Source organism: Euprymna scolopes, chromosome 12 (genome assembly GCF_053919585.1).
Source record: "Euprymna scolopes isolate OS-2025 chromosome 12, ASM5391958v1, whole genome shotgun sequence".
NCBI lineage: Eukaryota > Metazoa > Mollusca > Cephalopoda > Sepiida > Sepiolidae > Euprymna > Euprymna scolopes.
The window spans coordinates 57,328,081-57,400,169 of NC_136493.1; the positions used below are offsets into that span (position 1 = coordinate 57,328,081).

At 33.6% G+C, this 72,089-nt stretch overlaps 3 pseudogenes; all 3 read right to left on the reverse strand.

Annotated features, from left to right (window-relative positions):
• Nucleotides 1–31,295: 31,295 nt before the first annotated feature.
• On the reverse strand, nucleotides 31,296–31,429 carry LOC145291775 (U2 spliceosomal RNA; annotated as a pseudogene).
• A 20,848-nt stretch (nucleotides 31,430–52,277) lies between these two features.
• Nucleotides 52,278–52,411, reverse strand: LOC145291777 (U2 spliceosomal RNA; annotated as a pseudogene).
• Nucleotides 52,412–66,439: 14,028 nt separating this feature from the next.
• LOC145291778 (U2 spliceosomal RNA) lies at nucleotides 66,440–66,573 on the reverse strand (annotated as a pseudogene).
• Nucleotides 66,574–72,089: the final 5,516 nt, after the last annotated feature.

Genomic DNA, 72,089 nt, shown 5'->3' on the forward strand with positions numbered 1-72,089 from the left:
TTTTACGCCCTGGGCACGAAACCAGAACTTTTACACGGTGAAATATTAGATTTCCACATGAATATCCATGTAGTCTTGCTTTTGGGTAAGTTCCAGCCAAATCTAATGGTGGGAAAATATTTTATGTACCAAGAACGACTATTTTTACTAGCGATTTTGACCGCTTTTGACCTCTTAGGGTCGCAACCAAAATTTTCCCAGGGTCAAATATTACGTTTTCAGATGTATATCTATGTGGTCTTGCTTTTGTGTAATTTTCTGATGGTCGGAAAAGGTTTTATGTCTCGAAATGTGCTATTTTTGTTTACTATGGGCTAAAAATAACCATTTCACCTCTTTTCATTTCCTGAGGACGAAACCAAATTTTTTTCAGGATAAAATATTATGTTTCCAGATGTTTAGCTATGTGGTCTTGCTTTTAGGTAATATTTAGACAACTCTAATGGTCGGAAAATATTCTATATACCGAAAAGTGCTATTTTTGCTCATTTTACCCCTTTTTGACGCCGTGTGGAAGCAACCAGAATTTTCCCAGGATCAAATATTACGTTTTCAGATGTATATCATGTTGCTTTACTTTTGGGTAGTTTTATGTCCCGAAAAGTGTTAATTTGAGCCGTTTTGATCCCTTTTGACCCCCTGGGGATGCAACCCAAATTTTTATAAAAAAACTCGAGAATGTTAAATTTCCTCCCGTGCCTAGTTGTAACTTCATGCAACATTTCAGGAAAATATAATGAGTAGTTATAGAAAATTTTTCGAACGAACGGATAAAGATTAATTCTAAGGTCCAACTCCAACTAAGTCGATGGACCAAAAATAATTATACGAATTGTCTGATAGAGGTAAAAATAATAGCGCTTTTACTCCAAATACTGTTTGTAGCCTATAAATAACTCCCCTAACGAGATTACGATTGCTTCGTATTTTAGAAAGATATGAATATATTTACTTATAATATAAAGGAATATAAGGAAAATTGATACAGTAAAAGATCTGCAATTAGCTAATTATATTTAAACTCCCCAAAATAAAACAGTTACTTCACGAATATTGAAGTCGTTCAATTGAACTTAAAAATTATTGTTTTTGTATAAAACTGGCATCAACTGATTCCTTAGCCGATTACTTCATCTAATGCTATTTTAATTTCAGATTCAAACCCAATTCTCAAGATCGCTCTGGACATGGAATATGGAGATAGCTTCCTCTGTCGCAAGGCTATTTCCATAGAAGACCACAAACAATCCTACACGTGATTTAGCACTTACAGCAAATGTATTCATATTTGCCCACTACCGTTCTTATAATGATAGGATAGCTATCTTGAAAGCATGGCTAATCATTTTGACCATAGACTGTCTGGTCATCTTCCAGTCAACATGTACGTCTGTGGATAGTTTAATGCTCATAATGTTGAATGGTTAGTCAACTCAAACAAAATAGATGACAAGAGGAGGTTTTGTCATGTTTTCTTTTTTGTTTATGATCTAACACAGATTGTTAACGAACCCACTTGGGTACCTGATTGCTGACAAATAATTTGCATGTTTTCTAGATCTTTTTCTAAAAACATGCCCTCAACTGTACTCATCCTCAGTTCTGTTTTCGCTAGAATAATCTGATCACTTAGCTATCTCAATATAGATACAAACAAAGTATAAAAAACTCCCCCAAATATCATTCGTAATCGAACAGTGTAATGATACTCGATGGCTTACTGAGAAATTTCCCGAACGTTCATATTGGAACGACTCCTACGCGCCACGTTTAAAACGAATCCGACTTAACTGATTGGTTAACCGTCGACATAGACAACTACCTACTCTTCAAGAAATTACAAAAGAAACCACTACTTCAATTGCTTTAAACGTAATACATGTTTTTATACTAAAGTCGCCTTTAAGAGTACCAATAATCACTGCAAAAGGATGAAAGAAAACGCGAAATGGTCCTATGTCATCAAGTCCAATGTACAAGAAAAAAACTTTGACTCACATGGGTTTTGTCGAAAGCAAACAAGTTATTGAACATATGTGCTTTCTGTACCCGACCATCAACGGGCCTAAAGTGATTACTTATACACCTAATAAAGCCAAACTTTGTGCCAATAACTTTACATCAAATTCAACCGTATGCGATCAGCGCCTCCAACATCAGTCATAGTACTCGATAAGCTGCAACCAGAACTATTGCCTATTCTTACAAAGCTGTTTAATAAATGCATAACGGAAAAATGCTCTCTAACTCCTTGGAAAACCGCATTAAGTTACCCGGTATTTAAAAATACTGCATCTCAGTACAGAACAAATAATATGTCATGACTAGGCTATGGCAACAGAATATTCTTATATTTGTTTTGACTCTCGAGTATATAGCGACACAGTTAATCAACCGAAAACCACACCACTCTATCTAAAAACATATAAGATATCAACGGATACACCTCCGAGACTCAAAACAGTGAAAAGAATATACTATTGTCCAAGTCATAAGTAAGCTGCTTAAATCTGTGTTAAATAAATAAATCGTCATCGCCTTCAACAAAAACAATATGGATAACAAATATTGTTTCCGTTGTGCGAGATCTACAGCTGATGTACTGACTGCAATCTCACATAGGATCAGTAAATCTATTGACGGAGGTTTCCTCTCTAGAGCAATAGCTCATGACATATCAAATACATTTGATAAGGTTTGTTGTATAATACTTTACAAGATTTCCAGCTATGGATTATCTGAAACCATAGAATCTTCCTCTCCCCCGACCATGAGCACCTGATGCAATTAGGCAAAAAGTGGTTGATTAATTTTAACAACCACAAACTAAGCTTCTATCTTTTCACCATTTACGCTCTGATCGCCACTTGGCCCCAGTTTATACTAATGGCTTTCGTGTTATATTTTGGGTTTCATTAAATAGGGGTTTCATTGAGAGAGAGTCTTAAGGAGAGTGTGAGAGGGATGTTGTTGTAGTAAGATTGTTCGTTCTATGATTTTTCATATATATTAAAGTTCATTACTTAGAAGTGTTGATATGTGAAGCTCTTTGAGTGAGAAGATCGTGTTCAGACAGTCTTAGTTTATATATGAGATGTAGATTCACATTGTGGATATGAGATGTGTATGTCACGACATTTTATAACACAGACATATAATAACAATTCGCTTTACCTTTTTGTAAGAATCACAAACACAAAGACGAGCTTTTATCAAAACACATGATGGGTTTATTTCTTCACGACCGGCCGTGGTTTTCTCATCAAGAATTCAAAGCTTCACATTTTAGTTTCAAAGTTATCGTCTCGCTTCCTAGATGTTCGAATTCCAAGACCTTCTCCGAGTTTCTCCTGACTGTCCCTCTAACTAACTAACTCTCACTTCCTATATTGAGAAATCCCTGCATGTCCGGCCTCGTGAGCAAAATTCGCGTGTTTCAACATGCGCGACTTTGCAGGTTTCCGACATTATGATTTCCCAATAACCTATTTTTCTTTGATGTTTTTACAAAGGAATTCAACCTACATATCTAATTTATTTAACCCATATTTTATCATCCACATTCTTTCTAACAATTGAATAGTTTATTTATTATTTATTTCATCAGAATTAACAATTTACTGGACATTCCATTTAAACCTATTGTTCTTTAAAACTTATATCCAAGGTTCGATTTCTGCTTTCTCTCATTTTAGTTTCATTTTAAGTAATCTCTCTATTTTTATACTTACATGAAAAGGGGACAGCCCTTATCATGTAACACTCGTTTCAAAGAAACATCCTACTTCGACAAGCTTCTGCGACTAACCGTCACTCCTAAACGATTTACATCAAATCTATCTCTAAGGCCGCTGGAAAAATCGTTGGATCATTCTACCACTTAAGAAGGTATTTTACTTTCAAAGCAATCCCCTACCTGAATAAGTTCAAAAGATTTCAATAAAATGAAGCCTATTTCCACATTTGAAGAGGAGGTGCTCGGATTATCAATCATGCAGTGACAGAATTCAAAACCGGCTTCGAAATCTCACAGGTGATGCCCTTTTTCTCCAGCCGTGCAGCCTCTATCCTACAGAAGATACGTTGCAAACCTGGCTTTAATCTATCGTTATTTTCACGGCAAGTTCTCATCTGGGCTTTAATCCATGGTCTATTTGGCAGACTTTCTAAAAAGCACTCGTCTACCTACTACCACTATCAACAATTTACCCGCTCAGTATCTGTGCCTTAATCTAAACGTAACTTTCATGAACAAAGCTTCTTCCTTTCTTAAAACTGACCGTATGTGGAATTGTGTTCTACTTAACTGATGACTAAACATGGCCGTTTTCAAGTCCAATGTAACAAGTTCTTGTTGAACCGTCCCCTTGAATATTCAAATTTAATCCAATTGCCTTCACTACCGATAACTACGCTGTCATCTTAGTGACCACTATACACTCATTAACCCTTATCTTCGAGGGGACTTTCGAGCCTTGATAAGTGTTGCCTTGCCCGTAGAAATATTCAGCCCTAAACGGGACTTCTTTTTTTTTTTTACAAAAGGTTGATATGTATCAAAAGGGAGATAACCAAGATCACACAAAATTCGCTAGCGTAGTTGACAAACATTGCAATGAATTAAAATTATTAGAGTTAAATGATTATAACTTCAAATTTTTATACATTGCACAGAGCAAAACAACAAATATTGATTCAGAAATTAGAGAATGAAGCTAAAATAATGTTTCAATATATTGCAATTCACACTTCTTTTTTTATTGTCCAACAAGACTCAAAAGATATTGAGCAAAATAGTGTATCACACATAAGTGTAAATACGCCAGAAAAAAATTCTAAAACAAAATCTGGTCAGCTAAAGAAAAATCTTGTCGCTTACATCGTGTTTTGGCCAATTGCATTTGAAGAAAAAAATTCCAATATAAAATTAAAAAGTGTCTAAATTGCGAACGCATCAGGACAAAAGTAGAAACTTTAGAATTTAGTTCATAAATAAAAAAAAGTATCTAAGTGAGATGAAACTGAAAATGTATAGACAGTTTGAATTGGAACCAAATATCCAAATAGTTTTCGTGTAAGAAAATTAATTTTCTATTTGCACCATTAGATCAAATAGATAGGAAGCTAAATAAACTAGAGGAAATAAAGTACAGCGAATGGGATTTATATGCGTTAAAAAGTAGAGAGATTCGATTTTGTGTTGATTTCTCCACAGGATCAAATAACCTATAAAAGGATTACCACTAACTTTCTGCTAAGTCCATAAAAAAACATTTCGTAAAGCTCAGCGATATAATTGTTTTTATACCGAATTGAGTGATGAATATTTCCAAATCCATAAGAAATGTTCAAAGTTTCTACGTATAAATGCTCATAAAGGTTAGCATAAATTCTTACGACCACCATATTGAGTTTTCCAACAATCACGGATATTATGGATTGCAGACTGGAATTTGCGACGGCATATATTGATGAATGTTTATGCCAGTAAAATCATCGAGCGACATAAAATAAAACATTAAGTGTTTAAGGGAATCAAAAACTATTAATTTACACTTAAAAAAAGGAAAGTGTGATTCATTTATGAATGAGAAAAAATATCGTAATCAAGTAATGGACATATATGGTACGAGACCAGACGCAGATCTATCTAGCGCTAGTAAAAATATCTCGACACTTTAAACGTGAAACGTGTCTTCATTTAAAACTTTCTGTCTCTGACAAATTACTACAATATCTTTATACCAAACCTGCATAGTTTTACAGGTATTTCTAAATGAACTTTTAAAAATAAACATATATTGGATCTGAACGATTGAACGCCAAAGGCATTTGAAAAAACAAACACATTTTCTTTACATCAGAATGATTCCTGGCGAACAATAGTCCAGGTTTTGAAATCATAACAAATGATATCAGCTCATAAAGAATTGGTACTCTATTTTACACGAAAAAAAAACAAAAAAAACGGATCGCTGAAGCAAATCACACACGCGTCTCTAACGTTTCTACCCACGAGGAAAATTTATTCAAGTAAATTTTATACGTTCATCAATGGATTTTATTTAAGACTTATGATAAAGTGTGTGTCAAATGGCCTATTGATGCGTCAAGTGTGGGGTACTGTGTGCTTGCCACCTTCCTCTTCCAGTCCCTACCGCTGGCTAGCCTAGGCAAAACGGAAGCAGAGTGCGTAAGTCTTCCCTGTCAGTACATAGCCTCTCCATAAGAAAGCTCCATGTAGTGCCCCCCCCCCCCCGTGGCGACACATGTAAATTGAGTACCTTGCGGACTCAAGCAGAACTACAGGAGACTCGGAGATGGTCTGCCCCCAGACATGCGGCATGCCAGGCCCATCGTTGTATGGACAAGCCCTGATGCCCATGAACAGGCCCCCAGCTATGGGTAAATAGTACCACTGCCTTGTGGTTATTCGTTGGTTCGATAAAGGCTAAGGGAGTAAACCCTAACAGAAAACCTGGAGTGTAGCCCCACAGGCAGAAAAGTGCTGTACTCAGTCTTGCTCTGGTAGCTACTGCAGTCAACCTGGTGCCGGACGTACTGGTACTTCCATTCCTCTGGGCAACACCAGCAAGACCGAGAGGGGGATTCTGACGATTGGGCAACCCAGTCTCTCCACAGATCTGCCCTGGCCAGCGCCCTGGAGAGAAAACTTCAGCTATGCATCTGTATAGGACTAAACAGGGGAGCGACAGTTACCGGTTATAAGCCTACAGCTCAATTGGCGTATTCGAAAAACTGCCATCATCAACAACGAGCTATCGAGACTCAAAGTAGACATCGCTGCACTCCAAGAAACACGCTTAGCTGACACCGGATGCCTAAAAGAATCGGACTATACCTTCTTCTGGCAAGGAAAACAGGAAGAGGAGGTCCGGGAACACGGTGTTGGTTTCGCAGTCAGAAACTCAATGCTTCAGAACGTACAACTCTCTGATTCAGCTACTGAGCGCCTAATCTTACTACGACTGAACACCATAGATGGAACAATTAATCTATTATGTGTGTACGCCCCAACACTCGCAGCGCCTAACGACATCAAGGAGCACTTCTACACACAGCTGGATAGCACCATCAAGGCATTTCCACAAAATGAAGACCTGATTATACTTGGGGACTTTAATGCACGTGTGGGTGGCGACAACGATGCATGGCCGAGCTGCCTTGGTAACTTTGGAGTGGGCAAATGCAATGGTAACGGTCAGCGCCTTCTAGAACTCTGTGCCTACCATGACCTCTGCATTACCAACACATTCTTTGCTGCCAGACCGCATCACAGAGTGTCCTGGAGACATCCCAGATCAGGGCGTTGGCACCAGCTCGATCTAATCATTACTAGACGAAGATACCTCAAACTTTTTCTGATGTCTAGAGCCTACCACAGGGCTGATTGTGATACAGATCATTCCCTAATATGCAGTAGAGTCAAACTTCAGCCCAAAGATTTATACCACACTAAACAGGAGGGTGTTGCCCGTATTGATGTTAGCAAGACCACATACTCAGATCGCAAGTTTTAAGTTTTAGTAGGTTGTTATTAGGCCATTCTATCTCTAGACGGCAGTGTAGTTTTGCAGTCGTCGAAAATGTTTTTATCGCATATTACGAAATAACAGGTTCTCTTTAAGTCTTTGTTCAGTGGATAAACACATCATTATAACATGAGCAAAGGACCAAAGTTTATCGATGACGTTTATAGATTAAATACACCTGAGTTGAATAATGAAACAGTATTCATATGCCATTGACAAAAATGCCCGAGAGGAAAACGTAATGGGTATTGTATTTGACATGTATGAGGTTCCAATATCAAAAACAGTTTCAGAATATAGAAGATAAAATAACAGAACCTCTCGGGCTTAACAATTAATCATCCCAAAGAAAAATATTAACTCAACGCTGAGTAAAGCTTAAAGGTGGGGGTTTAAAGTGACATACCCTGTTTTGTCACTTCCTTACTATAACCAATTAGTAGACGTTTTTGTTATGCAAATTCTTGTTAATTACCTTCTGTTTGTGTTGTGTGGTCGTACCTGTTAGTTACACCACAACACAGAACGAGAGTAAGAGAGTAGAAAGGATGTGTAGATAGATAGGTAATTTTAAGATTACACTTTTTAGATCAGTGCCTACAACTATAAAGTAAAAGTGTATATATACAGACTTATTTTGCTGTATCTTAATATTAAAAAATATTTAAAGTTCACCATCGATTGGAATTTGATAAATAGAAGTAAAATTTAACCAAACAGCGTATTCATATACATATAACAATATTTAGAGAGAAGGAGAGATGGACAGGCAAATAAGTAAATTAATACGAAAATTCTGATAGAAAAGTACGAAATGCAGGGCAGTTTTCTATCCTTTGTTTTATGAGGCTTTCATTATCATTTTATGAGATTTATTTGGTTTTCCCCTTTGACTATCTATACAAAACCTGGCGCACAGAAAGGTTGTACTGTCTTTCAACAGTTTCTTTTTTCTCGTATAGCTTGATTTTATTATGAAGTCACGTGTTGACAGGAGATTTGCATACAAGTCCGATGGTATTGAATTTAGCGTCGAAAATCTCAATCCGTTAAGAGGTATCTAATAGGCTTTGCCGTTTTTGTCGTGGACTCAAACCTTTTCATGCGAAAATGGATTACACATCTGAATCTCAGTAGGAAAAGCTGTATAATCCAGATTATGCAGTCTCCTTTTACGTTAGGGGGTTGCATGAGGCTATGACGACATGATGGACACGTATATATTTGAAATGTTGGGTTAAAAGTAGTTCCAGCGTTTCTTTTCTGAAGCTGTTTTCAATTCATTCCATGTCTCCTATCTTTCATGCCAATTTCGTTCTGTTCCTTTGTCAAAGCTATGCCCTTTCTTTTATTAACATCATCTTGCGTCATCAGTAGTTGTATCTGACGTTCCCTTTTCTTTTCTCTCGTAATTTCATTATAGATATTATCTCCCCTTCCTTGCAATATAAATCTCTCACGTTTTTGTATAAATAAACAAAACTATTAACAAAAAATTATCGTTTTTAGCATCGTCATATCATTCACTCAATTATAATTAACATTGTGTAGTCATTTGTATATATATATATATATATATTTGTATATATATATGCATATGTATATATACAAATAACCACACACACACACACACACACACACATATATATATATATGTGTGTGTGTGTGTGTATATCGCAACGAAATCATCTTCGCTATATCTGATATGTTTCTTGCCTTCTATACCGATGGATACGTTTCTTTCTTTTTTCTTTATCATTTTAAACTTAACAGTGTAAAACATTATATTTTTTCTCATAAATATTTTCAACTTTACTGATTGAGACGCTATTTTATAAAACGATTAGTGCGAACACTAGCAAATAATTTTCTGATATTTTCGATGGCGGTTTTACACACAGATACAGATACTAATATATATGCACACACACACACACACACACACACACACAGACACACATATTGGTGGTCTGGGAAGGCCACAGGGGAGACAACCGAAAGCATAACTGAATCTGTTTGTTAGGACAAAATATACAAATGCAGGTAAATTTGGGCATATTTTATTGGTTTGAAAAATTATTTTTACCAATTTTCATAAAATGTTAACCATACCATATTATTATTATCATTCAAAAGCCTGCAAATTTTTATGTAGTTTCGTCCCATAGAACCAAAGATATGAGCATTTCAATATTCAATTTGGCTATATATATATACAGGATGTCCATAAAGTCCGTGTGCACTTAAAAAAAATTATAACTTTATTTGTATTTGCAATAGAAATAATCTGTAAAATGGATTTGAAAGAAGCTTTTATTGAAATTTTATTTAATTTTCCACATGTCCTCCGTAATTAGCAATACAAAGAGTAATACGATTTTGCAGTTCACGAAAAACATTTGCCAAATGATTTATAGTAATGCCTGAAATCACATTAGTTATTCTAGCTTTCAAATCTTCCAATGAACTAGGTTTGGTTGCATACACAATTTTTTTCACATGTCCCCATAAAAAATCTAATGGAGTCAAATCTGGCGAACGTGGAGGCCAATGAAATTGTCCACCCCTTCCGATCCATCTGTTAGAAAATTCCTGATTTAGAAACTGTCTAACACGCCGAGCAAAGTGACAAGGAGCTTCTATGTTCTATGGAAGCAACACTTTCGTCACTGACACATGGTCTTCCAGACAGTGGTTTATCATGGACAGAGCCTGTCTTTTTAAATTTTTTCATCCATTTAACAATGGTGTTCCTAAGAGGCGCTTTTCTAAGAATTCTCAGGAATTTTCACATGGGGCATCCAGGAATAAACAGAATGAAAAGCCTAATGAGAAGTTTTGTTTATTGGCCAACTATGCACCAAGATATTACCGACATGGTGAACAGATGCAAAGGCTGTGCTTTGGCTGCAAAAGCACCACCGATAACATATGAACCTTGGCCTAAGGCTGAACAACCATGGTCGAGGATCCACATCGATTATGCGGGACCTATGGAGGATTTTTACTACCTGATAGTAGTTGACTCTTACTCTAAATGGCCAGAGGTACTAAGATGCAAAAAAAAACGACGACGGCAACAACGACAAATTTTTTATTGGAATTGTTTGCTCGGTTTGGGGTTGTATACTGTCTGGTGCACCAGAGTGACCCTCGCCTGTTCGGTGACGTTTACTAACCTTTTTACGTTGTTCTTCCAGTAATACATTGTTTAAACTCTATTCCGTTGTTCTGTTTTTTTGTATGGCTTATTGCACCCCATAACAATATACTTACTACCTAGCTCTAACTATGAGTTGAGCACTGTTGAAGAAATTAATAAAAATTAAGGCATAAAAAATTATTTTCGTATATTAATTTATGTGATTAAATGAAGTAGGAAGTAGTTATATATATATATATATATATATATATATATATATATATATATATATATATACATAGGTTATGACCAATAAAAACCCAATTCTTTAAGCTATTATAAAATTATGTCTGAGAAGGCAGAGTGTCTTATAAACAAATTCACAATTTTTATATGTATATATATATATATATATATATATATATATATATATGCATATATATATATATATATATATATATATATATATATATATATATATATATATATATATATATATATAAAAGTTATTACTTTGAGTCCAAAATGAGTTTACATATTGTTTCAGCTAGGGGAAAATCCTCAAAAAGAAGAGGAAATATCCAACTAGCATCGTCAGAATTCATAGATGGACTATATATATATATATATATATATATATATATATATATATATATATATATATATATGTGTGTGTGTGTGTGTGTGTGTATTATTTAAATACAATATTCTAACATATCCGCAGAGCTATCGGGTCATTCCTTTTGTTGTTTCTACAAATGGACTTATTTTCATGCGAAACGTTGACGAAAATGTCTAAAATCGGTATGATTTCTATTTTAAATATTTTCGACTTGTATTGGATATCTTTCTGTGTGGTTGGGAGATTTTTCCCTACTGTAATATCAAGTAATTTGTACGAGTTATTCAATGTTTTCTCTGTCCTTCAGATTCATTAACAACTTAATCTAACATTTTAGCTAATAACATTTGCATTATAAATGGCCATATTATTGTTGACCAAATAAAGTCTAAAGAAGAGGTTAAATATAGAGCTACTTTCTAATATACTGATTTTTATTGTGTACTAGCTGGGGTACCCGGCGTTGTCCGAGTGTTTGGAGGTGTGTGTGCTGTTAAATAAAAAAGAAACCGGGGGGATAGTTGGTTGGATTGAACCCGAAGTCCTGAGGCGAAGTTTGAAAATAAAATCGGCCAGTCAGAATGAGTTACTGAAAGATGTTTGTAATTTATTTAAGTAAGAACCAAATTAACAGGTGCGCGCAGGGAAGTCGTAGAGCGTTACGATGATGACGACGACGACGTCAATGACCAGGTTTGTTTGTTATAAGCGAAGTAAAAAAAGAAAACAACGTTAAAACTAAACGGGGGGGTGTAATCAAAACATCGAAAAAACACAAAAAAATAACGTAAGGAAAACGAACGATGAAAACAGAAACGAACACGTGAAAAATGGCTTAAATATGCCTGTTTCGATATTAAAATTTAAAAAATCGGTGGGCACCCGGGTGTTTTTGGGGTGTTTGTTGGTGCTTCGAGGGTGGTCGGGGTGGTCGGGGGCGAAGTAAAAAAACAAAACAGAAAAACGAACGTTACGTGAAAAATTGCTTAAATAACACTGGTTCAATATTTAAATTTAAAAAATCGAAAAAAAAAACAGAAGACATCACGATTCGAACCCAAAACGTTTAGATAACGAACCAACGCGCTAATCAGCTGAGCTAACGTGACGTACATGAAACTTAGTCAGTTTTTCAACTATTTAAATTAAATCAGGCCATGACGTCATCTACCGCATGCGTAGAAACGCTCGTCGTCACGAGAGGACTGTTTTTGTTGACCCCCACTATCGAAAATTGTCGATTTCGGGGTGAAATAATTAACGTTTTTGGCCAATTCTTTGATATTTTTCGTGCAAAGGATGGAGCTTCAGTACGATACCGAGTTTGTGAATTTTTTCGTGTCTGTCGAAAGTTTTTAGCAGACACACAAACATACACACATGCACACACATACATACATACATACATTTTCGCTTTTATATATATAGATTTAAAATTTAAAAAAAAATCTGTGATGTTAGTAGCTAATACATAGTTTTAATATTGATAATTCTTAATAACTGAATAGTTCTTATTATAATAAATACACGTATTTAGAAATGCATTTCTAAAAATATTTATTAAGTTTCTTTCGGGAAATTGTCGATCATTTCCAGTCGAAGTGTTAAAAAAGTTGGGTATTATCTAAAATATTGCTTGCTTAATGCCAGCTTGTATACAAATAGATATATGTGTATATACACGAGAGCAGTGTCTGTATTGTATTTACTATATATATATATATATATATATATATATATATATATATATATATATATATATACATATAATGAATTAAAAATATACAACTATTTATGAAGGTAATTGTCAATTAAAATTATATTAATATGCTTAGAACTAGTAAAGGTGTAAATAAAAACCGGGATAAAATATAATTAAAAATAATATCAGTAGATTGAAAAAAAAAGATAATTATAATGAAAATAACACGAAGGCGATAAAAAAAGAAGTATGAAGAAGAATAAGTCATAAAATGGGTTGCATTAAGGTTAGTATATAAGGCTTAATGTGATCCGCTTCTACATTTTAATCGCTCTATATATACTTTCCATTCACGATATTTTCTTTGGTAGATGTGGATGAAAGCTGATTTAGTAGATTGATGTCATTTTATCATTGTCTCTTGTTTGTAATATGTTTCAATTTCCAAAAATGTAACACATGTTTTTTTCTTGTCTTACGAAAGTTCGGTACTACAGAATCTATTTCCCTCTTTATCTTTCTCTCTCTCGTTCTCTCTCTCGCTTTATCTATCTATCTATCTGTATATATATATATATATAATATATATATATATATATTATCATATATACTATATACCCCATAATAAAGTATTGTACTTTGCTTGAAAAATTACTGATGAATAAGTATAGAGGTATCTAATAAAACTGTTTGCAATTCGATAAAAACTAAAACAAAAAAAAATCGGCTATTAAATAATATTCTTTAAAATATAAATAATTAATTTTAGTTAAGTATTTGAGTTAATGTTAATAGAGTCCAAAATAATGGAAAACTTTGGATATTTCGGGACAATTTACTTTAAAAAAAACAAACTTTCCCTTCGCCTGCGCCGTTACTCTCCGGAAAACGGAAAATAAGGTTTGTTTTACGAAAATTTCTTTTACCATCCGTTCTTCTATTTATAGTTAGAGAGATTTACTGAAAATAAATAAAGCTTTTTCAACAGTTGCGCATTCTCGTTTTATAATGTTTAGTTCACACACACACACACACACACACACACACACACACACACACACACACACACACATATATATTTATATATATATATATTATATTTATGCATATTTCGTTTTTATTATAATTATATATCTTATTCTCTTAAAATTATTATAATGTGCCAATGTATATTAGCGATTTTTAAAGTAAAAATTACGTGAGTGCCATAAGCTAGACTCGAAAGACTAACTCGAATTTATTCCATAGGTCCAATTCCTTTACGTATCGAATTTCAAGCCTGTAGACGAAAATAAAAAGAGGGGTTCGAAAGAGACTATTCCTCAGACCGCAAAATTACTTTTTTTGATAGAAAATAGTTCATTCAAATTTTAATAATGATAATGTTCGTAAGCACCGTGGTCCCTTCTCGGCATTGCATGGATATTCGGAAATTGAAAAATAATGTTCAAGTGTATACAAAAGTATCTTTTGAATAGCCATGTCGCATTCACAAAAAACTATTAGGTATAAGTTAATAAATACAAAAAACAGTTTATTTATTTATTTACTTGTAAACTATTATCCTCATATCTTATAGTTTCTGTTTCATGACGCTGATGAGAATAACAGTGGGCAAATAAATAAATTGACAAATAAATAAACAAATGACTAATCGAAAGAATTCCAGAATGAAGTAGCTAAGAAAATAGTCGTGAGGATAAAAGTCCGGAAATAAGTAAGTAAATAAATAAATGAATAAGAAATAAAAAATTACTCAGGTTAAGAATTCGAGTAATTCAAATGTACCCGATAGAGATAGAGCGATCGAGAGAGATGGAGAGAGAGAGAAAGAGCGAGAGAGAGAGGTAGAGAGTGAGAGACAGAGAGGAAGTGAGTGTGAGAGATTTTACGGCACATTTTACGTGATAAAACAAACATGTCATTTTTCATTTAATCTGTGAAGACATAATTGAGAGCGGGAGTACGAGAGTGAGAGAGAAAGTGAGACAGAGAGGGAGAAAGAGATTTAATGGCATATGTCACGTGATCAAAACAAACGTAATCGATATCATTTTTTCGGTTAAACTTTGAATACGTAATTAAATGCGGAATGTAAAAAAATAGCTGAATATTTTGTTTTATTTTAAGCGAGCCGAATGGAGAAACGATCACGGACACAAATCATACGCAAGATAAAAACTCGTAGTGATAGAGCACGCGCACGAGAGAGAGAGAGAGAGAGAGAGAGAGAGAGAGAGAGAGAGAGAGAGAGAAGGGATGAATATAGAAATTAAGTGAAGAAAAAAAGAACGTAGAATATAATACATTTTCTGTGTCGAAGTAATGCAACAAAAAATAACAAAATGTTGTAAATTAAAAAATACCGAAAAAAATAGTTCTCGAAGAGACGAAATAATATGTATGTTAATGACGCCATGTTTAAAATTCAGTAAGCGTTCGTTTATTTAGTGAAGAATCGAATAATGGAATTGGAGAATTTCCAGAGATCAGCCAATCAGAATTGGCGGGCTTCCGTAGGGGATATATTATGATTTATGAATAAGTAAATGCAAAGAATATATTATGTCTACGTATTTCATAACCGACTAAAGGTGGTGCAATCCCAGTATAGTAGGAAAATTTAGAATTGCCCCAGATCTTAACTAGTAGCTGTGGGAGAACTAAATATTGAAAGAGAAAAATAGGAACTCTTTCCTCTGGAGATGTTGCAGTTGTGATGGTGTTGCTTGCAATGTAGCAATTTATTATCATAACTGAATATATATAGGTTTCTCCCAACATATAGTAGCCAAATGGCTTACTAATATTTTAGAACAAGTTTTGGAAAAGTATTGTTCTTTCTGCATTAAAGATTCTTTTTCTTTTGCTAAATTTATGCAGAATTATACTCAGACTGACAAATTTATGTGTTCTTTTGATATTGAAAGCCTATTTACCTGCGTTCCACTCTCAGAGACTATTGATATATGTGCCGATGCCCTTTATCGCAGTCAACTCCCAACTCCGCCTATTCCTGAGAATATTTTTGTGGAACTATGGAATTCGCCACCATGTCGGTCGAATTCAGTTTTAATAACATTATGTACAGGCAGATAGATGGTGTTTCGATGGGTTCTCCCCTGGGACCAGCTCTGGCAAATATTTTCGTAGGTTTCCACGAAAAGAGTCTTTTATCTGGCTTTCAAAAACCAGATATTTATTTTCGTTATGTTGACGAGACTTTTTGTCTGTTCAACAATAAAACGGAAGCAGATACATTTTTTGCATCCCTTAATAATATTCACCCAGTTCTAAAATTTACTATAGAAAAAGAAAGTAATTCTTCCCTTCCTTTTCTAGATGTACTAGTGTGTAAAACACCTTCCGTTTTCTTGACTTCCATCTCCCGCAAATCTACATTCACTGGTCTTTACACACGTTGGGACTCTTTTTGCCCCACCACACAAAAATATAATCTTATCAACACACTTATCCATAGAGCTTGTATGATATGTTCAGATAACAAATTAAATGATGAAGTCAAATTTATTACCAATACTCTTTGTAATAATGGTTTTCCATTGCAAATCGTGGAATCTACTATTAAAAATAAAATCTCTAATTTCAATAAAATTAAACAGACATCTGTCGACAAATGCTCTATCTACCCACGCCTACCTTGGCTAGGTAATGTTAGTGAAAGATTTGCCAAACAAATTTCTTCTGTCGTACAACAATGTTACTTTGCATCAAATACCCGTGTTGTTTTTTCTTGTAAACCCATTTTGTCTTCAATTTGTAAAGACGTTCTTCCCCCCCCCCACCATAAAAATTGTATTATTTATTTATTTAAATGTAGCTGCGGTGTGCGCTACATCGGGCGGACGTCTCAAAGATTAGATAATAGGGTAAAACAACATGTTCCATCGAAAATTCGAAATGGAAACTACCTACCTTCGGACGTTTTGAGCAAAATCCATGGCTCATCTATAGGAGAGCACCTTATAAATACTCGTATTTGCGCTTTGAATTTTAGTGCGGACTTTTTTCCATCCTTAGTAAATCGCACTCTCTTTATCATCTCAAAATTCTAGAAACTATATATACTAAGACTCTGAGACCTTCTCTTTCCAAACAAAAAGAGAATCTCTTAGGGCTTAATCTAGTTTCTATTTAATAATTAATTAACACTCCCTCTTTTTATATACATATTCCCCCCTACTTTTTCATCTCCGATTCATTGTCCCCCCCTTTCCTTTTTAAAACGTAATTAAGCTCGATTTTAGCTCTGTTGAGCGAGCTTCGAAACCAGTTAGCTGACACATTCATTTTTACTTTTTAATTTCACAATCTTAAATAAATAATGTTTTCGAACAAGTTTAAATTTAGTCTTTACATAGCCATAATATATATATATATATATATATATATATATATATATATATATATATATATATATATATATATAATGAAGAGAAACCTACCAGAGCGAAGAATGAACACTACGTATATGGCGAGAAGGCGAATTTTATCGTTTCAAGTAAATCGATGAATGAGACATAGTAATATTATTTTATTATTGGAATCCTTTGAAATGAGTAATTTGTATATTTTATATATTTATTTGCGAACTGTTATCCACATCTTTATAGTTGTTGTTTCACGACGTTTCGCCCAACTATACCTTTGTCTTTCGTCATGTTGTTTACTGCGACAGGATAGGAATGCTGAGTCTCCTGATCAGTGCAGTGGATAGAGGCATTGAATCTCTACGGTTCCAGGTGAGCATTGTCTGAAGATAGGGGTTTCAATCATGCTCAAAGCCGACCAGAGGATTAATTGACAAAACGTGGTGAAACGACAACAACTATGGAATGCAGTAATTAATGAGAATACAGTTAAGAGACTCAGCACTCCTATCCCGTCGCGGTTAACCATCTCACGGAGGCCAGAAGAGTAGTTGGCCAAAACTTCGTGAAACAAAAATTATGAAGATGAGGATAACAGTCCGCAAATAAATAAATGAAACATAGTTAATTGCACTAGTTGGATTTTTTGGACTACTGTTCTCATCTTGGGTGTCATTTTCACAACGTTTCGGTCGATTTAACATCCGACCTTCATCAGATATATGTTATCGATCTCGGGAATGTTTCTGTCGAACCCGGGAATTTGAACAGAATTTCGAACGGAACTATCACGGGCGTAGCATGCAGTCGTTCTGTTAGCCATGACTGAATAGACGTCCTAAGTAATTCTCAATTGTATCATTCGGTCGTCCACATTGAGAATTGAACCTTTAACCTCCGAGAGAATTATACTTTTACAGTTGTTTTTCCAAGTACTCGAACCGCTGCACCACGGATTCAATTCTCAGCGTGGACAACAGAAAAATGCAATTGCGAATTACTTAGGACCTCCATCCAGTCATGGCTAACGGAACGAGAGCATGCTCCGCCCGTAAAGTAAATAAAGCGTTCCGTTACAAATTTCTCCAAATTCCTGAGATCGACAAGATAATCTAAAGAAGGTTGGAGGTTAAATCGACGGAAACATTGCGAAAATAACACTCAAGATAAGAACAGTAGACTGATGAATCCAAATAATACGAACAGCTCCGAAATTCAGAAACAAGAAACATAGTTTATATCGACAACAAAGTACGTAAGTTTTGTATGTTTACTTAAACTTTTTATAATATTGCATTGAACTGTAAAGAACATTTGCAAAAAATATATGAAAAACCAAATATTTTTAAATCAGATTTCATTTTTTGTACAGAGTATTATTTTCTTTCATCTTCATCATTTCTAATGTTAGGCTCTATTATTAGAGTTCGGGATGTTAGTACTAACGATTTATTCTTCGATGATGGTTATTAAAACTTAATAACAGATTCTACGTATTCTACGGAATATCAACTCTTTCAGTTTATTACATGTAATTTTAGAAACGTAATTATACTATAAGTTATTTGTATCTTCAAATATTTATTTATGATGTTTTCTTTGATTATTTTTTAAGGGGAAATTGTTATTTTTTATTTTACAGAACATGATTGAGTTTTGCAAAGGAATAGGAAAAAAACAATAACATCAATATTTGGTGCATTTTAGGTCTCGGGGCAATAATTCCAAACAACCTGATCTGGTAGCACTAGAACGTCTACTTTGGATAGAAAATAGCAAAATCGAACAGACGTACATTGTTGCCCTCTCTCTCTTTCTCTCTCTCTCATATATATATATATATATATATATATATATATATATATATATATATATATATATATGTATATATATATATATATTGATGTGTGTGTATTTATATATATATATAGATATATATATAAGAGGGAAACATTATATATATATATATATATATATATATATATATAGACAAAGAGAGAGAGAGAGAGAAAGAAAGAGATACAATGAATAGGATAGATATAACGACATTTAAGAAAATAATCTATAAATATAATGCACTATCTCAGAAGAGCTCATTAAGAAAACCAACCGAATTAATAATATCCAGAATATCAGATGGCCATTTCTTCGTATGTTGATATTTAATCATAATACTTCAGCCATCGCTAGGGAAATCACTGGACACAGCTTCGTGGCCTGTGTAATTCTGCTTCGAATGTGATGTTACCATTAAATTCGGAATGACCAAGTTCAGCTCTGTTGCAGTGTTTGTTGGTAATCGAAAACTACTTATACTAGAAAAAACACCCATTTATACTGATAAATGGAAATTGTTTTTCGTGTTTACGACGAAGTTCAAGCAAATCGAAAAATCGAAATTCTGGACAGTTCTTTTATAACTATTCCCGTGAGATATTCTGGCTTATTTAAAGACGACATTTTGGTTTCGACTGTTTTGTTTTTATCTATGAAACGTAATATCAACTGCGTTTTGGCTGTTTTATTTTGTTTGTTTTATTCTATTTCTGGTCATCAAATGCTGAAACACAATGTGTATCGTACAACAAAAAAGTAATAGATACGATGAGCTGAACAAAATCGTTATTTTACTGATGCTGACAAATTATGATGTCATGCATTTCCCAACGATGTCAACATTTTAGTTCCTTTTTGCTTGTTACTCTACGAGGTCTGATTAAAACTGTCGGAAAAAATGGACCAAGGGGCGACACTTCAAGGCGAGCAGACAAACGTCAGGGTTGCAAAAATAAAATACTCTTTTAGCGACCCCCAATCGGGTCAGGTAACAACAGTATGAAAAATGTTTGCCGGAGCAAATAAAACGGCCTGGTCTAGTCGCCACGATAACTGGAACTCGACTCGGGAGGAATTGACGAACCTCTTTTACAGGCTTTAAACCACCTCCCACCATAATACCATTTGCTATACTTCACTCATGTTGGTTCCTTTATCCCTCGTCGGATGGACTCGCCCAACGTAAGTATCACCCCCTCCTATATTATTTTTTACAAGACACAAGGTAGTGTTGTTTAATGTGGGGAAAATCTAATTCATCTTTAAAGGGGCAATTTTGAGACCTATATATACTTCAGTGTATGAAGGAATTCTCCGTTCACTGATGGATGGACAGAACATATAAGCAACTTTGAATTATCGATTTAAAAAATATGAGTCACATTTAAAACACACAAGGCAACATATCATCAAATGTGTGACAAATGTTACAGACTTGGTTAATTCTTTATCAAATATGATATATTTGCCTATCCTACATTTCGATATATTCATTACAGTCACCACAATGCCGCATTTTATTTATCTCGTATGTACATAAAAATTTACTGGAAAAAGGCCAGTTAAAAACCCTCCCAAACCTTTCGAAAGAATAGACTGTCTGTAGTTTTTCGGTTTGTTTAAGAACGAAAACAAACAGATAAATCTCTAGGTAAAATTAGGTAAAATATGTGGAAAAATGAGATAGGCATAGACCTTTAGGGTGGGTGGTGTCTTTAATTGATGTATATAATTTGGGCAAACCAAGAAATAGTATGGAATGGACACGATGGAGGGGTTTATTAGCAGTATTAAAAAAATAAACAGAGTCGCAACTCTGCAGTATAATTCTATTCCTAAGTACAAAACAAGTCTAATTTTTGAATCATGCAATTCATGAATACAATAATGATTAATTATATATGATGATCTTAACCTATGTAACTAAAGTATGTACATGTAGGGAGAAAGCGCTCATTATTATATTCCCCAAAGTATATAATAAGTATATATTAGTATATAATAAGATACATTAGGCCTGATACGAGTAAGATTCAAGATCCTCGATTCTGTAGTCTGTTACAGTAACCATTTAGCTAACCATACACAATTTGTTAATTCTTTTATATAAAAGCACAATATATATGTATGTATATATATATATATATATATATATATATATATATATATATATCGTAAGGGATCAATTTACAACGGCTAATCAAGGATGACATTGATTTGATTCATAGGTGAATGACTGGAATACTCTATTAAATATATATATTCTAAATGATTTGCTCACAAGAGGGGACAGAAACAAGGTTTGTTTTGTTGTCGCATAAATACAAGTCCTCGAAACGGGGTACACTGGATTGGGCTAAAAATATTTCCTCAGTCAAGAAGGGGTTCTCTTCACTGAGCAGTTACTACAATTTTATCTCCGAATATTTACTTTGAGTATATTTACTATATCCATTTTTTAAAAAAATTATTCATCACAAATTGTATATAGACAGTAATATTAGTTACCCGTTGAAATTTTTAAAAGGCGTGAGATATAATTTATGAAAGGAATTCAAATTATTTTGTTTGATTAATTTGAACATCTTATTGGAAAATTCACATGTGAATATAGTTAGTTATCGATTAATGGAAATTGAAAAATATATTGTGAATAATTATGTTCAAGCGCGAGAAAATCAATGTACTTACCTGGCGTTGTCAACTACTTCACTAAACAAAAATTAGTATTATTTGCTACTAAAACTTATAGATATTAGAGTCACGTGATCTGTACCATGTGATATCTGACTGTAACTATGAGAGAGAGAGATAATGCTTATCTTTTCTTCTTCTCGTTTCCTTTATTGGTTTGGTTGAGTGTCAGTTAACTTGGGTAATCAGCGAGCCATGTTATTACAAGTGTCCGTCAGCTTATTATTTATTTCACGAAGTGATTCAATAAGCCACATTGTAAATGGATAGCAACCTATTTCGCAATCTGAAGATACGTACTTTTACCTCTCTCGTCGATCTGACCACTCGTTATTTACTTTCAAGATTCGAGAATTTCTCGACAATATAAAATATTGAGTCTAACGCATATAATTAGCTGTACTTTTAGTATTTACTCAAAACTCATCAGGTTTAAAGTTCATGGTATCATATACAGACTTTTCTTTGAATAAACGAGCATTGTGTGTTAATTGTAGCTTGATTATTGAACATTCTGGACGATTGGTGTAATGTGTTCATTACTCTCAACAATATTGTGGTAAAACGCAGAAAACAAACAGATAAGTAGATCGCACCATTCTCAGTCTTCTTAATACATAAAGTGAATTTAATCAGATTAGGACACGGTCCGTCACATCGTTTATTGTAATAGTAAATTCAGCAAAATGCTGCACGGAAAATCAAATTGATTTCTTTCGATTTTAATGCTTCACTATTTTAGATTTATATTATTCATTTTCCCGGTATTTTTGTAATTTCTTGTTCAAGTTGTTGAATTTGATAATTTGGTGGTTAAACGGAAATTACATTTTTGATAAGATCACTCTCCCTGTATCGATTGTATTTTGTATTTTTACATGAAAGAAATAAAAGAAAACGTTATCGGAGTTTAAACAACACAATTAGTGTACTTTATTTTATTACATCCAACATTACAAGGTTTCTTTACGTCAACATTGATGCTCCTTAAATTAATAGATTTTGAACCGTTAAATAATTTATTATTATTATTATTATTATTATTATTATTATTATTATTATTATCATTATTATTATTATTATTATTAGGAATAGTTACACAGACCATCTTCAAACATTTCTCTTTTTGAGGACAACTTGTGTTGTTCTCTGTAGCCCGAATGACAAAAAGTTCTCTCTGATTTCCAGTGCTCTCCACTATCTTTCGATACCCTTTGCAGAAGAATTTGCGTTATCACACCCACCGCTTACCATTGATTGCTCATTGGCAGTGAGAATTTTTATTTATGAGAATTTGGGGAGCAATAAGTCTCCCCAAGGTCCTAGTCCTCTTTGTAATCATCAAGCGGAGTACTGAGCAAAAATACTGGAATCGTCTCATCTCTAATTTACATACTCCTAATAATAATACTAATACAACTACAAACACAACTATTACCGCTACTACTAATAATACTGCCACTAATAGTGATGATAATAATTGTAGTAGAAAGACAAAGAAGAAAACATACATGTCTTTACACCAACCCCCAGCTGGCGCCACACAAAATAGCCCTGAAGTGTCAAAAAGGATGAAAATATAAAGAAAAGTTGAGGAAAATACTGAAACGTTGGGGAGGCTACTTTGATAACGTCACTCTTTCTCTCCTCGGTCTTTCCATCCTCCTAGACACACACTTATTTGTTGTGACGCAAAAAAAAAAAAAAAAAATTGTGGAGGCAGAAGACTAGGGCGCAGAGGATTAACTTACAATTCTACAGTTTCAGTTTTCATGATCTCATGTGTGATGTTCCTTTGTGTTTTGCATATGTAGTAGTTTCTACATTTTCAGCTTGTGCCTATGTGTGTTTGTGTCTGCATTTAATAGTTTTCCTTACTATTTCAGCCGTTTGCATTATTGTTATGCATTGTATCTTCTTACTCATCTCTCTGACTTCAATCTCTTCCATTCTTTTTTCAAAGTTTTGTAATATTTTTCCTACCTCTCCTACTATTAGTGATGTTATCTAGACCTTCTTCATCTTCCATATTCCTTGTGATCTCCGGTCAATTTCGTGGATTTGTTTCTCTTCTCTGCCTTCTTGATCTTCATTCTGTAATCTGCGGAAAAGGTAAAATCTACAATCTGGAAGGAATTTTCCTTCTTGTTAACTAATATAATATCCGATCTTCTTGCTTGGATAGATTTATCCGTTTGTATTTCTATGTCCCATAGGATTTGGTAACTTTAATTTTCAAGTACTGCAGCAGGTTTGTGCTTATATTATTTGCCAAGGTATTCAAGATCCAGTTGTCTACATAATTCTCAGTGTAATGCCTTCCCCATTTAATCATGTCTCTCTCTCTTTCTCTCTCTCTCTACATATATATATATATATATATATATATATATTTGGGTTAGTTTGCTGCCTTCGCTTATTATGTAGTTTATTGCTTCGTTTCTTTTTCATTAGAGTCTGCATTTGCTGTCTTCTTGTGTTTTGTTTATTCTTATTTTGATGTTAATTTTTCCAAGTGTTTTCGTTAGTCACATATCTAGTCATCATTATGAATCGTCAGTGTAGGTGTACTTTTCCCTATTATTGCATTTTCGTCTCATTCTTTGCTTTTGCTTTTTCTGTTTTGTTTGCTTTTTCAGTTCTTCCTACTGCAGAAATTATTCTTTTCGTGTTCTGCATTATGTATTTTTCTAATTCTTTTTTGTGTCATTTACACAGTCTTCTATACTAACCAGCCCTATTTCCCATCTTTCTTTTTCACATATATTCGGTCAGTGTCATTCTTTGGGTGTAGTGCATTGTGCATTGTTACTAGTTTCTTGATCTTCAGGTCAAGATTCCTTAGTTATTCTTTGGTCCAATCTATATCCAATCTACTAACAGTCCAGAGTATCTTACTAGTGAAATGGCCCATCTTTTATTAGGTTCCTACTATATAATTTAGTTACTATGAGTTTTTTCCGTTCTTCTGATGTATTTCTTTTTCAATTATTATTATTATTATTATTATTATTATTATTATTATTATTATTATTATTATTATTATTATTGCTTCACTAACTAGGACTTATAACAAAAGTCACCATCAGCAATTGTTCATTGGTAAAAGCCGGTTGTCTTCCCCGGAGTCTGAGTGACAACAAGACAAGTCATCCCAGATTTCCAATACTCATCACTTCTTCCGACATTTTTTAAAAATTAATTTGCATTATCATTGGTCTTCACTGGAATTTGGGTGTTAATAAGCCTCCTTAAAATCCCAGTCCACGCTAAACTTATCCAGTGGACGTCTGATAAGTGCTTTCACTCCTTGGTTTTTCCATTTTCATTAATCCTTCGACTATTTAGTATAGTGCCAGCCGATGCCGGCACTACAGAATTTTATGTAGTGTGGGGGGAGGAGAGGAATATGGGAAGGAGGAAGAAGTGATGGGGAGAGAGATAGAAAGGGGAGGGAGAGGAAAATACGAAGGAGAGGGAGTAGTCACTCTACAACTCTGCAATGTCAGCTTTCTTGATTTTATTTTTATTTTACTTCGGTGTCATTTTCTACATGCCCGGTCAGCAGTTGCCATTCTTGTAGATTAAGCCCTTCATTTTAGGGGTTTCTTTAAGATTTCAGCTGTTTTCAGCATTACTATTCGTTGCATAGTCTTATTATTATTATTATTATTATTATTATTATTATTATTAGTAGTAGTAGTAGTAGTATTATTATTAATCGAGTCTTCACACAAGTCATTATCAATAATTACTCACTAGTAATGACAAAAGGTGTCCCTCCTCGGAGTCTGAGGGACAAAAAGTCTCCTCAGATTTTAATCACTGTCCGCTTGATTTGATAGCTGTTGCAAATCATTAGCCTCCACAACGTTTCAGTATTTTCCTCAACTTTTCTTTATATTTTCATCCTTTTTGACACTTCAGGGCTATTTTGTGTGGCGCCAGCTGGGGGTTGGTGTAAAGACATGTATGTTTTCTTCTTTGTCTTTCTACTACAATTATTATCATCACTATTAGTGGCAGTATTAATAGTAGTAGCGGTAAAAGTTGTGTTTGTAGTTGTATTAGTATTATTATTAGGAGTATGTAAATTAGAGATGAGACGATTCCAGTATTTTTGCCGATTCCGATACAATTACCGATTCCGTATTAAATTCCCGATTCCGATTCTGATACGTTCGAAATCTCTTTATATTTAAATCTAAAATTGTTATTTTTCATGATTAGCGTAAAACGCATTAAATGTGCAGATATTTTCTTAAAGTAAGGATACATTTGTGAGGGATGATCTATCGATTTTAGTTTTACTAATAGGTTAAAATCAACAGATATTCACTATTTTAGTATTGCTATAAGCAGTAGAATATTTTCCGTTAAACAAAATAAAATAAAGAAGCCAATTACAAGTATCGTTGTTGACATCGGAAAATAGGCACACATTTTTCCGATTTCGATACCGATTCAGATACCGCCAAAATTTCCGATTTTTCGATTACCAATTCCGATACCGATTCAGATACCGCCAAAATTTCCGATTTTTTCGATTACCGATTCCGATTCTGATTAAGCGACTGAACACTAATGTAAATTTCATGTCTTAGAGAGGGTAAGGTTCACAAACCTCAACTACTACAATCACTATTACTAATGATAATAATAAAATTTCCTTATAACAAATAACTTGAATGCAATTCGTTCAAATACATCTTGGAAAGTTAATACATTTATTATTATTAATGGTGTTACAAGTAATAGTGATAGTAGCAGTAGTGTTATTTGTACTATTAGCAAAAATATGCTCTCTCTGGTTGTCATAACGGGCGAACATATACTACATTACCTCACCTCTTATACGATGATCTGATGTCTGAAAACTACAAGACAGATACTACACAACCTGTTCCCTTATAAAGGTGGAGTTAATAACTGGAAAATGATAAAATACACAAACTCCCTAAAATAAAAAGGGATATCTGCCATGGTAATACCATGATAGCAGACCCCTCCACACACACACAAAAGAAAGAAAAATGTTAGAAAAGGTTAAGCAAAAATAAAGGGTGGGCTGATAAAATGTGTACACTCTTTAAATTTTCTCAACTTGCTACATAAATACGCTATGCTACGTTCCCAAGAGATGTTTAGGAATAAAGAATGGCATTTCCAGCAGAATGGAGCACTTCCCTACTATCATCATGACGTAAGAGCATATCTTGATAGTCACCTACGGAACAGATAGTTAAGATGAAGAGGAAGTATCGCATAATGTCCACGCTCACCGCATTTGACCCGCCCTCTGGATATTTTCTCTTTTTTGGGGGCGGGGTGGGAGGCATGTAAAACACAGGGTTAACACTACAATACGAGCTACAATAAATGAGTTGAAAGCAACCATTGAAAGAAGATGTGTCAACATACCAATTGAACTCATTAGGAACGTTTTCAATTCAATCAGTGAACGTTGTCAGCTGTTCATGGACCACAATGGCCAACAATTTGAACACTTTTTATAATTAGCTGGTTTCTATATTTGTTCTCAGTATTTTGTTGTATGAAACTTTTTCTTTCTTATAATAAATGTTGGTTTTATAGTCATTTAAAGAGTATATACATTTTATTGGAGCACCCTGTATATACTATACTTTCTCTCTATAGGAGGAAGCAATGCTTAGGAGGCTGATTTGAATGAAAATGAAATATGTACTTTATCCTCGATCCTCAAAATTAACTGAGATTTGACCATCATTGTGATGAACTGGTCCTTAATGTTGCGATGTGCTGTTCTCGGCGGTCCACCCTCGCATGCTTTACCTTCTCTATTTGAGAAGGGGTTAGTTTATTGCTAATCGTCTGGGGCCCCATTACTGGGGAATACCGACGGAGATCAGAGTACCTTTTTTGAGGTCAGAGTGTCCCTCCTCGGGAGCACTGATTTCTAAGTCTCACTTTCCGATGTTGGTGTCGCAGTTCTTGCAATAGGAGAGAATCAAATTCCCTTATCCTTCCATGTTTTAGTAATAGTAGCGATAGCATTATAAGTAATGTAATTTTTATCTCTTATGACACTCATCAACGTTAATACCAAAATCTGATCTGATGCATTTAGGCTCCATGAACTAAAAATAAGTTCAACAAATATTTCAATAATTTTCTATATGTATCAGAGCGTCGATGCACGTATGCAAATGCATACAAAATGCGAAATTACGTCACCATCAGGATGAAAAAGACTATAAAAAGAACATGTGTAACAGAAAGAAGGGAAACATTCTGTAGCACGTTTGGGAACACGTTCGATGGCACTTCGCGAGCACGTTCGAGACGTGGATGACGTTCGAGAACACAGGCGTAAGAGAAGACAAGCACGTTCGAAATCACATTTTATTTGGGAAAGCACCCGGAAGAAAATGCTATTGTTTCACAAAAATGAGTTGAGTTCTTACTTGTGTTCTGTTCCTCGCTACGGGCTCTTCTACAACGTGTTGGGTCTATGTATGTAAACGTGTGTAACGTTACGTTAATACTTTGTTTTCACGTAATTTTATTAATATCAGAACTTTTTCCGGGTTGAATAGCTAAATTGGTAAATTTAGCTTAATAGTTAATATAAAATGTCACCTAAGAAAAATAAGCATTTGGATGAAATTACGAAAACTAAAATTTTAGGGAGATGAGAATGACAAAGGGCATGAACAAAGTTTTAGTATTTTGAATAAGGAACAGCTTGCTACTTATTTTCTACAACAAATAGTATTCCTACACAATCTAAGCAAGCAGGAAACGAGGAAATGAAAAACAAGTAATAAACAAGAAGAAAAGCATCCAAGCTGAAACTGACAGCTTTTCGTTAGAGGAATGGCACCCTTACAAAGGATCAGTCTCTTTCTCGAAGAACAATAGAGAGGAGATTGAATCAAAGCGATCCATCATCGAGGATTTAAGAAAAAGAGCTTTGTTATCACAAGCGAATATCATGTATAGGGTGAGCTTTGTCATTAGTAATGATTTCAAAGAGTTATGTGGTGGGATTAATTGACTATTCTCTATTGAATGACGCCCTCAGACAGTGTCTTTGAAAAACTAATATGATATTCAGTTGATTATTTTTCAAACTGTGGCTAAAAATAGAAATAATGAAATTATAGTTTTATCGTTATGTATTTACTTATGCGAGAACATCAACATCAAAGAATATGTCAGTATTTTAATTAAAAATCTTAGTTCATTTTTTTTATTTTGCTATATATATATATATATATATATATATATATATATATATATATATATATATATATATATATATGCGCGTGTTATGGCTATATTAAAATGCCCAGGATACTAACAAGAGACAATTTCAAAGCTTTAAAACTTTTAAAATATTGATTATTTTATAAAAATATTCCCAATCTCACCCAAGCGAATATAAATGTGATAATTGAGCTATTACAAACACTGTATTGTTCAGACGCGTAATTAAAGGTATAAGCTAATAGACGAAGAAAGGAAAACAAAAGAAAATATAGAAAATAGAAAGAGAGGCAGAAAAATTCTAATGAATTTGGTAAACATGAATAAGTGACTGAATGAAGGAAATAAATACGTATAAAATAAATAAAGACAGAAATGACAAATAGAAAGAAGGAGTTTTTTTATAAATACGAAATAATGAATAAAAGAAAGAATAATGGACTGGAAGAAATAAATCAATGAATTAAATAATAAAATAAAAGTAGGAAAAGAGTACACCAATGAAATAAAGAAACACTTCATGCAAAAAAAAAACAACAAAAATTTAAATAAAACATTGGAAATATTAACGAAAAGTAAAAGTAATGGATACTAAAAACGAATAAAATAAGCAGGAAAGAAAGTATAAAATAATAAAAGCAGAGTGAATGATTAAAAGGAAGAAATTAAAAACGAATGATCAACACAGAAATAAAGAAGGGAACGAAAAAAAAAATATCGATTAAAAAAAGTTGTCATGACTTTGTTTTTATTTACTTACGCATGCGAAAATTTTTTCAAACCGGTGGCTGTAAACCAGATGGGCGTTTCAACGGTCAAGCAAGACGACTTGAGTTTTATAATATACTAGATAGATTTTGATCATCTTTCCGTCACAATGGTTTTACACGTGAAAAATACATTGTAGAATTTATCTAATTTCGAAATATCAGAGATCTTAATTACTTTGTGAAATAGAGAATATTACAGTAAGAGTAAATGCAAATAGCGTAGCTATCATGATCAGAATTTGAACCCAAAATTTTGACATCTTCAAGCTGGGGTTCTATCAACTAATCTCTTTGGACATCTATATATATAAAAGGCAAAAATCGGTGTGTATGTATGTATGTATGTATGTATGTATGTTTGTTTGTAACGCTAAAACTTTTGAAAGACGGAACCAGAGTTGACAAATTTGGTATCATATTGCACCTTGATCACCCGGATGACAAATATCGAAATTTCACGTCAAACGGACCAGTAGAAAGGGGTCAACTGATCGTTTTTCTCCTAGGGGGGCCCCCCAAAAAACCTGTCATTTTAACGTTATTCAATACGTGTCACGTGACGTGACGTCAGCTCAAACTTTTGACAGACACAACCAAAGTTGACAAATTATGTATCATATTGAACCTTGATCACCCGCATGACAAATATCGAAATTCCACACCAAACGGACCATTAAAAGGGGGTGAACTGATCATTTCTCTCCTAGGGGGGCCCCCAAAAAAACCTGTCATTTTAATGTTAATATTACATAATCCAAAAAACGCTTAGTCATGTCACGTGACGTGACGTCAACATCCAGTAATGGCGAACAAATGTAAACAAACACTTTGTTTTACCGATACTTTTGTAATTTCTCTTCTGCTTTGTTCTAGAGATTATTAAACTCCATGACAATGTCTCCAACGTATTTAACTGGTTAAAAATAGTATTTATACAAGAGTTTTAACGAAAAATATCAGGAAAAAATGTACAGGAATAAAAAAAAATTCAGCTTTCAAAATATTCGTCGATAAAAAAACCGATCTTTATATTTACGCTAGCCATTTTGTATATTACCACGTGACCTGCTATCTCTTAAACTGGAGGGGGGGATCCACTTGAATCCAACAAAACCAGTAATTTTTTTTTTCTATTATATATACATCATTTTCTATAAAATTAAGTGTAGACTTTATAATTAAAACAAAAAATGTTATTCATACTAAAAAAAAAAAACGCTTAGTCATGTCACGTGACGTGACGTCAACATCCACTAATGGCGAACAATTGTACCTATTTACTATGCCTCCCCACGGGACAGAGTTAGACACCAGGGTCGTTTTTTAACGTGGAGAAAAGGTACAAAAATAAAAATTGTCTCAGTCGTGGAGGATTTCTCCTCCACCGAAAGAGAACAAGAAATAGAAGTGCAGCATCTGAAGAACAGATACTACACTTTGATCTTGACCAAAAGGCCAAGAATGCGAACAATTGTAAATAACAACTTTTTTCACAAAACCAACACCGTCTTTCTTTTTTTTTCTCTCTCTTTCTCTCTCTCACCCACTTACTCTTCCCTCTCTCTCACCCTCTTTCTCTTGACGTCACACCACTGTTAAACTGTGGGGGGGGGGGGAACACATTCCCAGGCATTATCTCCTATAGATGCACATTTTATTAGAAATTCAGCTTTCAAAATATTAGACGATAATAAAAATATAAAACCAACACCCTCTTTCTCTTTTCTCTCTCTCTCACCAACTTACTCTTCTCTCTCTCTCACCCTCTTTCTCTTGACCTCCTACTACTGTTAAACTGTGTGTGTGTGTGTGGGGGGGGAAGAGACAGCTTGAAAACCAACAAAAACAGTGCACAGTTTCCCAAGCATTTGGGGTGGGAAGGGGGGGAAGAAGCCGAGCGCACAGTTTCGTGTGAGAGAGAGAGAACAATTCTCAACCTATATACTCAACAAATTTTTTATCTACAGATTTGAAAGTTTGTATATAGGGTATTCAGACATATGGAAATATATCTAGCATAATCTATCTATTATATCTATAAAAGTGAAAATGTGTGTGTGTGTGAGGTAGCCAGAGAGAGAGAGAGAGAGAGAGAGAGAGAGAGAGAGAGAGAGAGAGAGAGAGAGAGAGAGAGAGACAACAATTCTCAACCTATATATTCAATAAATTTTTTATCTACAGATTTGAAAATTTGTATATAGGGTATTCAGACATATGGAAATATATCTAGCATAATCTATCTATTATATCTATAAAAGTGAAAATGTGTGTGTGTGTGTGTGTGTGTGTGTGTGTGTGCGTAAGAGAGAGAGAGAACAATTCTCAACCTATATACTCAACGTATTTTTATCTACGGATTTTAAACTTTGTATATAGGGTATTCAGACATATAGAAATATATCTAGCATAATCTATACATTATATCTATAAAAGTGAGAATGTGAGTGTGTGAGAGAGAGAGAACAATTCTCAACCTATATATTCAACAAATTTTTTACCTACAGATTTGAAAATTTGTATATTGGGTATTCAGACATATGGAAATATATCTAGCATAATCGATCTATTATATCTATAAAAGTCAGAATGTTTGCGTGTGGTTGTGTGTGTAAGGTTGCGAGAGAGAGAGAGAGAACAATTCTCAACCTATCTATTCAATAAATTTGTTATCTACAGATTTGACCATTTGTATATAGGGTATTCAGACATATGGAAATATATCCAGCATAATCTATCTATTATATCCATAAAAGTGAGAATGTGTGCGTGAGAGAGAGAGAGAGAGAGAGAGTAAGTACAATTCTCACCCTATATATTCAACAAATTTTTTATCTACCGATTAGAAAATTTGTATATAGGGTATTCAGACATATGGAAATATATCTAGCATAATCTATCTATTATATCTAGAAAAGTGAGAATGTGTGTGAAAGAGAGAGAGAGAAGAGAGAGAGAGAGAACAATTCTCAACCTATATATTCAACTAATTTTTATGTACAGATCTGAAAATTTGTATACAGGGTATTCAGACATATGGAAATATATCTAGCATAATCTATTATATCTATAAAAGGTAGAATGTGTGTGTGTGTGTGTGAGTGAGTGAGTGAGTGAGTGAGAGAGAGAGAGAGAGAGAGAACAATTCTCAACCTATATACTCAACAAATTTTGTATCTACAGATTTGATAATTTGTATATAGGGTATTCAGACATAAGGAAATATATCTAGCATAATCTATCTATTATATCTATAAAAGTGAGAATGTGTGTGAAAGAGAGAGAGAGAGAACAATTCTCAACCTATATATTCAACAAATTCTATCTTTACAGATTTGAAAATTTGTATATAGGGTATTCAGACATTTGGAAATATATCTAGCATAATCTATTATATCTATAAAAGTGAGAATGTGTGTGTGAGAGAGAGAGAAAGAACAATTCTCAACCTATATACTCAACAAATTTTTTATCTACAGATTTAAAAATTTGTATATAGGGTATTCAGACATATAGAAATATATCTAGCATAACCTATCTATTATATCTATAAAATGACCATGTGTGTGTGTGTGAGAGAGAGAGAGAGAGTCAGAGAGAGAGAGAGAACAATTTTCAGCTTGTGTGTGTGTGAGAAAGAGAGAGAGAGAAAGAGAGGAAGGAAAATTCTCACCCTATATATTCAACAAATTTTTTATCTACATATTAGAAAATTTGGATATAGGGTATTCAGACGTATGGAAATATATCTAGCATAATCTATCTATTATATCTATAAAAGTGAGAATGTGTGTGTGAGAGAGAGAGAAAGAGAGAGAGAGAGAACAATTCTCAACCTATATATTCAACTAATTTTTTATCTACAGATTTGAAAATGTGTATATTGGGTATTCAGACATATGTAAATATATCTGGCATAATCTATGTATTATATCTATAAAAGTGTGAATGTGAGTGATGGAAAGAGCAAAAAATTCTCAAACTATATAACCTATAAAAGTGAGAATATGTGTGAGAGAGAGAGAGAGAGAACAATTCTCAACCTATATATTCCACACATTTTTGGGCACAGATTTGGAAATTTGTATATAGGGTAGGCAGACATATAGAAATATATCTAGCATAATCTATCTATTATATCTATAAAAGTGAGAACTTGTGTGTGTGTGTGTGTGAGAGAGAGAGAGAACAATTCTTAACCTACATACTCAACAAATTTTTTACCTACAGTTTAGAAAATTTGTATATAGGGTATTCAGACATATGGAAATATATCTAGCATAATCTATCTATTATAACTACAAAAGTTAGAATGTGTGTGTGAGAGAGAGAGAGAACAATTCTAAACCTATATATTCAACAAATTTTTTATCTACAGATTTGAAACTTTGTATATAGGGTATTCAGACATATGGAAATATATCTAGCATAATCTATCTATTTTATCTATAAAAGTGAGAATGCGTGTGTGTGAGATAGCGAGAGAGAGAGAGAGAAAAAGAGAGAGATAAAAATTCTCAACCTATACATTCAACAAATTTTTTATCCACAGATTTGAACATTTGTATATAGGGTGTTCAGACATATAGAAATATATCTAGCATAATCTATCTATTATATGTATAAAAGTGAGAATGTGTGTGTGTGTGAGAGAGAGGACAATTGTCAACCTATGTATACAACAAATTTTTTATCTACAGATTTCAAAATTTGTATATTGGGCATTCAGACATATTTTAATATATCTGGCATAATCTGTCTATTATATCTATAAAAGTGAGAATGTGTGTGATAGAGAGAGAGAGAACAATTCTCAACCTATATACTCAACAAATTTTTTATCTACAGATTTGAAAATTTGTATATAGGGTATTCAGACATATGGAAATATATCTAGCATAATCTATTATATCTATAAAAGTGAGAATGTGTGTGTGTGTGAGAGAGAGAGAGAGAGAGAGAACAATTCTCAACCCATATACTCAACAAATTCTTTATCTACAGATTTTAAAATTTGTATATAGAGTATTCATACAAATAGAAATATATCTAGGATAATCTTTCTATTATATCTATAAAAGTGAGAATGTGTGTGTGTGTGAGCGAGAGAGAGAGAGAGAGAGAGAGAGAGAGAGAGAGAACAGTTCTCAACCTATACATTCAACAAATTTTTATATATAGGGTATTCAGAAATATCGAAATATATCTAGCATAATCTATTATATCTTTAAAAGTTAGAATGTGTGTGTGTGAGAGATAGAGAGAACAATTCTCAACCTATGCACTCTACAAATTTTTTATCTACAAATTAGAAAATTTGTATATAGGGTATTCACACATATGGAAATATATCTAGCATAATCTATCTATTATATCTATAAAAGTTAGAATGTGTGTGTGTGAGGTAGCGAGAGAGAGAGAGAGAGAGAGTAAGAACAATTTTCAACCTATATATTCAACAAATATTTGATCTACAGATTAGAAAATTTGTATATAGGGTATTCAGACATATGGAAATATATCTAGCATAATCTATCTATTATATCTCTAAAATTGAGAATGTGTGTGTGAGAGAGAGAGAGAACAATTTTCAACCTATATACTCAACAAATTTTTTATCTACAGATTTGAAAATTTGTATATAGGGTATTCAGACATATGGAAATATATCTAGAGTAATCTATCTATTATATCTATAAAAGTGAGAATGCGTGTGTGTGTGAGAGAGAGCGACACAGAACAATTCTCAACCTATATATTCAACAAATCTTTTATGTACAGATCTGAAATATCACATTTGTATAGAAGTAGAAATCTTGATACCTACTCTGATACCTAATAAAAGAAAGGACACTCTTTAGGGCGGATTTTGATTATAACAAGTCACTAATTAGAAATTATAATAAACATTCTAATAATTTAAGAATTTTACCAAAATAAAATTGCATGGTAATCACCCAATTTCTGCCACAAAATTTTGATTGGCAGAACTCATAAACATAAAATATATATTTTCTAATTTCATCTTTTTTTTTTTTCTTTTTTCATAATCTGGTTTGATGTTTTCCCAAATATTCAAATCACTATATTTTGCTGCTTAATATCAAATACAGCAACTGAGTTATTTTTATGCATCAAACAATTACATTTTCTCATTCATCCAAACTAATCACTGAACATCAATTTCATATTTTCTTCACTAAAATATTACTGTGCTTGATGTCATCAAGTGGAGCGGATCATTTTTTTTTCATTTGTTCACACATTTTTCCAATTTATATATATTTTAAAGATTCTTAGCCTATGTCATTGCATACCAATCTGTTTATTAAAAGTTAAGGTTCACTGTAAACACATATGTTACACCAAAATAAAAACGCTTCAGATAATGTCTTGATATTCAATTCAGTTTCTCACATGACATCTTATGAAGTTAGTAGAAATGTTACAGACTTTTGAATCTCAAACACTTTCAATACTGTGCACTGATATTTTCTTTTTTGCAATATAAGCACATTCATGATTTTTTTTACAAACGTTAAAAACTTTCACATTGTGTAGCAATATACTGAAACAATTATAAAAATATTTGTTTTTATTTTGAATGATGCAGGGCATCTGAAGAGAGATTTTTCTAACAAAATGAAAGTATAATTTTTAGCAATAGGTATCTAGGAAAAGGCCACTACATATGTTATAAGTTCAAAATTTCCACAACCTGGCAAATACTGGTACATGCTAGCAAATTTAGATTTGCAATTACAAAATATGATTCTAATTTTTTCCTTTGCTCTTTATTCTAACACTACACTAAGTTTACTGTGTTATTTCGCTACAGTTGATATTGTGTAGAACAATAAGAAAATCATAGTGAACAATGCATTCAAAAAAATTTCACACACATTTCTAGATACCTATATCTAATAAGTTCAAAAGAAAGGACACACTTAGGGAGGTATTTTTGTGGTCAAGTCACTAAAAAGAGATTAGCTGGTTTCCCGGCATAGCCCAGGATATAATAAAGATTGACTGAAATACATGTTCTAGCTGGTTTCTAGGCGTTGCCAGGGATGTAATATAGACACATTATGTTGTATATTACCTTTTCTCTTCTCCCTAAGGTAAAACAATTTCATATACATGCTGTAAATTACCTATGCTAGGGATAAAACATGAACAATATCAGTCCTAGGGTAGATAAAACAAATAATACATAGAGATGAAAGATTCCTCTCCCCTAAGAATCAAACATATGTTCAATATCTGCTTTTGTTTTTTCATTGTTTATACGGTCCCGAGCAACGCCGGGTAGCCCTGCTAGTCTATATATATAAAAGGCAAAAATCGGTGTGTATGTATGTATGTATGTATGTTTGTTTGTAACGCTAAAACTTTTGACAGACACAACCAAAGTTGACAAATTAGGTAGCATATTGCACCTTGATCACCCGGATGACAAATATCGAAATTTCACGTCAAACGGACAACTAGAAGGGGGTTAACTGATCATTTTTCTCCCAGGGGGGCCCCCCAAAAAACCTGTCATTTTAACATTATTCATTAGCTGTCACGTGACGTGACGTCAGCTCAGTAAAATGTCGGCTACGCTGAGCCTCTGACGTACATTAAAGCTGCCTGCGAGGAGTATCATTGATACTATAACACAGTTAAATATTAGTTTAAGAGTCGAACCGTTATTACCAACGGATTTATCGCACTTCAAAAAGAAGAATCCCAAAATTACATAAAAATTGACGTAGGGAAAATGTTTTTATTTTTGCTTGAAGTTTTTTACCGGCGAAGAAAGATGACTATGCTCTTTGCTATAGTTTACCATGTAAACAAGGCTTTAGCCATTTTGTTTTTACCTCCTAACTCTGTTAAACTGGAAGGGGGAGGGGTGGCTATCAGTATAAGGCCGCTTAAATACACGAAAATTACTTTTATACGAGTTTGTTTTCTTATGAATGGAACCGCGTTTATAGGGGGGAGGGGGGAGGAGGCAATGTGCACAGTCTCCCAAGCATTACCTACTATAAAAAAAGATGCACATTTACCCTCTTCTCTCACCCTCTTTCTCTCTCTCTCTCTCTCTTTCTCTTCTCTCTCTCACTCTCTTTCTCTATCACCCTCTTCTCTCTCTCTCTTTCTCTTCTCTCTCTCATCCTCTTTCTCTCTCTCTCACCCTCTTCTCTCTCTACCTTTTTCTCTTCTCTCTCGCACCCTCTTCTCTCTCTCTCACCCGCTTCTCTCTCTCTACCTCTTTCTCTTCTCTCTCGCACCCTCTTCTCTCTCTCACCCGCTTCTCTCTCTCTACCTCTTTCTCTTATCTCTCTCTCTCTCTCAACCTCTTCTCTCTCTCTCTCTTACCCTCTTCTCTCTCTCACTCTCTGTGTACACCTTTTTCTCTTCTCTCTCTCTCTGACCATCTTTCTCTCTCTCTCACCCTCTTTTTCTGCTCTCTCTCACCCTTCTCTCTCTCTCTCTCTACCTCTTTCTCTTCTCTATCACCCTCTTTCCCTGCTCTCTCTCACCTTCATCTCTCTCTCTCTACCTATTTCTCTTCTCTCTCTCTCCCTCTGCTCTCTCTCACCCTCTTCTTTCTCCCTCACCCTCTTCTCTCTCTCTCTCACCCTCTTCTTTCTCCCTCACCCTCTTCTCTCTCTCTCTCTACCTCTTTCTCTTATCTCTCTCTCTCACTACCCCTCTCTCTCTCTGTCTTACCCTCTTCTCTCTCTCTCTACCTCTTTCTCTTATCTCTCTCTCTCACTACCTCTCTCTCTCTCACCCTCTTCTCTCTCTCACCCTCTTTCTCTCTTACCCTCTTCTCTCTCTACCTCTTTCACTTCTCTCACCCTCTTTCTCTCTCACCCTCTTTCTCTGCTCTCTCTCACCCTCTTCTCTGCTCTCTCTCACCCTCTTCTCTCTCTACCTCTTTCTCTTCTCTCTCTCTCACCCTCTTCTCTCTCTCTTACCTATTTTGTAATATATATATATATAGATATATATATTGTACAAACTATTGTACAAACTATTACCACTTATCAAGGCCCATAGGCCACACGAGGATGAGAGTTTAAAAGTGCACAGTAGTCAAATTCGGCAAAGATGATGGAACCGCTTTAAGAGGAGGATGAATTATTCAGTGACTCCAACCTATTTTGTTATATATATGTATGTATATATTTTTGTAAAAAATATATATTACTACTTATCAAGGCCCATAGGACACTCGAGGATTAGAGTTGAAAAGTGCACAGTAGTCAAATTCGGGAAAGAGGATGGAACCGCTTTCACGGGAGGATGAGTTATTCAGCGACTCCAACCTGTTTTTTTATATATATATTTATATCTATATTTATTAAAAAATATATATTACCACTTATCAAGGACAATAGGCCACTCGAGGATGAGAGTTGAATAGTGCACTGTATAAAAAATACGGTAAAGAGGATGGAACCGCTTTAACGGGAGGATGAGTTATTCAGCAACTCCAACCTATTTTTTTATATATATATATATATATATACTTTTATTAAAAAATATATATTACCACTTATCAAGGACAATAGGCCACTCGAGGATGAGAGTTGAAAAGTGCATAGTAGTAAAATTCGGGAAAGAGGATGGAACCGCTTTAACGGGAGGATGAGTTATTCAGCGACTCCAACCTATTTTTTATATATATATATATATATATATATATATATATTTATAACAAAAATATATTACCACTTATCAAGGCCCATAGGCTACTCGAGGATAAGAGTTGAAAAGTGCACATTAGTCAAATTCGGGAAAGAGGATGGAACCGCTTTAACGGGAGGATGAGTGATTCAGCGACTCCAACCTATTTTGTTATATATATATATATATATATATATATATATATATTTTGTACAAACTATATATTACCACTTATCAAGGCCCATAGGCCACACGAGGATGAGAGTTTAAAAGTGCACAGTAGTCAAATTTGGGAAAGAGGATTTAATCGCTTTAATAGAAGGATGAATTATTCAGCGACTCACACCTGTTTTGGTATATATATATATATATTTATAAAAAAATATGTATTACCACTTATCAAGGCCCATAGGCCACTCGAGGATGAGAGTTAAAAAGTCCACAGTAGTCAAATTTGGGAAAGAGGATGGAACCGCTTTAACAGGAGGATGAGTTATTCAGCAACTCCAACCTATTTTGTTATATATATATATATATATATATATATATATATTTTTCATAAAATATGTATTACCACTTATCAAGGCCCATAGTCCACTCGAGGACGAGAGTTGAAAAGTGCACAGTAGTCAAATTGGGGAAAGAGGATGGAACCGCTTTAACGGGAGGATGAGTTATTCAGCGACTCCAACCTTTTTTTTTATTTTGTAAAAAATATATATGACCACTTATCAAGGCCCAGAGGCCACTCGAGGATAAGAGTTGAAAAGTGCACAGTAGTCAAATTTGGGAAATTTGTTATATATCTATTTTTTTGTTACTTAGGCATTTCCACTTATCAAGGCCCAGATACATCTCGAGGATAAGAGTTAAATGTGCACAGTAGTCAATTGGACAATAAGGCCCAGAGGCCACCCGAGGATAAGGGTTGAAAATGGCAGTAGTTAATTGGACAACATAGTAATCGTTAGTAATGGAAAGTCGGGAAATTTGTTATATATATATTTATATTTTGTTTAGATAGGCATTACAACTTATCAAGGCCCAGAGGCCACTAGAGGATAAGTGTTGAAAAGTGCAGTAGTCAATTGGACAAAATATAGTAATTGTTAGTAATGGAAATTCAGTAAATTTGTTATATATATATTAATATTTTGTTAAATACGCATTACCACTTATCAAAGCCCACAGGCCACTCGAGGATAAGGATTGAAAAGTGCACCGTAGTAGTCGGTTGTAATGGAAATGCGGGATATTTGTAATATACCTATTTTTTGTTACTTAGGCACAACCACTTATTAAGGCCCAGAGGCCACTCGATGGTATTACCACTTATCAAGGCCCAGAGGCCACTCGAGGATAAGCGTTTAAAAGTGCAGTAGTCAATTGGACAATATAGTAATCGTTAGTAATGGAAATTCAGTAAATTTGTTATATATATGTATATTTTGTTACATACGCATTACCATTTATCAAGGCCCAGAGGCCACTTGAGGATAAGGATTGAAAAGTGCACAGTAGTCAATTGGACAATATAGTAATCGTTAGTAATGGAAATTCAGTAAATTTGTTATATACCTATTTTTTGTTACTTGGTCATTTCCACTTATCAAGGCCCAGAGGCCACTCGAGCATAAGAGTTAAAAAGTCCACAGTAGTCAATTGGACAATAAGGCCCAGAGGCCACCCGAGGATAAGGGTTAAAAAGTGCAGTAGTCCATTGGTCAATATAGTAATCGTTAGTAATTACTACTTCTCAAGGCCCAGAGGCCACTCGAGGATAAGGGTTGAAAAGCGCAGTAGTCAATTGGACAATACAGTAATCGTTAGTAATGGAAATTCAGTAAATTTGTTATATATATATATATTTATATTTTGCTAAATACGCATTACTACTTATCAAGGCCCAGACGCCACTCGAGGATAAGGGTTGAAAATATTCAACAAATTTTTTATCTACAGATTAGAAAATTTGTATATAGGGTATTCAGACATATGGAATATATCTAGCATAATCTATCTATTATATCTATAAAAGTCAGAATGTTTGTGTGTGTGGGTGTGTGTGAGGTAGAGAGAGAGAGAGAGAACAATTCTTAACCTATATATTCAACAAATTTTTTATCTACAGATTTTAAATTTGTTATAAAGGGTATTCATACATACGGAAATATATCTAGCATAATCTATCTATTATAACTACAAAAGTGAAAATGTGTGTGTCTGTGAGAGAGAGAGCAATTCTCAACCTATATACTCAACAAATTTTTTATCTACAGATTAGATAATTTGTATATAGGGTATTCAGACATATGGAAATATATCTAGCATAATCTATCTATTATATCTATAAAAGTGAGAATGTTTGCGTGTGTGTGTGTGTGAGGTAGCAAGAGAGAGAGAGACAGAGCGAGAGAACAATTCTCAACCTATATATTCAACAAATTTTTTATCTACAGATTTGAAAATTGGTATATAGGGTATTCAGACATATGGAAATATATCTAGCATAATCTATCTATTATGTCTATAAAAGTGAGAATATGTCTGTGTGTGAGAGAGAGAGAGTAAGAACAATTCTCACCCTTTATATTCAACAAATTTTTATCTACAGATTAGAAAATTTTTATATAGTGTATTCAGACATATGGAAATATATCTAGCATAATCTATCTATTATATCTATAAAAGTGAGCATGCGTGAGAGGAGAGAGAGAGAGAGAGAACAATTCTCAACCTATATACTCAACAAATTTTTTATCTACAGATTTGAAAATTTGTATATAGATTATTCAGACACATGGAAATATATCTAGCATAATTTATCTATTATATCTATAAAAGTGAGAATGTGTGGGTGTGTGAGAGAGAGAATGAGAGATAACAATTCTCAGCTTATATATGCAACAAATTGTTTATCTACAGATCCGAAATATCACATTTGTATAGAAGTAGAAATCTGGATACCTATTCTGATACCTAATAAAAGAAAGGACACTCTTTGGGGCGGATTTTGATGATAACAAGTCACTAATAAGAAATTATAATAAACATTGAAATAATTTAAGAATTTTATCAAAATAAAATTGCATGGTAATCACCCAATTTCTGCCACAAAATTTTGATTGGCAAAACTCATAAACAGAAAATATATATTTTCTAATTTCATCTTTTTTTTTATATAATCTGATTTGATGTTTTCCTTAATATTCAAATCACTATATTTTGCTGCTTAATATCAAATACAGCAAATGAGTTATTTTTTATGCATCAAACAATTACATTTTCTCATTCATCCAAACTAATCACTGAACATCAATTTCATATTTTCTTCACTAAAATATTACTGTGCTTGATGTCATCAAGTGGAGCGGATCATTTTTTTTTCATTTGTTCACACATTTTTCCAATTTATATATATTTTGTCTAAGATTCTTAGCCTATGTCATTGCATACCAAGCTGTTTCTTAAAAGTTACGGTTCACTGTAAACACATACGTTACACCAAAATAAAAACGCTTCAGATAATGTCTTGATATTCAATTAAGTTTCTCACATGACATCTTATGAAGTTAGTAGAAATGTTACAGACTTTTGAATCTCAAACACTTTCAATACTGTGCACTGATATTTTCTTTTTTGGAATATAAGCACATTCATGATTTTTTTTTACAAACGTCAACAAATTTCACAATGTGTAGCAATGTACTGAAACAATTATAAAAATATTTGTTTTTATTTTGGATGATGCAGGGCATCCGAAGAGAGATTTTTCTAACAAAATGAAAGTATAATTTTTAGCAATAGGTATCTAGGAAAAGGCCACTACATACGTTATAAATTCCAAATTTCCACAACCTGGCAAATACTGGTACACGCTAGCAAATTTAGATTTGCAAATACAGAATATGATTCTAATTTTTTCCTTTGCTCTTTATTCTAACACTACACTAAGTTTACTGTTTTATTTCGCTACAGTTGATATTGTGTAGAACAATAAGAAAATCATAGTGAACAATGCATTCAACAAAATTTCACACACATTTCTAGATACCTATATCTAATAAGTTCAAAAGAAAGGACACACTTAGGGAGGTATTTTGGTGGTCAAGTCACTAAATAGAGATTAGCTGGTTTCCCGGCATAGCCCAGGATGTAATAAAGATTGACTGAAATACATGTTCTAGCTGGTTTCTAGGCGTTGCCAGGGATGTAATATAGACACATTATGTTGTATATTACCTGTTCTCTTCTCCCTAAGGTAAAACAATTTCATATACATGCTGTAAATTACCTATGCTAGGGATAAAACATGAACAATACCAGTCCGGGGGTAGATAAAACAAATAATACATAGAGATGAAAGATTCGTCTCCCCTAAGAATAAAACATATGTTCAATATCTGCTTTTGTTTTTTCATTGTTTATACGGTCCCGAGCAACGCCGGGTAGCCCTGCTAGTCTATATATATAAAAGGCAAAAATCGGTGTGTATGTATGTATGTATGTATGTTTGTTTGTAACGCTAAAACTTTTGACAGACACAACCAAAGTTGACAAATTAGGTAGCATATTGCACCTTGATCACCCGGATGACAAATATCGAAATTTCACGTCAAACGGACAACTAGAAGGGGGTTAACTGATCATTTTTCTCCCAGGGGGGCCCCCCAAAAAACCTGTCATTTTAACATTATTCATTAGCTGTCACGTGACGTGACGTCAGCTCAGTAAAATGTCGGCTACGCTGAGCCTCTGACGTACATTAAAGCTGCCTGCGAGGAGTATCATTGATACTATAACACAGTTAAATATTAGTTTAAGAGTCGAACCGTTATTACCAACGGATTTATCGCACTTCAAAAAGAAGAATCCCAAAATTACATAAAAATTGACGTAGGGAAAATGTTTTTATTTTTGCTTGAAGTTTTTTACCGGCGAAGAAAGATGACTATGCTCTTTGCTATAGTTTACCATGTAAACAAGGCTTTAGCCATTTTGTTTTTACCTCCTAACTCTGTTAAACTGGAAGGGGGAGGGGTGGCTATCAGTATAAGGCCGCTTAAATACACGAAAATTACTTTTATACGAGTTTGTTTTCTTATGAATGGAACCGCGTTTATAGGGGGGAGGGGGGAGGAGGCAATGTGCACAGTCTCCCAAGCATTACCTACTATAAAAAAAGATGCACATTTACCCTCTTCTCTCACCCTCTTTCTCTCTCTCTCTCTCTCTTTCTCTTCTCTCTCTCACTCTCTTTCTCTATCACCCTCTTCTCTCTCTCTCTTTCTCTTCTCTCTCTCATCCTCTTTCTCTCTCTCTCACCCTCTTCTCTCTCTCTACCTTTTTCTCTTCTCTCTCGCACCCTCTTTTCTCTCTCTCACCCGCTTCTCTCTCTCTACCTCTTTCTCTTCTCTCTCGCACCCTCTTCTCTCTCTCACCCGCTTCTCTCTCTCTACCTCTTTCTCTTATCTCTCTCTCTCTCTCAACCTCTTCTCTCTCTCTCTCTTACCCTCTTCTCTCTCTCACTCTCTGTGTACACCTTTTTCTCTTCTCTCTCTCTCTGACCCTCTTTCTCTCTCTCTCTCTCACCCTCTTTTTCTGCTCTCTCTCACCCTTCTCTCTCTCTCTCTCTACCTCTTTCTCTTCTCTATCACCCTCTTTCCCTGCTCTCTCTCACCTTCATCTCTCTCTCTCTACCTATTTCTCTTCTCTCTCTCTCCCTCTGCTCTCTCTAACCCTCTTCTTTCTCCCTCACCCTCTTCTCTCTCTCTCTCTACCTCTTTCTCTTATCTCTCTCTCTCACTACCCCTCTCTCTCTCTGTCTTACCCTCTTCTCTCTCTCTCTACCTCTTTCTCTTATCTCTCTCTCTCACTACCTCTCTCTCTCTCACCCTCTTCTCTCTCTCACCCTCTTTCTCTCTTACCCTCTTCTCTCTCTACCTCTTTCACTTCTCTCACCCTCTTTCTCTCTCACCCTCTTTCTCTGCTCTCTCTCACCCTCTTCTCTGCTCTCTCTCACCCTCTTCTCTCTCTACCTCTTTCTCTTCTCTCTCTCTCACCCTCTTCTCTCTCTCTTACCTATTTTGTAATATATATATATAGATATATATATTGTACAAACTATTGTACAAACTATTACCACTTATCAAGGCCTATAGGCCACTCGAGGATGAAAGTTTAAAAGTGCACAGTAGTCAAATTCGGCAAAGATGACGGAACCGCTTTAAGAGGAGGATGAATTATTCAGTGACTCCAACCTATTTTGTTACATATATGTATGTATATATTTTTGTAAAAAATATATATTACTACTTATCAAGGCCCATAGGACACTCGAGGATTAGAGTTGAAAAGTGCACAGCAGTCAAATCTGGGAAAGAGGATGGAACCGCTTTAACGGGAGGATGAGTTATTCAGCGACTCCAACCTATTTTGGTATATATATATTTATATCTATATTTATTTTTAAATATATATTACCACTTATCAAGGCCCATAGGCCACACGAGGATGAGAGTTTAAAAGTGCACAGTAGTCAAATTCGGCAAAGATGATGGAACCGCTTTAAGAGGAGGATGAATTATTCAGTGACTCCAACCTATTTTGTTATATATATGTATGTATATATTTTTGTAAAAAATATATATTACTACTTATCAAGGCCCATAGGACACTCGAGGATTAGAGTTGAAAAGTGCACAGTAGTCAAATTCGGGAAAGAGGATGGAACCGCTTTCACGGGAGGATGAGTTATTCAGCGACTCCAACCTGTTTTTTTATATATATATTTATATCTATATTTATTAAAAAATATATATTACCACTTATCAAGGACAATAGGCCACTCGAGGATGAGAGTTGAATAGTGCACTGTATAAAAAATACGGTAAAGAGGATGGAACCGCTTTAACGGGAGGATGAGTTATTCAGCAACTCCAACCTATTTTTTTATATATATATATATATATATACTTTTATTAAAAAATATATATTACCACTTATCAAGGACAATAGGCCACTCGAGGATGAGAGTTGAAAAGTGCATAGTAGTAAAATTCGGGAAAGAGGATGGAACCGCTTTAACGGGAGGATGAGTTATTCAGCGACTCCAACCTATTTTTTTTATATATATATATATATATATATATATATATATTTATAACAAAAATATATTACCACTTATCAAGGCCCATAGGCTACTCGAGGATAAGAGTTGAAAAGTGCACATTAGTCAAATTCGGGAAAGAGGATGGAACCGCTTTAACGGGAGGATGAGTGATTCAGCGACTCCAACCTATTTTGTTATATATATATATATATATATATATATATATATATATATATTTTGTACAAACTATATATTACCACTTATCAAGGCCCATAGGCCACACGAGGATGAGAGTTTAAAAGTGCACAGTAGTCAAATTTGGGAAAGAGGATTTAATTGCTTTAATAGAAGGATGAATTATTCAGCGACTCACACCTGTTTTGGTATATATATATATATATTTATAAAAAAATATGTATTACCACTTATCAAGGCCCATAGGCCACTCGAGGATGAGAGTTAAAAAGTCCACAGTAGTCAAATTTGGGAAAGAGGATGGAACCGCTTTAACAGGAGGATGAGTTATTCAGCAACTCCAACCTATTTTGTTATATATATATATATATATATATATATATATATATTTTTCATAAAATATGTATTACCACTTATCAAGGCCCATAGTCCACTCGAGGACGAGAGTTGAAAAGTGCACAGTAGTCAAATTGGGGAAAGAGGATGGAACCGCTTTAACGGGAGGATGAGTTATTCAGCGACTCCAACCTTTTTTTTTATTTTGTAAAAAATATATATGACCACTTATCAAGGCCCAGAGGCCACTCGAGGATAAGAGTTGAAAAGTGCACAGTAGTCAAATTTGGGAAATTTGTTATATATCTATTTTTTTGTTACTTAGGCATTTCCACTTATCAAGGCCCAGATACATCTCGAGGATAAGAGTTAAATGTGCACAGTAGTCAATTGGACAATAAGGCCCAGAGGCCACCCGAGGATAAGGGTTGAAAATGGCAGTAGTTAATTGGACAACATAGTAATCGTTAGTAATGGAAAGTCGGGAAATTTGTTATATATATATTTATATTTTGTTTAGATAGGCATTACCACTTATCAAGGCCCAGAGGCCACTAGAGGATAAGTGTTGAAAAGTGCAGTAGTCAATTGGACAAAATATAGTAATTGTTAGTAATGGAAATTCAGTAAATTTGTTATATATATATTAATATTTTGTTAAATACGCATTACCACTTATCAAAGCCCACAGGCCACTCGAGGATAAGGATTGAAAAGTGCACCGTAGTAGTCGGTTGTAATGGAAATGCGGGATATTTGTAATATACCTATTTTTTGTTACTTAGGCACAACCACTTATTAAGGCCCAGAGGCCACTCGATGGTATTACCACTTATCAAGGCCCAGAGGCCACTCGAGGATAAGCGTTTAAAAGTGCAGTAGTCAATTGGACAATATAGTAATCGTTAGTAATGGAAATTCAGTAAATTTGTTATATATATGTATATTTTGTTACATACGCAATACCATTTATCAAGGCCCAGAGGCCACTCGAGGATAAGGATTGAAAAGTGCACAGTAGTCAATTGGACAATATAGTAATCGTTAGTAATGGAAATTCAGTAAATTTGTTATATACCTATTTTTTGTTACTTGGTCATTTCCACTTATCAAGGCCCAGAGGCCACTCGAGCATAAGAGTTAAAAAGTCCACAGTAGTCAATTGGACAATAAGGCCCAGAGGCCACCCGAGGATAAGGGTTAAAAAGTGCAGTAGTCCATTGGTCAATATAGTAATCGTTAGTAATTACTACTTCTCAAGGCCCAGACGCCACTCGAGGATAAGGGTTGAAAAGCGCAGTAGTCAATTGGACAATACAGTAATCGTTAGTAATGGAAATTCAGTAAATTTGTTATATATATATATATTTATATTTTGCTAAATACGCATTACTACTTATCAAGGCCCAGACGCCACTCGAGGATAAGGGTTGAAAATATTCAACAAATTTTTTATCTACAGATTAGAAAATTTGTATATAGGGTATTCAGACATATGGAATATATCTAGCATAATCTATCTATTATATCTATAAAAGTCAGAATGTTTGTGTGTGTGGGTGTGTGTGAGGTAGAGAGAGAGAGAGAGAACAATTCTTAACCTATATATTCAACAAATTTTTTATCTACAGATTTTAAATTTGTTATAAAGGGTATTCATACATACGGAAATATATCTAGCATAATCTATCTATTATATCTACAAAAGTGAAAATGTGTGTGTCTGTGAGAGAGAGAGCAATTCTCAACCTATATAATCAACAAATTTTTTATCTACAGATTAGATAATTTGTATATAGGGTATTCAGACATATGGAAATATATCTAGCATAATCTATCTATTATATCTATAAAAGTGAGAATGTTTGCGTGTGTGTGTGAGGTAGCAAGAGAGAGAGACAGAGCGAGAGAACAATTCTCAACCTATATATTCAACAAATTTTTTATCTACAGATTTGAAAATTGGTATATAGGGTATTCAGACATATGGAAATATATCTAGCATAATCTATCTATTATGTCTATAAAAGTGAGAATATGTCTGTGTGTGAGAGAGAGAGTAAGAACAATTCTCACCCTTTATATTCAACAAATTTTTATCTACAGATTAGAAAATTTTTATATAGTGTATTCAGACATATGGAAATATATCTAGCATAATCTATCTATTATATCTATAAAAGTGAGCATGCGTGAGAGGAGAGAGAGAGAGAGAGAACAATTCTCAACCTATATACTCAACAAATTTTTTATCTACAGATTTGAAAATTTGTATATAGATTATTCAGACACATGGAAATATATCTAGCATAATTTATCTATTATATCTATAAAAGTGAGAATGTGTGGGTGTGTGAGAGAGAGAATGAGAGAGAACAATTCTCAGCTTATATATGCAACAAATTGTTTATCTACAGATCCGAAATATCACATTTGTATAGAAGTAGAAATCTGGATACCTATTCTGATACCTAATAAAAGAAAGGACACTCTTTGGGGCGGATTTTGATGATAACAAGTCACTAATAAGAAATTATAATAAACATTGAAATAATTTAAGAATTTTATCAAAATAAAATTGCATGGTAATCACCCAATTTCTGCCACAAAATTTTGATTGGCAAAACTCATAAACAGAAAATATATATTTTCTAATTTCATCTTTTTTTTTATATAATCTGATTTGATGTTTTCCTTAATATTCAAATCACTATATTTTGCTGCTTAATATCAAATACAGCAAATGAGTTATTTTTTATGCATCAAACAATTACATTTTCTCATTCATCCAAACTAATCACTGAACATCAATTTCATATTTTCTTCACTAAAATATTACTGTGCTTGATGTCATCAAGTGGAGCGGATCATTTTTTTTTCATTTGTTCACACATTTTTCCAATTTATATATATTTTGTCTAAGATTCTTAGCCTATGTCATTGCATACCAAGCTGTTTATTAAAAGTTACGGTTCACTGTAAACACATACGTTACACCAAAATAAAAACGCTTCAGATAATGTCTTGATATTCAATTAAGTTTCTCACATGACATCTTATGAAGTTAGTAGAAATGTTACAGACTTTTGAATCTCAAACACTTTCAATACTGTGCACTGATATTTTCTTTTTTGGAATATAAGCACATTCATGATTTTTTTTTACAAACGTCAACAAATTTCACAATGTGTAGCAATGTACTGAAACAATTATAAAAATATTTGTTTTTATTTTGGATGATGCAGGGCATCCGAAGAGAGATTTTTCTAACAAAATGAAAGTATAATTTTTAGCAATAGGTATCTAGGAAAAGGCCACTACATACGTTATAAATTCCAAATTTCCACAACCTGGCAAATACTGGTACACGCTAGCAAATTTAGATTTGCAATTACAGAATATGATTCTAATTTTTTCCTTTGCTCTTTATTCTAACACTACACTAAGTTTACTGTTTTATTTCGCTACAGTTGATATTGTGTAGAACAATAAGAAAATCATAGTGAACAATGCATTCAACAAAATTTCACACACATTTCTAGATACCTATATCTAATAAGTTCAAAAGAAAGGACACACTTAGGGAGGTATTTTGGTGGTCAAGTCACTAAATAGAGATTAGCTGGTTTCCCGGCATAGCCCAGGATGTAATAAAGATTGACTGAAATACATGTTCTAGCTGGTTTCTAGGCGTTGCCAGGGATGTAATATAGACACATTATGTTGTATATTACCTGTTCTCTTCTCCCTAAGGTAAAACAATTTCATATACATGCTGTAAATTACCTATGCTAGGGATAAAACATGAACAATACCAGTCCGGGGGTAGATAAAACAAATAATACATAGAGATGAAAGATTCGTCTCCCCTAAGAATAAAACATATGTTCAATATCTGCTTTTGTTTTTTCATTGTTTATACGGTCCCGAGCAACGCCGGGTAGCCCTGCTAGTCTATATATATAAAAGGCAAAAATCGGTGTGTATGTATGTATGTATGTATGTATGTATGTTTGTTTGTAACGCTAAAACTTTTGAAAGACGGAACCAGAGTTGACAAATTTGGTATCATATTGCACCTTGATCACCCGGATGACAAATATCGAAATTTCACGTCAAACGGACCAGTAGAAAGGGGTCAACTGATCGTTTTTCTCCTAGGGGGGCCCCCCAAAAAACCTGTCATTTTAACGTTATTCAATACGTGTCACGTGACGTGACGTCAGCTCAAACTTTTGACAGACACAACCAAAGTTGACAAATTATGTATCATATTGAACCTTGATCACCCGCATGACAAATATCGAAATTCCACACCAAACGGACCATTAAAAGGGGGTGAACTGATCATTTCTCTCCTAGGGGGGCCCCCCAAAAAACCTGTCATTTTAATGTTAATATTACATAATCCAAAAACGCTTAGTCATGTCACGTGACGTGACGTCAACATCCAGTAATGGCGAACAAATGTAAACAAACACTTTGTTTTACCGATACTTTTGTAATTTCTCTTCTGCTTTGTTCTAGAGATTATTAAACTCCATGACAATGTCTCCAACGTATTTAACTGGTTAAAAATAGTATTTATACAAGAGTTTTAACGAAAAATATCAGGAAAAAATGTACAGGAATAAAAAAAAATTCAGCTTTCAAAATATTCGTCGATAAAAAAACCGATCTTTATATTTACGCTAGCCATTTTGTATATTACCACGTGACCTGCTATCTCTTAAACTGGAGGGGGGGGGATCCACTTGAATCCAACAAAACCAGTAATTTTTTTTTTCTATTATATATACATCATTTTCTATAAAATTAAGTGTAGACTTTATAATTAAAACAAAAAATGTTATTCATACTAAAAAAAAAAAACGCTTAGTCATGTCACGTGACGTGACGTCAACATCCACTAATGGCGAACAATTGTACCTATTTACTATGCCTCCCCACGGGACAGAGTTAGACACCAGGGTCGTTTTTTAACGTGGAGAAAAGGTACAAAAATAAAAATTGTCTCAGTCGTGGAGGATTTCTCCTCCACCGAAAGAGAACAAGAAATAGAAGTGCAGCATCTGAAGAACAGATACTACACTTTGATCTTGACCAAAAGGCCAAGAATGCGAACAATTGTAAATAACAACTTTTTTCACAAAACCAACACCGTCTTTCTTTTTTTTCTCTCTCTTTCTCTCTCTCACCCACTTACTCTTCCCTCTCTCTCACCCTCTTTCTCTTGACGTCACACCACTGTTAAACTGTGGGGGGGGGGAACACATTCCCAGGCATTATCTCCTATAGATGCACATTTTATTAGAAATTCAGCTTTCAAAATATTAGACGATAATAAAAATATAAAACCAACACCCTCTTTCTCTTTTCTCTCTCTCTCACCAACTTACTCTTCTCTCTCTCTCACCCTCTTTCTCTTGACCTCCTACTACTGTTAAACTGTGTGTGTGGGGGGTGGAAGAGGCAGCTTGAAAACCAACAAAAACAGTGCACAGTTTCCCAAGCATTTGGGGTGGGAAGGGGGGGAAGAAGCCGAGCGCACAGTTTCGTGTGAGAGAGAGAGAACAATTCTCAACCTATATACTCAACAAATTTTTTATCTACAGATTTGAAAGTTTGTATATAGGGTATTCAGACATATGGAAATATATCTAGCATAATCTATCTATTATATCTATAAAAGTGAAAATGTGTGTGTGTGTGAGGTAGCCAGAGAGAGAGAGAGAGAGAGAGAGAGAGAGAGAGAGAGAGAGAGAGAGAGACAACAATTCTCAACCTATATATTCAATACATTTTTTATCTACAGATTTGAAAATTTGTATATAGGGTATTCAGATATATGGAAATATATCTAGCATAATCTATTATATCTATAAAAGTGAAAATGTGTGTGTGTGTGTGTGTGTGCGTAAGAGAGAGAGAGAGAACAATTCTCAACCTATATACTCAACGTATTTTTATCTACGGATTTTAAACTTTGTATATAGGGTATTCAGACATATAGAAATATATCTAGCATAATCTATACATTATATCTATAAAAGTGAGAATGTGAGTGTGTGAGAGAGAGAGAGAACAATTCTCAACCTATATATTCAACAAATTTTTTACCTACAGATTTGAAAATTTGTATATTGGGTATTCAGACATATGGAAATATATCTAGCATAATCGATCTATTATATCTATAAAAGTCAGAATGTTTGCGTGTGGTTGTGTGTGTAAGGTTGCGAGAGAGAGAGAGAGAACAATTCTCAACCTATCTATTCAATAAATTTGTTATCTACAGATTTGACCATTTGTATATAGGGTATTCAGACATATGGAAATATATCCAGCATAATCTATCTATTATATCCATAAAAGTGAGAATGTGTGCGTGAGAGAGAGAGAGAGAGAGAGAGAGAGAGAGAGAGAGTAAGTACAATTCTCACCCTATATATTCAACAAATTTTTTATCTACCGATTAGAAAATTTGTATATAGGGTATTCAGACATATGGAAATATATCTAGCATAATCTATCTATTATATCTAGAAAAGTGAGAATGTGTGTGAAAGAGAGAGAGAGAAGAGAGAGAGAGAGAACAATTCTCAACCTATATATTCAACTAATATTTATGTACAGATCTGAAAATTTGTATACAGGGTATTCAGACATATGGAAATATATCTAGCATAATCTATTATATCTATAAAAGGTAGAATGTGTGTGTGTGTGTGTGAGTGAGTGAGTGAGTTAGTGAGTGAGTGAGAGAGAGAGAGAGAGAACAATTCTCAACCTATATACTCAACAAATTTTGTATCTACAGATTTGATAATTTGTATATAGGGTATTCAGACATAAGGAAATATATCTAGCATAATCTATCTATTATATCTATAAAAGTGAGAATGTGTGTGAAAGAGAGAGAGAGAGAACAATTCTCAACCTATATATTCAACAAATTCTATTTTTACAGATTTGAAAATTTGTATATAGGGTATTCAGACATATGGAAATATATCTAGCATAATCTATTATATCTATAAAAGTGAGAATGTGTGTGTGAGAGAGAGAGAAAGAACAATTCTCAACCTATATACTCAAAAAAATTTTTATCTACAGATTTAAAAATTTGTATATAGGGTATTCAGACATATAGAAATGTATCTAGCATAACCTATCTATTATATCTATAAAATAACCATGTGTGTGTGTGTGAGAGAGAGAGAGAGAGTCAGAGAGAGAGAGAGAACAATTTTCAGCTTGTGTGTGTGTGTGAGAAAGAGAGAGAGAGAAAGAGAGGAAGGAAAATTCTCACCCTATATATTCAACAAATTTTTTATCTACATATTAGAAAATTTGGATATAGGGTATTCAGACGTATGGAAATATATCTAGCATAATCTATCTATTATATCTATAAAAGTGAGAATGTGTGTGTGAGAGAGAGAGAAAGAGAGAGAGAGAGAACAATTCTCAACCTATATATTCAACTAATTTTTTATCTACAGATTTGAAAATGTGTATATTGGGTATTCAGACATATGTAAATATATCTGGCATAATCTATGTATTATATCTATAAAAGTGTGAATGTGAGTGATGGAAAGAGCAAAAAATTCTCAACCTATATAACCTATAAAAGTGAGAATATGTGTGTGAGAGAGAGAGAGAGAGAACAATTCTCAACCTATATATTCCACACATTTTTGGGCACAGATTTGGAAATTTGTATATAGGGTAGGCAGACATATAGAAATATATCTAGCATAATCTATCTATTATATCTATAAAAGTGAGAACTTGTGTGTGTGTGTGTATGTGAGAGAGAGAGAGAACAATTCTTAACCTACATACTCAACAAATTTTTTACCTACAGTTTAGAAAATTTGTATAAAGGGTATTCAGACATATGGAAATATATCTAGCATAATCTATCTATTATAACTACAAAAGTTAGAATGTGTGTGAGAGAGAGAGAGAGAGAACAATTCTAAACCTATATATTCAACAAATTTTTTATCTACAGATTTGAAACTTTGTATATAGGGTATTCAGACATATGGAAATATATCTAGCATAATCTATCTATTTTATCTATAAAAGTGAGAATGCGTGTGTGTGAGATAGCGAGAGAGAGAGAGAGAAAAAGAGAGAGATAAAAATTCTCAACCTATACATTCAACAAATTTTTTATCCACAGATTTGAACATTTGTATATAGGGTGTTCAGACATATAGAAATATATCTAGCATAATCTATCTATTATATGTATAAAAGTGAGAATGTGTGTGTGTGTGAGAGAGAGGACAATTGTCAACCTATGTATACAACAAATTTTTTATCTACAGATTTCAAAATTTGTATATTGGGCATTCAGACACATTTCAATATATCTGGCATAATCTGTCTATTATATCTATAAAAGTGAGAATGTGTGTGATAGAGAGAGAGAGAACAATTCTCAACCTATATACTCAACAAATTTTTTATCTACAGATTTGAAAATTTGTATATAGGGTATTCAGACATATGGAAATATATCTAGCATAATCTATTATATCTATAAAAGTGAGAATGTGTGTGTGTGTGTGAGAGAGAGAGAGAGAGAGAGAGAGAGAACAATTCTCAACCCATATACTCAACAAATTCTTTATCTACAGATTTTAAAATTTGTATATAGAGTATTCATACAAATAGAAATATATCTAGGATAATCTTTCTATTATATCTATAAAAGTGAGAATGTGTGTGTGTGTGAGCGAGAGAGAGAGAGAGAGAGAGAGAGAGAGAGAGAGAACAGTTCTCAACCTATACATTCAACAAATTTTTATATATAGGGTATTCAGAAATATCGAAATATATCTAGCATAATCTATTATATCTTTAAAAGTTAGAATGTGTGTGTGTGAGAGATAGAGAGAACAATTCTCAACCTATGCACTCTACAAATTTTTTATCTACAAATTAGAAAATTTGTATATAGGGTATTCACACATATGGAAATATATCTAGCATAATCTATCTATTATATCTATAAAAGTTAGAATGTGTGTGTGTGAGGTAGCGAGAGAGAGAGAGAGAGAGAGTAAGAACAATTTTCAACCTATATATTCAACAAATATTTGATCTACAGATTAGAAAATTTGTATATAGGGTATTCAGACATATGGAAATATATCTAGCATAATCTATCTATTATATCTCTAAAATTGAGAATGTGTGTGTGAGAGAGAGAGAGAACAATTTTCAACCTATATACTCAACAAATTTTTTATCTACAGATTTGAAAATTTGTATATAGGGTATTCAGACATATGGAAATATATCTAGAGTAATCTATCTATTATATCTATAAAAGTGAGAATGCGTGTGTGTGTGAGAGAGAGCGACACAGAACAATTCTCAACCTATATATTCAACAAATCTTTTATGTACAGATCTGAAATATCACATTTGTATAGAAGTAGAAATCTTGATACCTACTCTGATACCTAATAAAAGAAAGGACACTCTTTAGGGCGGATTTTGATTATAACAAGTCACTAATTAGAAATTATAATAAACATTCTAATAATTTAAGAATTTTACCAAAATAAAATTGCATGGTAATCACCCAATTTCTGCCACAAAATTTTGATTGGCAGAACTCATAAACATAAAATATATATTTTCTAATTTCATCTTTTTTTTTTTTCTTTTTACATAATCTGGTTTGATGTTTTCCCAAATATTCAAATCACTATATTTTGCTGCTTAATATCAAATACAGCAACTGAGTTATTTTTATGCATCAAACAATTACATTTTCTCATTCATCCAAACTAATCACTGAACATCAATTTCATATTTTCTTCACTAAAATATTACTGTGCTTGATGTCATCAAGTGGAGCGGATCATTTTTTTTTCATTTGTTCACACATTTTTCCAATTTATATATATTTTAAAGATTCTTAGCCTATGTCATTGCATACCAATCTGTTTATTAAAAGTTAAGGTTCACTGTAAACACATATGTTACACCAAAATAAAAACGCTTCAGATAATGTCTTGATATTCAATTCAGTTTCTCACATGACATCTTATGAAGTTAGTAGAAATGTTACAGACTTTTGAATCTCAAACACTTTCAATACTGTGCACTGATATTTTCTTTTTTGCAATATAAGCACATTCATGATTTTTTTTACAAACGTTAAAAACTTTCACATTGTGTAGCAATATACTGAAACAATTATAAAAATATTTGTTTTTATTTTGAATGATGCAGGGCATCTGAAGAGAGATTTTTCTAACAAAATGAAAGTATAATTTTTAGCAATAGGTATCTAGGAAAAGGCCACTACATATGTTATAAGTTCAAAATTTCCACAACCTGGCAAATACTGGTACATGCTAGCAAATTTAGATTTGCAATTACAAAATATGATTCTAATTTTTTCCTTTGCTCTTTATTCTAACACTACACTAAGTTTACTGTGTTATTTCGCTACAGTTGATATTGTGTAGAACAATAAGAAAATCATAGTGAACAATGCATTCAAAAAAATTTCACACACATTTCTAGATACCTATATCTAATAAGTTCAAAAGAAAGGACACACTTAGGGAGGTATTTTTGTGGTCAAGTCACTAAAAAGAGATTAGCTGGTTTCCCGGCATAGCCCAGGATATAATAAAGATTGACTGAAATACATGTTCTAGCTGGTTTCTAGGCGTTGCCAGGGATGTAATATAGACACATTATGTTGTATATTACCTTTTCTCTTCTCCCTAAGGTAAAACAATTTCATATACATGCTGTAAATTACCTATGCTAGGGATAAAACATGAACAATATCAGTCCTAGGGTAGATAAAACAAATAATACATAGAGATGAAAGATTCCTCTCCCCTAAGAATCAAACATATGTTCAATATCTGCTTTTGTTTTTTCATTGTTTATACGGTCCCGAGCAACGCCGGGTAGCCCTGCTAGTCTATATATATAAAAGGCAAAAATCGGTGTGTATGTATGTATGTATGTATGTTTGTTTGTAACGCTAAAACTTTTGACAGACACAACCAAAGTTGACAAATTAGGTAGCATATTGCACCTTGATCACCCGGATGACAAATATCGAAATTTCACGTCAAACGGACAACTAGAAGGGGGTTAACTGATCATTTTTCTCCCAGGGGGGCCCCCCAAAAAACCTGTCATTTTAACATTATTCATTAGCTGTCACGTGACGTGACGTCAGCTCAGTAAAATGTCGGCTACGCTGAGCCTCTGACGTACATTAAAGCTGCCTGCGAGGAGTATCATTGATACTATAACACAGTTAAATATTAGTTTAAGAGTCGAACCGTTATTACCAACGGATTTATCGCACTTCAAAAAGAAGAATCCCAAAATTACATAAAAATTGACGTAGGGAAAATGTTTTTATTTTTGCTTGAAGTTTTTTACCGGCGAAGAAAGATGACTATGCTCTTTGCTATAGTTTACCATGTAAACAAGGCTTTAGCCATTTTGTTTTTACCTCCTAACTCTGTTAAACTGGAAGGGGGAGGGGTGGCTATCAGTATAAGGCCGCTTAAATACACGAAAATTACTTTTATACGAGTTTGTTTTCTTATGAATGGAACCGCGTTTATAGGGGGGAGGGGGGAGGAGGCAATGTGCACAGTCTCCCAAGCATTACCTACTATAAAAAAAGATGCACATTTACCCTCTTCTCTCACCCTCTTTCTCTCTCTCTCTCTCTCTTTCTCTTCTCTCTCTCACTCTCTTTCTCTATCACCCTCTTCTCTCTCTCTCTTTCTCTTCTCTCTCTCATCCTCTTTCTCTCTCTCTCACCCTCTTCTCTCTCTCTACCTTTTTCTCTTCTCTCTCGCACCCTCTTTTCTCTCTCTCACCCGCTTCTCTCTCTCTACCTCTTTCTCTTCTCTCTCGCACCCTCTTCTCTCTCTCACCCGCTTCTCTCTCTCTACCTCTTTCTCTTATCTCTCTCTCTCTCTCAACCTCTTCTCTCTCTCTCTCTTACCCTCTTCTCTCTCTCACTCTCTGTGTACACCTTTTTCTCTTCTCTCTCTCTCTGACCCTCTTTCTCTCTCTCTCTCTCACCCTCTTTTTCTGCTCTCTCTCACCCTTCTCTCTCTCTCTCTCTACCTCTTTCTCTTCTCTATCACCCTCTTTCCCTGCTCTCTCTCACCTTCATCTCTCTCTCTCTACCTATTTCTCTTCTCTCTCTCTCCCTCTGCTCTCTCTAACCCTCTTCTTTCTCCCTCACCCTCTTCTCTCTCTCTCTCTACCTCTTTCTCTTATCTCTCTCTCTCACTACCCCTCTCTCTCTCTGTCTTACCCTCTTCTCTCTCTCTCTACCTCTTTCTCTTATCTCTCTCTCTCACTACCTCTCTCTCTCTCACCCTCTTCTCTCTCTCACCCTCTTTCTCTCTTACCCTCTTCTCTCTCTACCTCTTTCACTTCTCTCACCCTCTTTCTCTCTCACCCTCTTTCTCTGCTCTCTCTCACCCTCTTCTCTGCTCTCTCTCACCCTCTTCTCTCTCTACCTCTTTCTCTTCTCTCTCTCTCACCCTCTTCTCTCTCTCTTACCTATTTTGTAATATATATATATAGATATATATATTGTACAAACTATTGTACAAACTATTACCACTTATCAAGGCCTATAGGCCACTCGAGGATGAAAGTTTAAAAGTGCACAGTAGTCAAATTCGGCAAAGATGACGGAACCGCTTTAAGAGGAGGATGAATTATTCAGTGACTCCAACCTATTTTGTTACATATATGTATGTATATATTTTTGTAAAAAATATATATTACTACTTATCAAGGCCCATAGGACACTCGAGGATTAGAGTTGAAAAGTGCACAGCAGTCAAATCTGGGAAAGAGGATGGAACCGCTTTAACGGGAGGATGAGTTATTCAGCGACTCCAACCTATTTTGGTATATATATATTTATATCTATATTTATTTTTAAATATATATTACCACTTATCAAGGCCCATAGGCCACACGAGGATGAGAGTTTAAAAGTGCACAGTAGTCAAATTCGGCAAAGATGATGGAACCGCTTTAAGAGGAGGATGAATTATTCAGTGACTCCAACCTATTTTGTTATATATATGTATGTATATATTTTTGTAAAAAATATATATTACTACTTATCAAGGCCCATAGGACACTCGAGGATTAGAGTTGAAAAGTGCACAGTAGTCAAATTCGGGAAAGAGGATGGAACCGCTTTCACGGGAGGATGAGTTATTCAGCGACTCCAACCTGTTTTTTTATATATATATTTATATCTATATTTATTAAAAAATATATATTACCACTTATCAAGGACAATAGGCCACTCGAGGATGAGAGTTGAATAGTGCACTGTATAAAAAATACGGTAAAGAGGATGGAACCGCTTTAACGGGAGGATGAGTTATTCAGCAACTCCAACCTATTTTTTTATATATATATATATATATATATATACTTTTATTAAAAAATATATATTACCACTTATCAAGGACAATAGGCCACTCGAGGATGAGAGTTGAAAAGTGCATAGTAGTAAAATTCGGGAAAGAGGATGGAACCGCTTTAACGGGAGGATGAGTTATTCAGCGACTCCAACCTATTTTTTTTATATATATATATATATATATATATATATATATTTATAACAAAAATATATTACCACTTATCAAGGCCCATAGGCTACTCGAGGATAAGAGTTGAAAAGTGCACATTAGTCAAATTCGGGAAAGAGGATGGAACCGCTTTAACGGGAGGATGAGTGATTCAGCGACTCCAACCTATTTTGTTATATATATATATATATATATATATATATATATATATATATATTTTGTACAAACTATATATTACCACTTATCAAGGCCCATAGGCCACACGAGGATGAGAGTTTAAAAGTGCACAGTAGTCAAATTTGGGAAAGAGGATTTAATTGCTTTAATAGAAGGATGAATTATTCAGCGACTCACACCTGTTTTGGTATATATATATATATATTTATAAAAAAATATGTATTACCACTTATCAAGGCCCATAGGCCACTCGAGGATGAGAGTTAAAAAGTCCACAGTAGTCAAATTTGGGAAAGAGGATGGAACCGCTTTAACAGGAGGATGAGTTATTCAGCAACTCCAACCTATTTTGTTATATATATATATATATATATATATATATATATATTTTTCATAAAATATGTATTACCACTTATCAAGGCCCATAGTCCACTCGAGGACGAGAGTTGAAAAGTGCACAGTAGTCAAATTGGGGAAAGAGGATGGAACCGCTTTAACGGGAGGATGAGTTATTCAGCGACTCCAACCTTTTTTTTTATTTTGTAAAAAATATATATGACCACTTATCAAGGCCCAGAGGCCACTCGAGGATAAGAGTTGAAAAGTGCACAGTAGTCAAATTTGGGAAATTTGTTATATATCTATTTTTTTGTTACTTAGGCATTTCCACTTATCAAGGCCCAGATACATCTCGAGGATAAGAGTTAAATGTGCACAGTAGTCAATTGGACAATAAGGCCCAGAGGCCACCCGAGGATAAGGGTTGAAAATGGCAGTAGTTAATTGGACAACATAGTAATCGTTAGTAATGGAAAGTCGGGAAATTTGTTATATATATATTTATATTTTGTTTAGATAGGCATTACAACTTATCAAGGCCCAGAGGCCACTAGAGGATAAGTGTTGAAAAGTGCAGTAGTCAATTGGACAAAATATAGTAATTGTTAGTAATGGAAATTCAGTAAATTTGTTATATATATATTAATATTTTGTTAAATACGCATTACCACTTATCAAAGCCCACAGGCCACTCGAGGATAAGGATTGAAAAGTGCACCGTAGTAGTCGGTTGTAATGGAAATGCGGGATATTTGTAATATACCTATTTTTTGTTACTTAGGCACAACCACTTATTAAGGCCCAGAGGCCACTCGATGGTATTACCACTTATCAAGGCCCAGAGGCCACTCGAGGATAAGCGTTTAAAAGTGCAGTAGTCAATTGGACAATATAGTAATCGTTAGTAATGGAAATTCAGTAAATTTGTTATATATATGTATATTTTGTTACATACGCAATACCATTTATCAAGGCCCAGAGGCCACTCGAGGATAAGGATTGAAAAGTGCACAGTAGTCAATTGGACAATATAGTAATCGTTAGTAATGGAAATTCAGTAAATTTGTTATATACCTATTTTTTGTTACTTGGTCATTTCCACTTATCAAGGCCCAGAGGCCACTCGAGCATAAGAGTTAAAAAGTCCACAGTAGTCAATTGGACAATAAGGCCCAGAGGCCACCCGAGGATAAGGGTTAAAAAGTGCAGTAGTCCATTGGTCAATATAGTAATCGTTAGTAATTACTACTTCTCAAGGCCCAGACGCCACTCGAGGATAAGGGTTGAAAAGCGCAGTAGTCAATTGGACAATACAGTAATCGTTAGTAATGGAAATTCAGTAAATTTGTTATATATATATATATTTATATTTTGCTAAATACGCATTACTACTTATCAAGGCCCAGACGCCACTCGAGGATAAGGGTTGAAAATATTCAACAAATTTTTTATCTACAGATTAGAAAATTTGTATATAGGGTATTCAGACATATGGAATATATCTAGCATAATCTATCTATTATATCTATAAAAGTCAGAATGTTTGTGTGTGTGGGTGTGTGTGAGGTAGAGAGAGAGAGAGAGAACAATTCTTAACCTATATATTCAACAAATTTTTTATCTACAGATTTTAAATTTGTTATAAAGGGTATTCATACATACGGAAATATATCTAGCATAATCTATCTATTATATCTACAAAAGTGAAAATGTGTGTGTCTGTGAGAGAGAGAGCAATTCTCAACCTATATAATCAACAAATTTTTTATCTACAGATTAGATAATTTGTATATAGGGTATTCAGACATATGGAAATATATCTAGCATAATCTATCTATTATATCTATAAAAGTGAGAATGTTTGCGTGTGTGTGTGAGGTAGCAAGAGAGAGAGACAGAGCGAGAGAACAATTCTCAACCTATATATTCAACAAATTTTTTATCTACAGATTTGAAAATTGGTATATAGGGTATTCAGACATATGGAAATATATCTAGCATAATCTATCTATTATGTCTATAAAAGTGAGAATATGTCTGTGTGTGAGAGAGAGAGTAAGAACAATTCTCACCCTTTATATTCAACAAATTTTTATCTACAGATTAGAAAATTTTTATATAGTGTATTCAGACATATGGAAATATATCTAGCATAATCTATCTATTATATCTATAAAAGTGAGCATGCGTGAGAGGAGAGAGAGAGAGAGAGAACAATTCTCAACCTATATACTCAACAAATTTTTTATCTACAGATTTGAAAATTTGTATATAGATTATTCAGACACATGGAAATATATCTAGCATAATTTATCTATTATATCTATAAAAGTGAGAATGTGTGGGTGTGTGAGAGAGAGAATGAGAGAGAACAATTCTCAGCTTATATATGCAACAAATTGTTTATCTACAGATCCGAAATATCACATTTGTATAGAAGTAGAAATCTGGATACCTATTCTGATACCTAATAAAAGAAAGGACACTCTTTGGGGCGGATTTTGATGATAACAAGTCACTAATAAGAAATTATAATAAACATTGAAATAATTTAAGAATTTTATCAAAATAAAATTGCATGGTAATCACCCAATTTCTGCCACAAAATTTTGATTGGCAAAACTCATAAACAGAAAATATATATTTTCTAATTTCATCTTTTTTTTTATATAATCTGATTTGATGTTTTCCTTAATATTCAAATCACTATATTTTGCTGCTTAATATCAAATACAGCAAATGAGTTATTTTTTATGCATCAAACAATTACATTTTCTCATTCATCCAAACTAATCACTGAACATCAATTTCATATTTTCTTCACTAAAATATTACTGTGCTTGATGTCATCAAGTGGAGCGGATCATTTTTTTTTCATTTGTTCACACATTTTTCCAATTTATATATATTTTGTCTAAGATTCTTAGCCTATGTCATTGCATACCAAGCTGTTTATTAAAAGTTACGGTTCACTGTAAACACATACGTTACACCAAAATAAAAACGCTTCAGATAATGTCTTGATATTCAATTAAGTTTCTCACATGACATCTTATGAAGTTAGTAGAAATGTTACAGACTTTTGAATCTCAAACACTTTCAATACTGTGCACTGATATTTTCTTTTTTGGAATATAAGCACATTCATGATTTTTTTTTACAAACGTCAACAAATTTCACAATGTGTAGCAATGTACTGAAACAATTATAAAAATATTTGTTTTTATTTTGGATGATGCAGGGCATCCGAAGAGAGATTTTTCTAACAAAATGAAAGTATAATTTTTAGCAATAGGTATCTAGGAAAAGGCCACTACATACGTTATAAATTCCAAATTTCCACAACCTGGCAAATACTGGTACACGCTAGCAAATTTAGATTTGCAATTACAGAATATGATTCTAATTTTTTCCTTTGCTCTTTATTCTAACACTACACTAAGTTTACTGTTTTATTTCGCTACAGTTGATATTGTGTAGAACAATAAGAAAATCATAGTGAACAATGCATTCAACAAAATTTCACACACATTTCTAGATACCTATATCTAATAAGTTCAAAAGAAAGGACACACTTAGGGAGGTATTTTGGTGGTCAAGTCACTAAATAGAGATTAGCTGGTTTCCCGGCATAGCCCAGGATGTAATAAAGATTGACTGAAATACATGTTCTAGCTGGTTTCTAGGCGTTGCCAGGGATGTAATATAGACACATTATGTTGTATATTACCTGTTCTCTTCTCCCTAAGGTAAAACAATTTCATATACATGCTGTAAATTACCTATGCTAGGGATAAAACATGAACAATACCAGTCCGGGGGTAGATAAAACAAATAATACATAGAGATGAAAGATTCGTCTCCCCTAAGAATAAAACATATGTTCAATATCTGCTTTTGTTTTTTCATTGTTTATACGGTCCCGAGCAACGCCGGGTAGCCCTGCTAGTCTATATATATAAAAGGCAAAAATCGGTGTGTATGTATGTATGTATGTATGTATGTATGTTTGTTTGTAACGCTAAAACTTTTGAAAGACGGAACCAGAGTTGACAAATTTGGTATCATATTGCACCTTGATCACCCGGATGACAAATATCGAAATTTCACGTCAAACGGACCAGTAGAAAGGGGTCAACTGATCGTTTTTCTCCTAGGGGGGCCCCCCAAAAAACCTGTCATTTTAACGTTATTCAATACGTGTCACGTGACGTGACGTCAGCTCAAACTTTTGACAGACACAACCAAAGTTGACAAATTATGTATCATATTGAACCTTGATCACCCGCATGACAAATATCGAAATTCCACACCAAACGGACCATTAAAAGGGGGTGAACTGATCATTTCTCTCCTAGGGGGGCCCCCCAAAAAACCTGTCATTTTAATGTTAATATTACATAATCCAAAAACGCTTAGTCATGTCACGTGACGTGACGTCAACATCCAGTAATGGCGAACAAATGTAAACAAACACTTTGTTTTACCGATACTTTTGTAATTTCTCTTCTGCTTTGTTCTAGAGATTATTAAACTCCATGACAATGTCTCCAACGTATTTAACTGGTTAAAAATAGTATTTATACAAGAGTTTTAACGAAAAATATCAGGAAAAAATGTACAGGAATAAAAAAAAATTCAGCTTTCAAAATATTCGTCGATAAAAAAACCGATCTTTATATTTACGCTAGCCATTTTGTATATTACCACGTGACCTGCTATCTCTTAAACTGGAGGGGGGGGGGATCCACTTGAATCCAACAAAACCAGTAATTTTTTTTTTCTATTATATATACATCATTTTCTATAAAATTAAGTGTAGACTTTATAATTAAAACAAAAAATGTTATTCATACTAAAAAAAAAAAACGCTTAGTCATGTCACGTGACGTGACGTCAACATCCACTAATGGCGAACAATTGTACCTATTTACTATGCCTCCCCACGGGACAGAGTTAGACACCAGGGTCGTTTTTTAACGTGGAGAAAAGGTACAAAAATAAAAATTGTCTCAGTCGTGGAGGATTTCTCCTCCACCGAAAGAGAACAAGAAATAGAAGTGCAGCATCTGAAGAACAGATACTACACTTTGATCTTGACCAAAAGGCCAAGAATGCGAACAATTGTAAATAACAACTTTTTTCACAAAACCAACACCGTCTTTCTTTTTTTTCTCTCTCTTTCTCTCTCTCACCCACTTACTCTTCCCTCTCTCTCACCCTCTTTCTCTTGACGTCACACCACTGTTAAACTGTGGGGGGGGGGAACACATTCCCAGGCATTATCTCCTATAGATGCACATTTTATTAGAAATTCAGCTTTCAAAATATTAGACGATAATAAAAATATAAAACCAACACCCTCTTTCTCTTTTCTCTCTCTCTCACCAACTTACTCTTCTCTCTCTCTCACCCTCTTTCTCTTGACCTCCTACTACTGTTAAACTGTGTGTGTGGGGGGTGGAAGAGGCAGCTTGAAAACCAACAAAAACAGTGCACAGTTTCCCAAGCATTTGGGGTGGGAAGGGGGGGAAGAAGCCGAGCGCACAGTTTCGTGTGAGAGAGAGAGAACAATTCTCAACCTATATACTCAACAAATTTTTTATCTACAGATTTGAAAGTTTGTATATAGGGTATTCAGACATATGGAAATATATCTAGCATAATCTATCTATTATATCTATAAAAGTGAAAATGTGTGTGTGTGTGAGGTAGCCAGAGAGAGAGAGAGAGAGAGAGAGAGAGAGAGAGAGAGAGAGAGAGAGAGAGACAACAATTCTCAACCTATATATTCAATACATTTTTTATCTACAGATTTGAAAATTTGTATATAGGGTATTCAGATATATGGAAATATATCTAGCATAATCTATTATATCTATAAAAGTGAAAATGTGTGTGTGTGTGTGTGTGTGCGTAAGAGAGAGAGAGAGAACAATTCTCAACCTATATACTCAACGTATTTTTATCTACGGATTTTAAACTTTGTATATAGGGTATTCAGACATATAGAAATATATCTAGCATAATCTATACATTATATCTATAAAAGTGAGAATGTGAGTGTGTGAGAGAGAGAGAGAACAATTCTCAACCTATATATTCAACAAATTTTTTACCTACAGATTTGAAAATTTGTATATTGGGTATTCAGACATATGGAAATATATCTAGCATAATCGATCTATTATATCTATAAAAGTCAGAATGTTTGCGTGTGGTTGTGTGTGTAAGGTTGCGAGAGAGAGAGAGAGAACAATTCTCAACCTATCTATTCAATAAATTTGTTATCTACAGATTTGACCATTTGTATATAGGGTATTCAGACATATGGAAATATATCCAGCATAATCTATCTATTATATCCATAAAAGTGAGAATGTGTGCGTGAGAGAGAGAGAGAGAGAGAGAGAGAGAGAGAGTAAGTACAATTCTCACCCTATATATTCAACAAATTTTTTATCTACCGATTAGAAAATTTGTATATAGGGTATTCAGACATATGGAAATATATCTAGCATAATCTATCTATTATATCTAGAAAAGTGAGAATGTGTGTGAAAGAGAGAGAGAGAAGAGAGAGAGAGAGAACAATTCTCAACCTATATATTCAACTAATATTTATGTACAGATCTGAAAATTTGTATACAGGGTATTCAGACATATGGAAATATATCTAGCATAATCTATTATATCTATAAAAGGTAGAATGTGTGTGTGTGTGTGTGAGTGAGTGAGTGAGTTAGTGAGTGAGTGAGAGAGAGAGAGAGAGAACAATTCTCAACCTATATACTCAACAAATTTTGTATCTACAGATTTGATAATTTGTATATAGGGTATTCAGACATAAGGAAATATATCTAGCATAATCTATCTATTATATCTATAAAAGTGAGAATGTGTGTGAAAGAGAGAGAGAGAGAACAATTCTCAACCTATATATTCAACAAATTCTATCTTTACAGATTTGAAAATTTGTATATAGGGTATTCAGACATATGGAAATATATCTAGCATAATCTATTATATCTATAAAAGTGAGAATGTGTGTGTGAGAGAGAGAGAAAGAACAATTCTCAACCTATATACTCAAAAAAATTTTTATCTACAGATTTAAAAATTTGTATATAGGGTATTCAGACATATAGAAATGTATCTAGCATAACCTATCTATTATATCTATAAAATAACCATGTGTGTGTGTGTGAGAGAGAGAGAGAGAGTCAGAGAGAGAGAGAGAACAATTTTCAGCTTGTGTGTGTGTGTGAGAAAGAGAGAGAGAGAAAGAGAGGAAGGAAAATTCTCACCCTATATATTCAACAAATTTTTTATCTACATATTAGAAAATTTGGATATAGGGTATTCAGACGTATGGAAATATATCTAGCATAATCTATCTATTATATCTATAAAAGTGAGAATGTGTGTGTGAGAGAGAGAGAAAGAGAGAGAGAGAGAACAATTCTCAACCTATATATTCAACTAATTTTTTATCTACAGATTTGAAAATGTGTATATTGGGTATTCAGACATATGTAAATATATCTGGCATAATCTATGTATTATATCTATAAAAGTGTGAATGTGAGTGATGGAAAGAGCAAAAAATTCTCAACCTATATAACCTATAAAAGTGAGAATATGTGTGTGAGAGAGAGAGAGAGAGAACAATTCTCAACCTATATATTCCACACATTTTTGGGCACAGATTTGGAAATTTGTATATAGGGTAGGCAGACATATAGAAATATATCTAGCATAATCTATCTATTATATCTATAAAAGTGAGAACTTGTGTGTGTGTGTGTATGTGAGAGAGAGAGAGAACAATTCTTAACCTACATACTCAACAAATTTTTTACCTACAGTTTAGAAAATTTGTATAAAGGGTATTCAGACATATGGAAATATATCTAGCATAATCTATCTATTATAACTACAAAAGTTAGAATGTGTGTGAGAGAGAGAGAGAGAGAACAATTCTAAACCTATATATTCAACAAATTTTTTATCTACAGATTTGAAACTTTGTATATAGGGTATTCAGACATATGGAAATATATCTAGCATAATCTATCTATTTTATCTATAAAAGTGAGAATGCGTGTGTGTGAGATAGCGAGAGAGAGAGAGAGAAAAAGAGAGAGATAAAAATTCTCAACCTATACATTCAACAAATTTTTTATCCACAGATTTGAACATTTGTATATAGGGTGTTCAGACATATAGAAATATATCTAGCATAATCTATCTATTATATGTATAAAAGTGAGAATGTGTGTGTGTGTGAGAGAGAGGACAATTGTCAACCTATGTATACAACAAATTTTTTATCTACAGATTTCAAAATTTGTATATTGGGCATTCAGACACATTTCAATATATCTGGCATAATCTGTCTATTATATCTATAAAAGTGAGAATGTGTGTGATAGAGAGAGAGAGAACAATTCTCAACCTATATACTCAACAAATTTTTTATCTACAGATTTGAAAATTTGTATATAGGGTATTCAGACATATGGAAATATATCTAGCATAATCTATTATATCTATAAAAGTGAGAATGTGTGTGTGTGTGTGTGAGAGAGAGAGAGAGAGAGAGAGAACAATTCTCAACCCATATACTCAACAAATTCTTTATCTACAGATTTTAAAATTTGTATATAGAGTATTCATACAAATAGAAATATATCTAGGATAATCTTTCTATTATATCTATAAAAGTGAGAATGTGTGTGTGTGTGAGCGAGAGAGAGAGAGAGAGAGAGAGAGAACAGTTCTCAACCTATACATTCAACAAATTTTTATATATAGGGTATTCAGAAATATCGAAATATATCTAGCATAATCTATTATATCTTTAAAAGTTAGAATGTGTGTGTGTGAGAGATAGAGAGAACAATTCTCAACCTATGCACTCTACAAATTTTTTATCTACAAATTAGAAAATTTGGATATAGGGTATTCAGACGTATGGAAATATATCTAGCATAATCTATCTATTATATCTATAAAAGTGAGAATGTGTGTGTGAGAGAGAGAAAGAGAGAGAGAGAGAACAATTCTCAACCTATATATTCAACTAATTTTTTATCTACAGATTTGAAAATATGTATATTGGGTATTCAGACATATGTAAATATATCTGGCATAATCTATGTATTATATCTATAAAAGTGTGAATGTGAGTGATGGAAAGAGCAAAAAATTCTCAACCTATATAACCTATAAAAGTGAGAATATGTGTGAGAGAGAGAGAGAGAGAGAACAATTCTCAACCTATATATTCCACACATTTTTGGGCACAGATTTGGAAATTTGTATATAGGGTAGGCAGACATATAGAAATATATCTAGCATAATCTATCTATTATATCTATAAAAGTGAGAACTTGTGTGTGTGTGTATGTGAGAGAGAGAGAGAACAATTCTTAACCTACATACTCAACAAATTTTTTACCTACAGTTTAGAAAATTTGTATAAAGGGTATTCAGACATATGGAAATATATCTAGCATAATCTATCTATTATAACTACAAAAGTTAGAATGTGTGTGAGAGAGAGAGAGAGAGAACAATTCTAAACCTATATATTCAACAAATTTTTTATCTACAGATTTGAAACTTTGTATATAGGGTATTCAGACATATGGAAATATATCTAGCATAATCTATCTATTTTATCTATAAAAGTGAGAATGCGTGTGTGTGAGATAGCGAGAGAGAGAGAGAGAAAAAGAGAGAGATAAAAATTCTCAACCTATACATTCAACAAATTTTTTATCCACAGATTTGAACATTTGTATATAGGGTGTTCAGACATATAGAAATATATCTAGCATAATCTATCTATTATATGTATAAAAGTGAGAATGTGTGTGTGTGTGAGAGAGAGGACAATTGTCAACCTATGTATACAACAAATTTTTTATCTACAGATTTCAAAATTTGTATATTGGGCATTCAGACACATTTCAATATATCTGGCATAATCTGTCTATTATATCTATAAAAGTGAGAATGTGTGTGATAGAGAGAGAGAGAACAATTCTCAACCTATATACTCAACAAATTTTTTATCTACAGATTTGAAAATTTGTATATAGGGTATTCAGACATATGGAAATATATCTAGCATAATCTATTATATCTATAAAAGTGAGAATGTGTGTGTGTGTGTGAGAGAGAGAGAGAGAGAGAGAACAATTCTCAACCCATATACTCAACAAATTCTTTATCTACAGATTTTAAAATTTGTATATAGAGTATTCATACAAATAGAAATATATCTAGGATAATCTTTCTATTATATCTATAAAAGTGAGAATGTGTGTGTGTGTGAGCGAGAGAGAGAGAGAGAGAGAGAACAGTTCTCAACCTATACATTCAACAAATTTTTATATATAGGGTATTCAGAAATATCGAAATATATCTAGCATAATCTATTATATCTTTAAAAGTTAGAATGTGTGTGTGTGAGAGATAGAGAGAACAATTCTCAACCTATGCACTCTACAAATTTTTTATCTACAAATTAGAAAATTTGGATATAGGGTATTCAGACGTATGGAAATATATCTAGCATAATCTATCTATTATATCTATAAAAGTGAGAATGTGTGTGTGAGAGAGAG